This window comes from Sturnira hondurensis, unplaced genomic scaffold (assembly GCF_014824575.4).
Source record: "Sturnira hondurensis isolate 20B ecotype Veracruz unplaced genomic scaffold, ASM1482457v3 Scaffold0006566, whole genome shotgun sequence".
In the NCBI taxonomy this organism is placed as follows: Eukaryota; Metazoa; Chordata; class Mammalia; order Chiroptera; family Phyllostomidae; genus Sturnira; species Sturnira hondurensis.
The window spans coordinates 1,566,923-1,639,011 of record NW_028079197.1 but is presented as its reverse complement, the minus strand read 5'-3'; positions in this window follow the sequence as shown (position 1 = coordinate 1,639,011).

Below are 72,089 nucleotides of genomic sequence, written 5' to 3'. Positions count from 1 at the left end.
AAATTTGAAGTAAAATTGTAAAGGTATTGGACCAATGGGAGCAAAAGTGGAGAAAAACCAAAGCAGGGCCAATAGCAATGACAGGTGAATGAAGTTTAATGAAGGTGAACTGAGAATAAGAATATTGTAGAAAAGCAAAAAAATAAATGTGAAGAAAAATGAGAGTATGGTGTAAGCAAACTAATAAGAATAAGGAGTAAAGCTCAGGTTGGGGGGGAGAAAAAAAGAGAGAGAGAGAAAATGAAGTAAAATTCCTCACTCAACTGATCAGGGACAGGTCAAAGGAGAAATGGAGTAAGACAGAGGGGAGAGTATTCTATGGAATTCAAAGTACAAACAAGTAGTGAACAAATAGGAGTTCCTTTGGAGAAGTAAAGCTATAATCATGGTATTTCACACAACTAGACACTGTTTATAAAAGGTGAAAAAGAAATAAGACTCTTAATAGAAGGGGGAAAGAATGTTAATTGGCTTAAGAAAAAGAGTGCTTATGCAAGGTTAGATGGAGAAGAAACAGAGAGTAAGGGATAGAAACTTGGCGTAGTGTGAGAGAAAATAAAGTTAACCACAACAGTAATAAAGCTCAGGAAGATGGTGAAATAGATTAATGTGGGGGGAGGGTGCTGTGTGGGATATGGAATAACAATAATACAATAAGAAATACATAATCCGAATTGGAAGAACAAAAAGTAAAAGACCAAGAGTGGTATGTTATTTGGAAAATGAGTGAAAAGAAAGAAGAAAAATTAAAATGCAATATGAAAGGGAGAATGAAATAGAACAAATAAAAATAAAAACCGAGAAACAAAACAAAAAAAACAGAGAGATGAGGAAAAAATTCACATTCTGAAGGATAGCAAAATGAAATTTGTCTCAGCTGTTGGTATTCATCTTCTGACTTCTTTCTGGGTTTGTCTCCAGTTTTCTCACAACTCCAGGTCGTATTTCCTTACTCTTGGTGTTGGGGGAGGGAGGAAGGCTCCTGCTGATTTTAAACCTGCCAAAGCAGTTTTACGGGTCTGCCCAGATCCAGCAGGCAGAGGGGTTGTTCTAGGCCCCATTTTTTCCTTTCCTGTGGCTCTACAGAGATGGTGCCTCACAGTCTAGGCTGTGGCAAGCACAAGGCCCTCGAGTCAACTCCAGCCCTCTACTTTGTTTTATATGGACTGGTACCTTGTTTCTACCTGGTGGCAGTGGTGAGCTCTTACTTAACTGTTAAGGAGTAGTTACATTTATACAGTTCTGAAATTACATTTGGCCCTTTGAAGGCAACTGTGAGGCTGATGTGGTCCCCAGTGAAATGAGTTTGACACCACTGGCTAGGCTACAATAATTACAGGTGCCCAGTTTCCAGCCCAGGTCCTCAGAGCACTGTGCAGCCCTCAGTGTCCATTCTTTGGATTGGTACCAGCCTAGCACTGATAATCTGTCTCATTTTGTACCACTTTGATCAGTCTGAGAGGTGCCCTGAGTGGGTGAAAATTGTGCCCACCCTCCTCCCTCTTTGTTGCTGTGGTGGCTAAGTGCATGCAAGGTCTCTGCAAGGGGGCTCAGTTTCACTTTTAAAAAATGTATATTTTATTGATTTTGCTACTAAAGTTGTCCCATTTTTTACTCCCTTTTATTCCCCTTCACCCTGCATCTCCTCTCCACCTTAGTTCATGTCCATGTGCCATAAGTAGAAGTTCCTTGGTTTCTCCATTTCCCATACTATTCCTTTTTTAAAAAGATTTTATTCATTTATTTTTAGAGAGAGGGGAAGGAAGGGAGAAAGAGAGGGAGAGAAACATCAATGTGTGGTCGCCTCTCATGGGCCCCCTACTGGGGTCCTGACCAACAACCCAGGCATGTGCTCCAACTGGGAAGTGAACCAGCTACCCTTTGGTTCGCAGACCCATGCTTCATCCACTGAGCTACACCAGCCAGGCCATCCATTTCCTATACTATTCTTAACCTCCTCCTGTCTATTTTGTACCTACTATTTATGCTTCTTATTCCATGTACCTTTTTCCCCATTCTCCCTCTCCCCCTTCCCACTGATAACCTTCCTTGTGATCTCCATTTCTGTGATTCTGTTCCTGTTCTAGTAGTTTGCTTAGTTTGTTTCTGTTCTTGTTTTTAGGTTCAGTTATTGATAGTTGTGAGTTTGTTGTCACTTTATTGTTAATACTTTCAATCTTCTTCTCTTTTTTAGATAGGTCCCCTTAAGATTTCATGTAATAAGAGCTTGGTGATGATGAACTCCTTTACCCTGACCTTATCTGGGAAGCACTTTATCTGCCCTTCCATTCTAAATGGTAGCTTTGCTGGATAGAGTAATCTTGGATGTAAGGTCCTCCCTTGCCTTTCATGACTTGGAATACTCCTTTCCAGCTCTTTCTTGCCTGCAAGGTTTCTTTTGAGAAATCAGTTTATAATCTTATGGGAACTCTTTGTAGGAAACTGTCTCCTTTTCTCTTGCTGCTTTGAAGATTCTCTCCTTATCTTTAACCTTGGGTAATGTAATTATGACATGTCTTGGTGTGTTTCTTCTTGGATCCAACTTCTTTGGGACTCTGGGTTTCCAGGACTTCCTAGAAGTCTATTTCCTTTGCCAGATTGGAGAAGTTATCCATTATTTTTTCAAATAAGTTTTTAATTTCTTGCTCTTTCTCTTCTCCTCTGGCATCTCTATGATTCACCGGGGTGGGGCAACCCACCCTGTGCTGCATTGTGGTGCTGTATGTGGGTAAAAGGTCTGAGAGGGAACAGTGCCACTTACTGGGCTCTCAGCCAGCTCTCAGTCACTTCCCCAACTTCCCACAAGCAAATTTGGCCTTTCTGGTGCTGATTCTCAGATAGGTGGGCTTGTGTTCATTCTAGGTCCCTGTGGGTCTCTCCAATCAACTCTCCTATGAGGTTCGGAGGTTGCCTGCCATCACAATTCTCACAGGTCTTTACATCCAGAGGTTTTGAGGCTTTATTTCCTTGAGGTGTAAGTCCAGGTTGCGTGGTCTGTGTTGCTCCACAGTTGTTCTTCCTCATTTATTTGCATACAAATATGGGACCTCCCTGTCCACCAGCCACTGCCTTGCCATGCATTCCCTCAACCCTGGCTTCCTGTTTCCACTTCTCCTAGTAGTATAAATATATATTTCTTCTTCAACTACTTGTTTGTCAGAGTTTCATACAGTTCAGTTTTCTAGTAGTTCTGGTTCTTTTTTGTTTGTTTGTTTATAAATTTGTTGTTGTCCTTCTTTTAGTTGTGCAAGGAGGCAAAGTATATCCACCTATGCCTCCATCTTGGCTGGCACTCTAATTTCCACTTTTGACAAAAGTCCTCTTGGGTGCCATCTGCTGCTCCTGACAAGCACCTGGCATTCCACACAGTCCAACTCTCTCACCTGTCCAGAGTCTATCTGGGTTATGGCCAGTCATGGCCCATCTCTTCTCCCAGCTCCAGGTGTCACCCAGCTGCACAATGTCTCTGGTACTGTCCCAGCCAGCAACCACTGCCCCAGCTGGGGTGTGCCACCAGCAATGTGTCACTTAATATCTTTTTATCCCTCCAGAAACTTTACACATTCAGGTCTCTTCTGGGAGTTCTGGGAGTCCAGGTCTGGGAGTTCTCTGCTCTGGGACTGGAGGGAGCTGCTAGGTTGCTAACAGTGACCTGGCTCCCCTCTAGTGCTCCTGCTGCAGCCACAGTGTCTGGCGCAATGCCTGGTAACCTTCCTGTCAGCCTACAAAATCTTACCACCCTTTTTTAAGTGTCCTCTGCACACCTTGGCTTCCAAAGTTTATATTAGCTGGGATTAGGCTGTTCAGTCTACTCTTAAGATCGGCTAGGTGTGTCAGGTGGGTGCATAAGCAAGGGGGCTCAGCTCCCACCTATGTTGCTGCCACCTTCCTTCCCTGAATCCATCATCACTTTTTCTATGTGGTCACAGTATACTGTGCATAAATTGCAGTATAAATTGCAATTTGCAAGCTCCTATCTTTCTACAAATGGCATCACACTACACGTATCCTTCTCAAACATCATTTTTGAAATTTATTTAGTCAATATATGTAGCTGTAGTTGGGTAGTTCTCAAACCTCAGCACCCATCAGAATCACCTGGAGGGCTTGTTAAACTGCACGTTGAAGCCTCCTACTTCCAGAGTTTTGGATTCATAGGAGTGGGTTGGGCCCCAGGAATTGACGTTGATGGCAAATATCTGGGGCCACATGGTGACAGCCACTGCTCTAGTCCCTTCATTTTAGATAAAAAATAATATTTAATTGTCTGAATGTGCTAGAAGGTATTTATCTGTTGTTCATAATTATAAACAATGTAGTAGTGAATACTTATTTGTGTACTGCTGTCCCTTTGTGCTCTTGTGTGACTTTATAGTATATACTTGCACAGGAGATATTGCTGGATGGTAGGGAATGCACATCCTCAACTTTGAGATTTTACCCAATTATTGTTTAAACTGGATGTCGTGAACACTGACCAGCAGTGCCCACGGCATCATCGATGAGACATGAGACAAATTCACATGGACTACCGAGTCCTGTGGAGGAAAAGGGCCAGCAAGGCTACTCCCTCAAGGTGGGGGAGAGCCTCAGAATGGCCTCACCACCCTCTCAAGGGGAGAGCGGCTTGGAGCTGCCAGGCAACTCTCTCCAAGGGAGAGAGAGTTGCTGCAGTGGCCTGACAACTCTCTCACCAGGGGAGAGAGAGCGCCCTGACCTTTACCTAGTCAGGCTTTTATTGGGATTTTTGCACAGGAGTTCAGGTATAGCTTATTAATCATTGCCAAGAAGTAAACAGTAGATCATATACAAAGAACCATTAGGTTTTCTTCTAAATCAGGGCCTGTCAGTTAAAGGGCTACAGAACTTTGGGAACATAAACTCTTCTTCTGCTTGGACCCTTATCATCTAAATAAAAGCATTCTTAAACAAAGCAAGTCTCACAGGGTTTCACGTATTCCTTCTCAGGCCGAATTACCCAGGGAGCCCGCCATTCCCAGCACAAGACTTGCACAGCCTTTCCCCTAATAGGTTTTTAAGCTTAAGTTCATTAGAGCCAGGAAGTGCTTCTCCCAGAGGACATGGGGACTCAGGCTTTGTCACAGCTGTGGGGAGTGGGTCCATCACTCCCTCTTTGTCACAACCCCCCCACCCCCCCGCAGTCCTTCCATGATGGCCTGCCAAGTGATCATGTCTGGCCTAGGTTTCCCCTCCTCTGAGTGGTCTCACCTGTCTCTGACCATCCGACCATACTTTGGGGGCAGGGAGATGAAGCAGGGGCAGCATCTGCTGCCAGAGACAAGCCTTGTCTCTCAGTGGCTCACATTCCACAGGTCGCTCACAGCCTTAGACACAGGAGGCAGTTTACAATTCCTGAAACCAGGCAGGGCAGTCCCCAACAACTGGACAAACCTATTTATACTCCTCCCCCATCCAATGTCACACAGCCATGTATCAGATTTCCAGTTGTTCCACATCCTTGCAAAAAACTTGGTAAGATCAAATTTTTAAATTTTAGCAATCTGACTCATATTCCATTGTTATTTTAATTTACGTTTCCTTGTTCATTAGGATGTTGACTACCTTTTTATGTTTTATTGGCCTTTTGGGTTTATATACATTTTGCAGTGTTTTAGATTAGTGCTGTGCAATAGAAATATAATGTGATCACATATACAACTTAAAATTTTTCCGTAACCACATTAAAAAAAGTAAAAAGAAATAAGTGAATTGAATTTTAATCATATATTTAATCCAATATATAAAATTTAGAAATCATTTCAATATTTAATTCATATAAAATTATAAATGAGATATTTCACATTATTATTTCACACTTTGCTTTAAAAATTCTTGTATTTCTCATTTACACTCACCTTAACTCTGACCAACCACATTTCCATATTGGAAAATGCAGTTTTAGTGTTTGATGGCTTTTAGTATATACAAGTTGCAAAATAATCTCACTTTATAACTTGTTTTTTTACTTCATATATGTTTATTTATATTGTGTAAACTTTTTACTTTTACTTACTTTTTATCCTTCCATGAGGATATACTTGTTGATATTAGAGAGAGGGGAGGGGAGGGAGAGAGAGAAATAACCACTGATGTGAAAGAGAAACATCAATCAGTTGCTTCTCATACCTCTGACCAGGAATTGAACCCACAACCTTTTGGTCTATAGGATAATGCTCCCACCAGCCAAGCCACCCACCCAGGGATAGTCCCTGTTCTTAAATGAAATCTGAGGGAATGTAAGGAAAAAGTTGCTTGGGCAGGGCAAAACATTTTGCTTTTAATATAATTACATTTACAAATGTTTGTGTTATGATGTACTTTTTTTTATCTTGTTTAAGAAAACTTCTTACCCCCAAATCATAAAAATGTTTGGCAAAAGTTTGCCAAGCTTTTAGTTTTTCTTTTAACATTGAACATTTTAACCTAGTGGAAATTTATTTTCATTAATGTTGTCAAGTGGTGATTTAATTTAGAACATTTTTCCATATAATGAATCAATTCTCTCATAACTATTACCAAATAATCTATTTGTAGTGATACCTCTCTTATATTTCAGGTTTCCATAAATTATGTGTTTCTTTCTATGCTTTATATTCTGTTCCATTGGTCTATCATTGTACCAATACCAGTGTTTTAAATACTAATGCTTTAAAAATAAGTTTGGTATTTATTAAGGTGACTTTCTCCACTTTTTTTCTTTAAAATTTTCTTGGCTAATTCAGGCCTCCTGCTCTTGCCTATAAATTTTAGGATTAGCTTATCAAGTCCCATGAAAACTCATTTTGTTGTTTTCATTGAACTTATAGTGAATTTATATGCAATTTAGAGGGAATTAGGATCTTCACAACACTGAGTTTTGCCATCCAAAGTCATGCTTTATTTCTTAATGTATAAAAGTCATATTTACCATTAATTAAGTTTTATAATTTCTTCCAGAATGGTTAGACACATTTTTTTTCCTAGAATCCTTATAATTTTTTATTACTGCTGCAAATAGTACCTTTTAAAAATTAACATTTTCTAGTTTTTGCTTGCTAATGTACAAGCATGCATTAATATTTTTATACTTTGTATCTTTGTGACTCTTTGCAATCTTGGTGATCTTTTTATTTAAAAATTTACATAAAGTTCCTTGGTTAGATTTATTCCCAGGTATTTTATTTTTGTTTTTGCTATATCAAATGAGATTTTTTTCTTGATTTCTGCTTCTGCTGATTCATTGATAGTATACAAAAATGCCTTTGATTTCTGGATGTTGACTTTGTAACCCGCTGTTTTGCCAAATTCATTTATTAGTTCGAGCAGTTTTTTGGTAGAGTCTATAGGATTTTCCATGTACCCTATCATGTACATGGAAAATCATCTACAAACAATGACGGTTTTGTTTCCTCATTTCCAACTTGAATGCCTTTTATTTCCTTTTCTTGCCTGATTGCTGAGGCTAAAACTTCCAATACTATATTAAATAAAAGTGGTGAAAGTGGGCAACCTTGTCTTGTTCCTGATCTTAGTGGAAAAGCTTTTAGTTTTTTCCCATTGAGTATGATGTTGGCTGTAGGTCAAAGCTTCTGTGCAGCTAAAGAAAACAGCATTAAAATAAAAAGACAACCAACTGGATGGGAAAACATATTTGCCAATGATACCTCAGACAAAGGTTTAATCTCCAAAATATACAAAGAACTCACATGACTTCACTCTAAGAAGACAACTAACCCAATTAAAAAATGGGGAAAGGACTTGAACAGACAGTGCTCCAAGGAGGACATACAGAGGATCCAGAGACATATGAAGAGATGCTCAATATCGCTTGCTATCAGAGAGATGGAAATTAAAACCACAATGAGATACCACTTTACACGGGTGAGAATGGCTATCATAAACAAAGCAATACACAACAAATGTTGGAGAGGTTGTGGGGAAAAGGGGACTCTGGTCCACTGTTGGTGGGATTGCAGACTGGTACAACCACTATGGAAAACAGTATGGAATTTTCTCAGAAAACTAAAATCGGACCTGCCTTTTGACCCAGCAATTCCACTGCTAGGATTGTATCCTAAGAACCCTAAAACACCAATCCCAAAGAACCTATGCACCCCGATGTTCATAGCAGCACAATTTACAATAGCCAAGAGTTGGAAGCAACCTAGGTGCCTGTCCATAAATGAATGGATCAAAAAACTATGGTACAAACCAAAGACACTGAAATAGAGAACAGGCTGACAGTGACCAGAGGGGAGAAGGCAGGGAATTTCAGGGAAAATAGGGGAGGGATTTAGAGGAACATATATAAAAGATACATGGACAACAACTGAGAAGGGTGGAAATGGGAGGGAGGAGGGAGCATGGGGGGTGGGATGGGATGGGAGTAATAGACAGAGAACTGTACTTGAAAAATAATTAAATAAATTTTAAAAATAAAATAAAATAAAAATCTTTGGAACATGGAAAAAAACTATGGTACATATACACAATGGGCTTCTATGCTGCAGAAAGGAAGAAGGAGCTCCTACCTTTTGCAACAGCATGGATGGAACTGGAAGGCATTATGCTGAGTGAAATAAGCCAGGTGTTGAAGGACAAATACCATATGATCTCACCTTTAACAGGAAGCTAAACAACAAAACAAACAAGCAAGCAAAATATAACCAAAGACACTGAAATAGAGAACAGGCTGACAGGGACCAGAGGGGAAGAGGGGAGGGAATTCCAGGGGAAATAGGGGAAGGATTTAGAGGAACATATATAAAGGATACATGAGCAACAACTAAGAAGGGTGGAAATGGGAGGGAGGGGGGAGCACGGGGGGTTGGATGGGATGGGAGTAATAGACAGAAAACTGTACTTGAAAAATGATTAAATAATTTTAAAAAATACATAAAGTTCAATTTTTTGGAATATATTTCTATGAATTTAAACAAATGCATACAGTTGTGGAACCACCACTATGACAAAAATGTAGAATAGTTATATCACTTTCTAAAATTCCATCATCCTGCCACTTTCTAGTGAACACTTCTCTTCATGTCCATCCTCTGGCCATTACTTCTCTGTTCTCTGTCTCTATCATTTTGACATTTGGAGAATATTATTTCACTGGAAAAACAGTATTTATTTTTTGGAATCTGTGTTCTTTCACTTAGCAATCTTTTGCATATATTAATAGCATCGTTGTTATTTTTGCTGAGTTGAATTCCATTGTATAGTTGTACTATAATTAATACATTATGTTCATTCACCAGCTGAAAGATATTTGAGTTTCTGTGTTTTAGCAATTATGAATAAAGCAGCTATAAATATTTGCATACAGTATTTTGTGTGAACTCTTTCATTTCTTTTGGATAAATATCTAGGACTCAGGATAAATATGTTTAATTTTATATAAGAAACTGTTAAAGTACTTACTAATGTGACTGTACCATTTTATATTCCCACCAGTGATGTGTAAGACCTCAAGATGCATGAGTTGCTCCACATCCTTGCCAGCACTTGATAGTGTTCTAGTTTTATTTTTTTGTTTTGTTCTTTGACCATTGTAATAGGTGTGTAGAGATATTTTATTATGTTTTTAATTTTTATTTTCTTAATGACCAGTGATGCTACACATATTTTTGTACACTTATTTGCTACCTATAGAAAAATCTGGTAAGGTCTGTTAAAATATTGTGCCCATTTAAAGATTTCTAAGTTAAATGTATTGAGGTGACATTCGTTAATAAAATTATATAGGTTTCAATTGTACAATCCTATGATATATGATCTGTATATTTTATTGTGTACCCACCACCCCAAATCAAATCTTCTGTCATCACATATTTGACCCCATTTATCCTTAATTCCCCCCACATCCCCCCCCTCTGGTAACCACTGTATTTTTGTGTGCATCTATGAGTTTTTGTTTGTTTGTCCCCTTTTTTTATTTGTTGCTTTCAGTTTTATATCTCACATATGGGTAAAATCATGTGGTTCTTCACTTTTCCCATCTGACTTGTTTTACTTAGCATGATATGTGCCCATTTTTAAGAATTGGGTTGCTTGCATTCTTATTGTTGAGTTTTGAGAGTTCTTTATGTATTCTGGATAAAAGTCCTTTGTCAGATATGATTTACAAATATTTTCTCCCATTCTGCTGCTTTTCCTATTATTCTTTCATCAATGTTTTACACAGAGCAAATATTTCAAATTTTGATGGAGTTCAGTTTATTATTTATTTTATGGATCCTACTTTTGGTATCATGTATAAGAGCTCTTCGATCAACTGAAGATGACAAAAGTTTTATCTTATGTTTTCTCCTATAAGTTTTGTTTTCACTTTTAGATCCAGACTCATTTTTAGTTAATTTTGGTATAGAGTGCAAGATATGGATTTAAGTTCACTTTTTGGCACAAGTGCCCAAACTTTCCAATATATTTGTTGAAAAGATTATCTATTATTTATTAAAATGTCTTTGTGCCATTGTCAAAATCAGTGACTGTGTGGGACTACTTTGCATTTTTTAGTAAAGAGCTCTACTGAGATCTAATTTTTATACCATGAAAATGCAACTTTTAAATGATTACTCTTGTTTATTCTATTACAGTTGTCTCAATTATTCCCTATTTGCCCTCCTCTACCCAGCACATGCCCTGCTCCCATAGTCATTCCTCACACTGTGGTCCATGTCCATGGTTCATCCATACATGTTCTTGGACTAATCTTTTCACCTTCTTTCCACCATTTCCCCCACCAACTCCTTTCTGGCAGCTGTCAGTCTGTTCCATGTTACCAAGTCTCCAGTTTTGTTTTGATCATTAGTTTATTTTGTTCATTAGATCCCTCTTATAAGTGAGATCGTATGGTATTTGCCTTTCACCAATTGGCTTATTTTACTTAACACAATAGTCTCCACTTCCATCCCAGCTGTCACAAAAAGTAGGAATTCCTTCTTTGTTTCTGCTGCATAGTATTCCATTGTGTAAATGCGCAGAAGTCTTTTAATCCATTCCTCTATTGATGGGCACTTAGGTTGTTTCCAACACTTGGTAATTGTAAATAGTGCTGCTATAAACATAGGGGCATATGAGTTCTTTTGGATTCATGTTTCAGGATTCTTAGGGTATAAGACCAGCCATGGAATTGCCAAGTCAAAAGACAGTTCCATTTTTATGTATTTGAGGAAATCCCATACTGTTTCAAATGGCTGCACTGGTCTGCATTCCCACCAACAGTGCACTAGGGTTCCTTTTTCTCCACATACTCATGAACACTTGTTTGTTGATTTATTAATGATAGCCATTCCGACAGGTGTGAAATGATATCACATTGCAGTTTTAATTTGTATTTCTCTGATGACTAGTGATGTTGAGAAAGTTTTCATACATCTCTGGACCCTTGGTGTGACCTTGGAGAAGTGTCTGCTCATGTCCTTTGCTCATTTTTTAATTGGGTTGTTTGTCTTCCTGGGGTTGAATTGTATGAGTTCTTTACATATTTTGGAGATTAAACCCTTGTACAATGTATCATTGGCAAATATATTCTCCCATACAGTCAGTTCCCTTTTCATTTTCATGATGGTTTCTTTTGCTGTGCAGAAGCTTTTTAATTTGATGTGGTCCCATTCATTTACTTTTTCCTTGCCATGGGTGATATGTTGGCAAAAATATTGCTATGTGGGATATCTGAAATTTTACTGCCAATGTTTTCTGCTAGGATTTTTTATGGTATTACTACTTTTAGTTAAGTCTTTTATCCATTTTGAATTTATTATGGTGTATGGTGTGAGGTGGTGGTCTAGTTTCATTTTTTGCGTGTACCAGTCCAGTTCTCCCAGCACCATTTATTAAAGAAGCTATTTTTACTCCATTGTATGCTTATGCCCTCTTTATAAAATATTAATTGACCATAGAGATACGGGTTTATTTCTGGGCTCTCTATTCTGTTCCACTGATCCATGTGTCTTTTCTTATGCCAGAACTAGACTGTTTTGATTATAGTGGCCTTGTAATAAATACAGTTTGATATCAGGTATTGTGACCCCTCCTGCTTTGTTTTTCTTCCTCAAGAGTTCTGAGGCTATTCAGGGTCTTTTTTGGTTCTAAGTAAACTTTTGAAGTATTTGTTCTAGTTCTGTGAAATATGCCATTGGTATTTTAATAGGAATTGTGTTGAATCTATAGATTTCATTGGGTAGTATGGACATTTTAATGTTAATTCTTCCAGTCCTTGAGCTGGATATACACTTCCATTGATTTGTATCTTTGTCAATTTCTTTGTTCTGTGTTCTGTAATTTTCTGAGTCTAGGTCTTTTATCTCCTTGGTTAAATTTATTCCCAGGTAGCTTTTTTTTTTTGCTACAGTAAATGGAATTTTTTCTCAGTTTCTCTTTCTGATAGTTCATTGTTAGTGTACAAAAATGTCATTGGTTTCTGAATATTGACTTTGTATCCCACTACTTTGCCTAATTCATTTATTAGGTCGAGTAGTTTTTTGGCAGACCCTATAGGGTTTTCTATGTATGCTATCATGTTGTCTACAAATAATCACAGGTGTACTTCCTCCTTTCCAATTTGGCTGCCTTTTATTTCTTGTGCTTGATCACTGTGGCTAGGACTACCAGTACTATGTTAAATAAGTGTGAAAGCAGATGGCCTTGTCTTGCTCCTTACCTTAAGGGAAATACTTTTATTTTTTGCCCATTGAGTATAATGTTGGCTGTAGGTTTCTTGTATATTGCCTTTATTATGGTGAGGTATGCTCCCTCTATTTCCACTATGCTGAATGTTTTTTTTACTGACTTTTTAAAAAGATTTCATGTATTTTTAGAAAGAGGGAAAGGGAGGGAGAAAGAGGGGGAGTGAAACTTTAATGTGTGCTTCCCTCTCACACACCCTCTACTGGGGACATGGCCTGCAACCCAGGCATGTGCCCTGACTGGGAATTGAACTGGCGATGCTTTGGTTCACAGGCCTGTGCTCAATTCATTGAGCTACACCAGCCAGGGTTTATGCTGTGTGTTTTTATCACAAGTGAGTGCTAGATTTTATCAAATGCTTTTTCAGCACCTGTTGATATGATCATGTGAATTTTGTCTTTCATTTAGTATATGTGATGTATCACATTTATTAATTTGCAAATATTGTACCACCTTTGTATCCCTGAAATAAATCTCACTTTAACATGGTGTATTATGTTTTTAATGTATTGATGGATATGGTTTGCTAGTAATATGTTGGTTTTAGCATCTATATTCATCAGAGATTAGTTTTCTTTCTTTGTTGTGCCTTTACCTGGTTTGGGGACTAAGATAATATTGGCTTTGTAATAAGTGTTTGGGAGTCTTTCCTCTTATTAAATTTTTTGGAATGCATTGAGAAAGGTGGGTGTTAGTTTTTCTCTGAACATTTGGTAAAATTCAGCTGGGAAGACATCTAGTCCAGGGTTTTTGTGTGCTGGGAGTTTTTTTTATTACTGCTTCAATTTTGCTGGTTGTTATCAGTTTATTCAGATTTTCTGCTTCTTCTTGATTCAGTTTTGGGAGAGTGTATGTTTCTAGAAATATATCCATTTTGCCCAGGTTGTCCAGTTTTGGGGCATATATTGTTTGGTAATTTCTTACAGTTCTTTGTATCTGTTGTATTAGTTGTTATCTCCCCTTTCCATTTCTCATTTTATTTATTTGGGTCTTCTCTCTTTTTTTCTTGGTGAGTCTGGTTAATGGTTTGTCAATTTTGTTTATCTTTTCAAAGCACCAACTCCTGGATTCATTGGTTGTTTGAATATTTTTTAATACTCTATGCTGCTTAATTCTGTTATGATCTTTATTGTGTACTTCCTTCTGCTCACTCTGGACTTTGTTTGTTATTGTTCCTCTAGTTCTTCTAGATGTAGGGATAGGTTGTTTATTTGAGTTTTTTCTCTTGTTGAGGTAGGCCTGTATTGTTGTGAACTTCCCTCTCAGGACTGTCTTTGCTATGTCCCATAGGTTTTGGGTTGTTGTGAGCTCATTTTCATTTGTTTCCAGATACTTTTTGACTTCTTTCCTGATCTCATTGTTAGCCCATTCATTGTATAATAACATGTTATTCAACCTCTATGTATTTGAATGTTTTTGAGTTTTTTTCTTGAGGTTGGCTTCTAGTTTCAAGCCATTGAGATCTGAGATGATGCTTGATATGATTTCAATTTTCTTGAATTTGTTAAGGTTTGTTTTGTGCCCTACCATATGGTTTGTCTTGGAAAATGAACGTTGTGCATTTGAGAAGAATGTGTTTTGCTTATTTGGGGTGAAATATTCTATAAATATCAATTAAGTTCATTTGATATAGAGTGTCGTTTAATGCTGCAATATTTTTCTTAATTTTTTTTATTTAGAAGATCTATTCATTGTTTACAGTGGAGTGTTAAAACCCCCTACAATGACTGTGTTGTTGTCAATATCTTTCTTGAAGTCTTCCAAGATTTTCCTTATATATTTAGTTGCTCCTATTTCAGGTACATATATGTTTACAAGGGTTATATCCTCTTGTTTGTCTACTCCCTTAAGTCTTATGTAGAGACCTTCTTATTCTCTTGTTATGGCCTTTGTTTTGAAATCTATTTTATCTGATACCAGTATTCCTACCCCAGGGTTTTTTCTTATGCATTTTCTTGGAGTATTTTTTTCCAACCCTTCACTTTCAGTCTGTGTAGGTCTTTATTCTGAGGTGGTCTCTTGTAGGCAGCATATATGCAGGTCATGTTTTCTCATCTATTTAGCTAACCTATGTCTTTTGATGGAGCATTTAATCCATTTATATGTAATATTATTATTGATAGGTACTTATTCATTGCCATTTTCCCCTTTGTACCTATGTTTCTTTCCCTCTCTGTCTCTCTCCCCCACCCTTCCTCCTTCTTAATGGAGTCCCTTTAGCATGTCTTGCTGGTCTGGTGGACATGTACTCTTTTAGCCTTCTTTTGCCTGAGAAGCAATTTATTTCGCCTTCCTCTTAAATTAGAGCCTTGCTGGAGAAAGTAGTCTTCATCGAAGGTCCCTGCTTTTCGTTACGTTAAATATTTTCTGCCAATCCATTCTGGGTTGTAGTGTTTCTATTGATAAATCAGCTGATAGCCTTGTCAGAACTCACTTGTATGTTATTAGCTATTTCTCCCTTGTTGACTTTAAGATTCTCTGTTTGTCTTAAAATTTTGCCATTTTCATTATGATGTATTTTGGAGTGAGCCTCTTAGGTATATCTTGATTGGGACCCTCTGTGCTTCCTAGACTCACGTGAATTTGTGCCTTACTAAGTTAAGAAAGTTTTCTCCAATTAGTTTTTCAAACAGGTTTTCCACTTCTTGCTCATTTTCTTCTTTTCCTGGTATCTGTATGATGTGAACATTGTTACATTTTATGTTGTCCTAAAGATCCCTTAAGCGATCTTCATTCTTAACATTTTTGTTTCATTTCCTTACTCTGAGTGGGTGTTTTCTTTTTTTTTATTTAATTCTTGTTCAAGTACAGTTTTCTGTCTTATATTCCCAGTCCTGCTCCTGCCCAGTGCTCGCCACCTCCCTCCCATTTCCACCCCCCACCTTAGTTATTGTCCATGTGTCCTTTATACTTGTTCATGTGAGTCCTTCCCCTTTTCCCCTGTCATTCTCTCACCTCTCCCTTCTCGTCCCTGTCAGCCTGTTCCGTACTTCAGTGTCTTTGGTCAGATTTTGGTTCCTTGTTTGTTTTGTTGTTTAGATTCTTGTTAATGGTGATATCCTGGTATTTGTCTTTAACCGCCTGGCTTATTATGCTCAGCATAATGCTTTCCAGTTCCATCCATGATGTTGCAAAGGGTAGGAGCTCCTTCTTCCTTTCTGCAGCATAGAATTCCACTGTGTAAATGTACCATAGCTTTTTGATCCAGTCATTTACCTATGGGCATCTAGGTTGCTTCCAACTCTTGGCTATCATAAATTGTGCTGCTAAGAACATCGGGGTGCATAGGTTCTTTTGGATTGGTGTTTCAGGGGTCTTAGGATATACTCCTAACAGTGGAATTGCTGGGTCAAAAGGCATGTTCATTTTCAGTTTTCTTAAAAAATTCCATACTGTTTTCCATAGTGGTTGTACCAGTCTGCAATTCCATCAACAGTAAACTAGGGTCCCCTTTTCCCTACAACCTCTCCAGCACTTGTTGTTTGTTGCTTTGTTTATGGTAGGCATTCTGACTGGTGTTAAGTGGTATCTCATTGTGGTTTTAATTTGCATCTCTCTGATAGCTAGCGATATTGAGTATCTTTTCATGTGTATCTGGATCCTCTGTATGCCCTCCTTGGAGAAGTGCCTGACCAAGTCCTTTGCCGATTTTTTAATTGGGTTGCTCGTCTTCTTTGAGTGGAGTCATGTGAGGTACTTGTATATTTTGGAGATTAAACCATTGTCTGAGGTATAATTGGCAAATATGTTTCCCCAAGCTGTTGCTTCTCTTCTTATCTTGATACTGTTTTCCTTAGACATGCAAAAGTTTTTAATTTTGATGAGATCACATTTTTTTTTCATGTCTTTATGTCCCTTGCTCTACGGGATGTATCGATAAAAATCTTGCTGCGTGGAATATCTCAGATTTTCCTGCCAATGCTCTCGTCTAGGGCTTTAATGGTTTGGGCGCTTATCTTTAAGTCTTTTATCCACCTTGAATTAATTTTGGTGTACGGTGTAAGTTGGTGCTCGAGTTTCATTTTTTTTTGCCTGTAGCTGTCCATTTCTCCCCAAACCATTTGTTCAAGAGTCTATCTTAACTCCATTTTATGTTATTGCCCCCTTTGTCGAATATTCATTGACGTAGAGAGTTGGGTTTATTTCTGGGCTCTTTGTTCTATTCCATTGGTCTATGTGCCTGTTTTTATGCCAGTACCAGGATGTTATGATTACAGTGGCCTTGTAATACAGTTTGATATCAGGTATTGTGATCCCTCCTACTTTGTTCTTCTTTCTTAACATTGCAGCTGCTATTCCGGGTCTTTTATGGTTCCATATAAATTTTTGAAGTGTTTGTTCTATGTCTGTGAAATAAGCCATTGGTACTTTAATAGGTATTGCATTGAATCTATAAATTGCTTTGGGTAGTATGGACATTTTGATGATGTTAATTCTTCCAATCCATGAACACGGTATATGTTTCCATTTATTTGTGTCTTCCTTGATTTCTTTCTTCAGTGTTGTGTAGTTTTCTGCATACAGGTCTTTAACCTCCTTGGTTAGGTTTATTCCCAGATATTTTATTTTTGTTTTTGCTATATTGAATGGGATTTTTTTCTTGATTTCTGCTTCTGCTGTTTCATTGTTGGTATACAAAAATGCCTTTGATTTCTGGATATTGACTTTGTATCCTGCGATTTTGCCAAATTCATTTATTAGTTTGAGCAGTTTTTTGGTAGATGCTATAGGATTTTCCATGTACACTAACATGTCACCTGCAAACTATGCCAGTTTTGTTTCCTCCTTTCAAATTTGGATGCCTTTTATTTCCTTTTCTTGTCTGATCACAGTGGCTATAACTTCCAATACTATATTGAATAGAAGTGGTGAAAGTGGGCAACCTTGTCTTGTTCCTGATCTTAGTGGAAAAGCTTTTAGTTTTTGCCCATTGAGTACGATGTTGGCTGTAGGTCTTTCATATATGGCCTTTATTATGTTGAGGAATGCTCCCTCTATTCCCATTTTCCTGAGTACCTTTATCATAAATGGGTGTTGTACCTTATCAAAAGCTTTTTCCACATCTATTGATATGATCCTGTGGTTTTTATCTTTGCTTTTGTTTATGTGATGTATTACATTTACTGATTTACGAATATTGAACCATCCTTGCATCCCTGGGATGAGTCCCACTTGGTTGTCGTGTATGATCTTTTTGATGTATTCTTGGATGCAATTTGGCAATATTTTATTGAGGATTTTAGCGTCTATGTTCATCAACGATATTGGCCTGAAGTTTTCTTTCTTTGTTGTGTCTCTATCTGGTTTTGGAATTAGGATGATGCTGGCTTCATAAAAAGAGTTGGGGAGTTTTCCCTCCTTTTGGATTTTTTTTTTTGGAATAATGTGTTAAGAATAGGAGTTAGCTCTTCCTTAAAAGCTTTGTAGAATTCTCCTGTGAAACCATCTGGTCCAGGGCTTTTGTGTGATGGGAGTTTTTTGATTACTGCTTCAATTTCATCTGCTGTTACTGGCCTGTTCAGGTTTTCTGCTTCTTTTTCATTAAGTTTTGGAAGATTATATTTTTCTAGAAATGTGTCCATTTCACCTAGGTTTTCAAATTCCTTCGCATACAATTCTGCATGGTAATTTTTTACAATCCCTTCTATTACTGTGGTATCAGTTGTAATCTCTCCTCTTTCATTTCTGATTGTGTTTATTTGAGTCCTCTCTTTTCTTTTCTTGATGAGCCTACTTAAAGGTTTGTCTGTTTTGTTCATCTTTTCAAAAAACCAACTCCTAGGTTCATTGATCCTTAGAATTGTGGTTTTAGTCTCTATGTCATTTAATTCTGCTCTGATCTTGATTTGGTTATTTCCTCCCTTCTGCTTGCTCTGGACTGTCTTTGTTGTTGTTCCTCGAGTTCTTGGAGGCATCGGGTTAGGTTGTTTGTTTGAAATGTTTCAATATTCTTTGGATAAGCCTGTATTGCTATGACCTTCCCTCTCAGGACTGCCTTCACTGTGTCCCATAATTTTTGGGTTGTTGTGAGTTCATTTTCACTTGTTTCCAGAAACTTTTTGATTTCTTCCCCAGATGGTCACTTCATAATACTCAATGGAAGAATCCACCAAGAACACATTAACATTGTAAATATATATGCACCCAACATAGGAGCACCCAAATATATAAAGAAAATCCTAGAGGACAACAAGAAAGATATTGACAGCAACACAATTATAATAGGGGATTTTAACACCCTACTGTCAAAAATGGACAGATCTTCAAAACAAAATATCAACAAAGATATTGCAGCATTAAACGACACCCTAGATGAAATGGACCTAACTGATATATATAGAGAGCCCTTCATCCCAAAGAAGCTAAATACACATTCTTTTCAAATGCACATGGAACATTTTCAAAGATAGACCACATGATAGGACACCAAACGAGTCTCAACACATTCAGGAAAATAGAAATCATACCAAGCATTTTCTCTTATCAGAAGGGACTGAAATTGGAAACCGACTCCACAGGAAAAAAACCAAAACACCCAAAATCATGGAGACTGAATGGTATGCTATGAAACAATGAATGGGTCAAGATTTTCTTTTTCTACCTGTCTTTCAACTCACTGATTCAATCCTGTCTTTCATCTAGCCTGATTTTAATTCTTTTTAGTGTGTTCTTTGTTTCAGATATTGCATTTTTCATTTCCACCTGGTTCTTATTGAAGTTTTCTATGTCCTTTTTCATGCTGATGTAGTTCTCACTAAGCTTCTTGTAGTTCCTAATAAGTTCCCTGAGGATCCTTTCAAGCATTACTTTGAATTCTGTTTCTGATAAATTGCTTGCCTTGATTTCTTTTAGCTCTTTTTCTAAAGACTCTTCCTTTTGTTTACAATTTTGGATTGTTTCTTTACCTCCCCATTTTAGTTGTCTCTTTGTGTTTGTTTCTATGTGTTAGATTGATTTGCTTTGATTTTCTCTCTCTTATCTGTTAATCTGAATGATCTAGAAATGTCTCTTTGTTGGGTTGTGTGGACTGTCCTGTTGTATTTAGGTCCTGATTGTTATTGGCCCATTGTTGGTGGGACATTTTCCCTGTCTGGATTTCCCCTAAGGGGCTTAACCCCTGCCATGCCCACCTCTGCCTTGAGAGGGCTTCTACTGTGGGTTGGTTCCACAGTCTGGGCACATACAGGAGTCTACCTATTGATACTTCTCCCTCATGTTGACACCTCTCCTACCTTCTTTCAAATCAATAGAATATATGCCGCATGCATTGTCTTCTTTCAAGTTTCATATCATCCTGATGGGGTGGGGGAAGGAAGGGAAGAGTCCAGCAGCAAAACTATAACATGGGACAGTGGTAGGGTGCTCATGCCACTGCGTTTGGTGAGTCTCAGACTCAGAGACTCTGAGACTCAGACTCACCATAACCTCTGCAGCCAGTGCTTCCCCAGATGTGTCCCCCTGCTCCCAACTTCTTGGCCAGTCCACAGCCCCCACAGTCAGACTTGGTCAGCTTCGTGGTTCCTGCAGGCCTGTGGGGTTGGAGAGGCCACACACCAACCTCAGGAAATATTGCAGTTCCTGGACCCTGGCTCCAGGAGGTGGGGTGCATAGCCTGGCCTGGTGCAGAGGGCACAGAGGCAAATTGAGACACTAGGTGCAGCTGCTCCAGCAGCTTCTTCCCAAGGAGGATTTTGTAAATTTCACCAACTGGTGCTTGCTCCAACAGAAGCATCAGGCTGAACTGCAGAGGCAACAGTAGTGGCTCTGCTAGGAGAGCCTGGACCACCCACCTCCAAGTGCTCTCACAGACAGACAGGCATTTGTACACACACCTGCACACTCTCCGAACACACGCTCACTCATACATGTTCTCACACACATTCCAGTGGATTCTCAAGTTGATTGCTCTGTAGTTTAGCTGCAGGACTCGTCCAGGTCTGGGAGTAAGTGGATGGATCTTCCAGCTACTCTGCAGCCATCTTGAAATCACAAAATGAAACTTAAAAAATATTGTTTTATACTCCCTGGAGGACACTTTTTCATTACCTTTCGAGAGAAAGAGGAAGGGGGAGGAAGAGAGAGAAAGATCGATGTAATAGAAACATTACTTCTCATAGGCTCCCCAGCTGGGGAATGAATCTACAACTTAGGTATGTGTCCTGAGCAGGAATTGAACCCACAACCATTTGGTGTTTAGGACAACGCTTGCTCCAACCAAGCCACACCAGCCAGGACTGCACCTTTTTTAAGTGAACAACTCAATTATTTTTAATATATTTACTGAGTTGTGCAACCATTGCCAAAAGAAAGCTGTTGCTCATTGGCTGTAAATCATATTCCCTGGTGCCTCATTTGCCCCAGCTGTAGGCACTGATTCTACTTTGTATGAAATTGTCTATTTTGGATATTTCACATAATTAGAATCATACAATATGTGGTCTTTCATGACTGGCTGTTTTCACTTGCCATGATGTTGTCAAAGATCATTAGTGTTGTGGCATCTATCAGTACTTTACTCTTTTTACCAAAGAATAGTATTCCATTGTAGGGACATATGATATTTTGTTTATTCAGTTATCATATGATGGGCAATTGTTTTTTCCATGTTTTAGCTATTATTAATAATGCTGCTATGAATGCTCATGTACAGGCCTTTGTGTGGATATACATTTTCATTTCTCTTGGATATATACCTAGGAGTGAAGTGGGTTGGTCTTATGGTAACTCTGTTTAACTTTTTGACAAACTTCCAAACTGTTTTCCAAAATGGTTCAACCACTTCACATTCCCGCCAGCAGTGTAAGAGGATTTCAGTTTCTTCATATCCTCATCAACACTTGTTGTTGTCTTGCTTTTTATTGATAACTATTTTGGTACTTAAGTGGTATCTCACTGAAGTTTTGACTTGTATTTCCCTAATGACTAATCATGTTAAACATGTTTTCAAGGTTGCCTTGGTCATTCATATGTCTATTAAAATCCTTTACCCATTTTAAATTGGGATATTTGTGTTTTATTTAATTATGAGGGTTATTTTTTCACATACTCTAGATAGAAGTCCTTTTCCAGAGATATGGCTTGCAAATATTATTCCCCGTCTGTTGGAGACATAACTTTCTTAAAGATATCCTTTGAAAAACAACAAAAAAAGAATTCTAATTAAATTTAATTTATCTGGTTGCTTCTATTATTTGTGCAGTATCTGTCATAGTTAAGAAATTATTGCCCAACCCAAGGTGATGTAGATTTACTACTGTTTTCTTCTTAATTTTTTACACTTAAGGTGTTATATCTAGTTCTATGGTACACTGAGAATAAATTTTTCTGTATGTCATGAGGGTAGCAGTCCAAGTTTATCATTTTGCATGTGGATATTTTAATTGTCCCAGTACAGGACTCCTTCTGGACCCTCAATTACTTTCCATTAATCTGTATATCTGTACTTTCTCCAATACCATGCTACCTTGGTTATTGTAAATTTATACTATGTTTTTTTATGAGGCCTCTAACATTGTTCTTTTTTAAACAAGACTTTCACTATTTTACTTTGTCTTTCCATCTAAATTTTATAAATATCTCATCATGAATGATTACTAACTATATTAGTTAGTCTGTAGTTTCTCTTGTATTTTCAATGTAATAGTTTTTGGTAGATATCCTTTATCAGATTAAGAAAGTTCCCTTCTCTTTCTATTGGGTTGCCCAAAAGGTCTGCTTGGTGTTTTCCATAGAATAAAAGACATATTTTTCATTTTCACCAATAGCTTTGATTTGGATATTTTGAATATGTTGGCCATCTCTCACATGGTATAATATTTATTGTTCTCAACTAATGTTTCCATTTGATCACTATCTACTTCAACTGGTCTACCCGACCATGGAGCATTGTGCAGTGAGAAATCTCCAGCATGAAACTTTGCAAACCCCATTTGACATGTTTGATCAGTCACAGCACCTTTTCTGTACACTGCACAAATCTTTTCTTGCATTTCAATTGTGTTTTTACCTTTCTTTAAATAATAAATTATAATATGCTGAAACCATTTCTTATTTTCTTCCATATTCAATATTAAAATGCAAAAAATTCACCAGTTTCGGTAACTTTTTTCTAAATGCATGAAAATATGACAGCTGTCACACTACAATCTAACAAAGTTATTTTTAAAAGATTTTATTTATTTATCTTTAGAGAGGAAGAGAAGGAGAGAGGGAGAGAAACATCAATGTATGGTTGCCTCTTGTGCATCCCCCACTGGGAACTGGCCTGCAACCCAGGCATGTGTCCTGACTGGGAATCAATCCACAGTTGTTTGGTTCTGAGGCCCACACTCAATCCACTGAGCTATACCAGCCAGGGCCTAACAAAGTTATTTTGAATGAAAGTTAAAGACAACTAAGAGCTACTAGACCCAGCTTACGGAATAAACCAAACTAACTTTTTGGCCAACCTAATATTTTAATATAAATTTTAATTTTTCCAAACATATTACTTTAAGCCTTTCTGTACCTGTATGAAGATTTTGTCTGTCTACACTTTTAATGTAAGCATAGTCTCTAAAGGTGATAGGTTTATTCTGAGGTCTCATTTCTAACTCCTTGCCTTTTGTGTGCAAGCTATGCCCTTGTCCTCTGTACATATGTGCCTGTTAAGATTCATGATTCTAGTTAAAGGAGACCAATAGGTATCCTCACAGCAGCTCCAATATCAGGGCATATACTCAGTGCGCTGGTTTTCAGTTTTTTCTTTATTTATGGTTCCTGCTTATCTATATCTATATCTATATCTATATCTATATATCTATATCATCTATCTATATCTATCTATATCTATTGTGACAGCTCAGCTAACCATTTAAGAGTGTGACTTTTGAATAAAATTTCTAGATATTTTACAGCAGAGTGTTTGGGTGTTCCAAGTCTAATATATTATTGAAACCTGAATATTTTCACATTGTTTATAAATGGAAACAACCCAACTATTTTTTCTAACACATAGCCCAATAGCTTGTAATTGTTTGGTAGTTAATAAATACTTGGTGAATGAATGAATATTTTTGAGCAATTTATAATTCACAGCTCATGGGGGAAGAACTATAACATTAGCTGCTGTCACTGAGGTAGAGAGTACATAATGAAAAAGGTAGAGTAGGTTTAAGATTTAGCTTTGATTGGGGTAGAAAGGGAAAGCACAATTTATGAAAGTATATATCAAATAAATAGGAACTAGGATCATGAAGACATCATTATCACCAAAAACATGGGAGAAAGATTTTTTTAACAAAAATAGGGGTTGTTTAAGAACTTGTCAAATAGATTCATGAAGGGTATTATGTTCAGGGAAATAAGTCAGTCAGAGAAAGACAAGTTCCATAGGATTTCACATATATGTGTAATTTAAAGACAAAAATAAACAAATTAGAAACACATTCATTGACAAACAGAACAGGCTGGTGGTTGCCAGAGGGGAGGGAGTTTGGGGAACTGGGAGAAACAGGTGAAATGATGAAGTACAGATTAGTTGTTACAAAATGGTAATGGATGTAAAATGTAAAATAAAGCATAGGGAATATAGTCAAATGCTATTGCTGTAACTAAGTATAATGCCAGTTGGGTACTGAAAATATTAGGCAGAACACTTTCTAAAGTATACCATTGTGTAATCATTATGCTGTACACCTAAAACCAACACAAAATAATCATGAAAGTAAACTGTAATTGAAAAATTAGAAGAAAGAAGTTGGCCAGTAGATTTAGATACTGTGTAGAACTCAAGATTCCTGAACTTATTTGATGAAGGGGGACTCAAAAAAACCGGAATTATCTTCTGGAGGGTAAGACCCTTGTAATAAAGGCTTCCCTCTCTAGGTGAGTGCTCTAGGAACCCATCTGTATCAGTGTATCAACTGGCATTGTTGTGAGAGGCTGCATTCAGCTTCAGTGAAATTTTTTGGAAGACTCTTTTAATGTGTTAGCCTATTTCATGATGGGCAATTTATAAGCACACCTGCCTATACCGTACTGAGTATTCAGCAGATTTTGACCAAAAATGGCATGACCCCCATGCTGCGCCCTTCCTATTCACTCAATCTCGCCCTGAGTAAATTTTTTTGTTCCCCCAGATGAAAAAATTCCTCAGAGGGAAATGTTTTGTTGATCTGGAAGAGGTGAAACAAAATATGGCAGAAGCACTTAAAGGCATCAAAATCAATGAGCTCAAACACTGTTTTGAGCAGTGGAAAAAAGTCTCAATAGGTGTATTGCATCAAATGTAGAGTACTTTGAAGATGACTGAAGTTTAAATGTGTAAAAATACACAATTTTCTATAAATGCTGATTTTTGGGATCCCCATCATATATTCATATAAGAATGGCTTTGTCCCAGATATATATAATTATAAATATATCATATATAATTATATATTTGTAATTATACCACAATTAAATTATATATAACATAATATAATATATATGTATACATGACATATAATATATAATATATCTATATGTTGCATATAATATTTAACTATATATATGTACATGTATTATATGTATATACACATATATAATATGTATACATGTACACAATTAAATTGTATATGTATATTATACAATTAAATTTTGTATATATGTATATTATATACATACAATATACATATATTATATGTGCATATAATATATTTGCATATATTAGACTAAATATAATATATAATTTAATTATATATTAGCAATCACCAGTCTGCTCTGTTTGAATATGAATGTGTTTCTAATTTGTTTGTTCATTTATTTTAGTCTTTAGATTCCACATATAAGTTAAATCCTATGGTACTTGTCTTCTCTGACTTATTTTCCTGAACATAATACCCTCCACAAATCTATTGACCAACTTCTTAAACAACCCCTATTTTCATTCAACATCTTGTTATAGGTAAATATATAATATATAATATATACGTGCATATATTATAATTATACACATAATTATAGCATAATTATTTATATATAATTATATATATTTAAAGAATTTATTTATTTATCTTTAGAGGGGAGTGGAAGGAGAGAAATATCAATGTATAGTTGCCTGTCATGTGTTCCCTGCTGGGAATTGGCCTGCAACCCAGGCATATGCCCTGAATGGGAATCAAACCACGATCCTCTGGTTCACAGGCCTGTGCTCAATCCACTGAGCTACACCAGCCAGGGCATATATTTTTATATCTTTATAGTTATATATAACTATATATAAATATACAATTATAAATATATGATATTTAGAAGTACTTATTATTTTATAGAATACAATAATAATGTATATTCCCATGGGAATAAGCACATTGTAATATTTCTCTTTTTATCTATGGTATGATTTTCAATTTGAATGTAATCAAAGAATCAGAAAGAATGTTTTAGGTGGGATGTCCAACCTGCAGCCGCAGGCCAGGGTGGCTATGAATGTAGCCAGCACAAAATCGTAAATTTACTTAAAACCATTTTTTTGGCTCATCAGTTTTCGTTAGTGTTTGTATATTTAATGTGTGCCGAAGACAACTCTTCTTCCAATGTGGCCCAGAGATGCCAAAAGGTTGGACACCCCTGGTAGGTTATGATTTTTTCTACATGTATATGTTTTTGTGTATTCAAACACTTTGAAAGTACATCTTGTTGTTAGAAACATCTCTAAATGTAGCTATAGAAAAGCCACTTCTAATTTTCCTGCTGTTGAAAAACCACAATATACTCTTTATATATTTTTAAAATTTGTTCAGGGAACAAGGACATGGCCCCTTTAAAAATTAAGTGAGTTTGGAAGAGGCTTGAAATTTGTTACATAATTTTATAAGGAAACCAACTGTGTGCTGATGCCAGGTAAAAATCACTAAAGCATGCCATGAGCATGTGCACGTTATAACCATAATCTACCTCCACCCCTTTGCCCTTTTCTTCCTGCTAACAATGAAGGAGAATTTAGAGGCTAGAGAAGGCTAAAATTTAGAGAATTTGGGAAAGAAAACATGACTTTAAAAGGGTTGTAATTTGGCAACTATATGTCTGGCCTGCTAGTGGAAATATCACTGATTGAATGAAAGCTATTTGAAAGAGCTTCTTATGCTAAGCTGTTAGAAAGCTTTAAAGTGTTAAAACCATATACAGAAGCTATATGTATGTTCCTACGAATTTCTGACTCAAAAAATATTAGGGAGTCATCGTTTACTTATGTGTGAGCTGAACAACTAGAAGTAGACTAAATAGCCATGACTGCTGCCCCATCAGAGCTACCTCATTTTAACTAGTGTTAAAATCTTAGTATAGATTACAAGTCACACTTTCTTATGTTGTAACTAGAAATTAATTTAGTTTTAATAGTTTTATTTGTACACAAAAGCTTAAATGTTTGTGTGTGCACATACCACACACAAATATCCACTGATACTGTCCTTAGTTATCTGTGATGGGAAATGTTCCTCTGAGTTGTGGGAAGTGGTTAATTAATCATTGCTGTAGGGCTCAATAGGATTTGAAAGGCAATAGGTATGGTTGTAAATTAAGTGCAAGATTAGTCTGAGTTCATGATCTGAAAGGAGGGAAGATTTAGAGTACAGAAGTCAAAGAGAGAACAAAAGTCAATGTCAAGGGCATAGAAGAGAGAGCAGAGACAGACGTATTGCTACATAGATTTAAAAAGTCTTTGATGTACAAGCCAACCCTGTGTGAATCAGATAGCCTCTTATACTTTCTAGGCTGTAACGTAACATAACAACTGACTTCCCAGGAGTGGCCAGACCATGGCTAGAGGCTGGCAAGCAGCTGCACCATCCAAATTTGTTACTTTGGCCATTCTTCAAGCTGAAACAGATTCTGACAGAATCCTTTCTGCTTGGATCATGAAGCCATAACCTAGCAAGCCTGTCCACCTAATGGCAGCACACCTGATTTGTCAGCCTCATATCCTGGAAGAAAGGAAAAGCTTTCTGATTGTTATGCACTACAAACCCAAACCTACAATGTGAAGACAAACATCATAGAAACATACAGTGATTATTTCTTAAACATTGTATTTAAGATGGGAATTTTCTAAACAATGCACATAATGACAGTGTAGGGTGGAACAAGATGAACCAATTTGGTAGCCATTAAGTTTTTATTTTTCTATTCTGTATGCATTGATGAGCATGTAAAGTGAGATGAAAAAATATATCGTTAAATAAATATTTTAACAATTGATTTTAATCCATGATAGAACAAGTCTATGTAAGAAATTCATTGTCTGAAAATCTATCTATGTATAAAAGTGGTGAAATAAATGGGCAAAAAGCAACTAAATCTTATAGTTGCTTTTAAAAGCTTTAAAATAAAAGCTTTACAATAAGTTGGAGGAATTTCCTTCTTATGCTAGATAATTTTCAGTCATTTTTTGACCTTATCATAAATTTCATGACCCCCATAAATGTCTCAGTACTTCCTGATAGAACATCAGAGGATCACTTGGTTTTCTCAGGTATAAGGTATCAGTTTGGCTACAGTTATTTAAATTCAGGGTATATCAAGTCTTTGTATTCCCCATTAAACTACTTGAAATCACAAGGCAGAAGCCCAATATTTGACTGTCATTACCCACTACTGGGTTCAGATTAAAATCTTTGTTGCCTGTTGTCTTTAGATGGTATTATTTCATCATTAGGACCTATTACATATTTGTCCTCATACCCTCCACCACCCAAGTAGAACAACAGTGGGCTGGATTTGGGGGAAAGCTCCAGTTTGCTGTGTAAAAAAGGGATGAAATACTGTGTAACCATGGATGGCACTGGTTTCAGAATAACCAGTAGTCAAGGTTTTAGTTGTTTATAGGGGCTAATTGAAGCAAAGCTGTGATGCCATTGTTGCCTGACCTCAACCTCTGCTCTCTTCTTTGGGGCAAAACACCCCTGACCCTATCTGAAGTAGTTCTCTGCTTTCTCTTGCTGCATTTCTTTTTCTCTACCAATGTTCGGGTTGCAGTCATTTACCTAGGGCTGCTCTTTTTTCCAAGGGACTGTGCTTGAGCAGATGCAAGGCTCTTCATCAATGCTCTAATATACCTGTGCTGAAAACCAGCATCCTCTTGACTTCTTGGAAGAGTGGAGAATTGAGAGAGAGGGGATGGTAGGGTATCATACATGATGATGAGGTTAAATTACATAGTCCAAACAAGCCTGATGCACAGGCAGAAGAGGGGGCCAATTACATGGTATAATTTAGACAGGGCCTTGCTCCACCTTACCATCAAAATATCCTCCTCGTGAGCCTGTCCCAGTATCTTATATTTCACTATTAAAGATTCCTTTAGTTTATAGCTTTCTCTACAAAAATACAAGTCCCAATGCATATCACAGTGCTCATGCACTTAGTAGATGCCCAAATGTTAGTTGAATGTATAAACAAATTGGAGAAATTATCTATTAAATGGATTCATAATTAAGTATACATAGGAACTATTATTTTAACAGATGACTCAACCACTTAAAACAATGCTGCTCAAATTTCAGTGTGTCTAATAATTATTTGAGGATCTTGTTAAAAGAAATTCTGAGCTGAACCAGACTTGAGAATTTGCAATTCTAACAAGTTTTTCAATGATGCCAATGCTATATCACACTTTAATAGCAGGGAGTTAGAAGACCTTAGGGCAAGGTTTTTCAACTTGTATGATCAAAGAATCTCTTGGGGTATTTGTTAAACATTCAAAATCAGAATCCCTAGGGCAGGGATGTCAAACTCATTTTCACTGGGGGCCATATCAGGCTCGCAGTTGCCTTCAAAGGGCCAAATATAATTTCAACTCCTTAACACTTAAGGAGTAGTTACATTTATACAGCCCTAAAATTATTTAGGCTCTTTGAAGGCAACCACAAGGCTGATGTGGTCCCTGGTGAAAATGTATTTGACACCCCTGCCTTGGAAATCTGTGTTTTCAACGAGTGCTTCAGATGATTTACATGATTAAAAAAGTAAATGTAGGAGGAAATGAAACATAGGCTTAAAAACAGAAGAGCATTTGTGGTGGTCCATTAGCCTCTTGGTTATAAAGGAGAGGCTTAGAGAAGGCACTGGGGATGACCAAAAAAACATATAGTGAAACTTTTGCTTCAGAGCCATTCCTACATATGGCCTGGGGTTAGAAAGTAGAGAGAAAATAAGGAGCCATTTTATTTTTTAAAAAATAGGTAGCATTGGTATCACTTTTACTACTACTGCATATTGGTTTTCTGGGTTTTTGTTTTGCTCCTTGAGCAAGTTTGGTATCTTGAAAACAGCCATGTCAGTAGACAAATCTTTGGGGACTGATTGCTTTTAACTTCAATTTTCCTTACATTTGTTTCCTCTGAGTTTTTAAACCTTAGCCTTTTCTTCACCATAGATTTTGTGAAACACTGGAAAACCTTATTTTCTTGGACTGATAAGACACAGGCGTGAGGGGATAGTCTATTAAGCAGGGCTGCTAGAGAGATTATTATTTCTTTAATATCCATCCTCTGAGCCATGATGTTGCATAAGGCTCAGCAATAGGATGTAGTCAGCATTGTGCTTCAATGTGCAGCTGTTCTGGTGTGATATTATTTAAGGCATCACCAACAACCAAGGTGAAAGCTTTTTGAATAAGACATTCTGAATAAGTGTGAGAGGCTGCTGGGGAACAGGCAGACAGCCTCAATGGCAGATACAAGCTGGGAAACTCAGGCACAGTGAAAATATCACTGATTTGCTACAGGCCACACCACCAACTCATAATGTATTGTGGCTCATATTTGTATTACAATTTTATTTCCAATCCTCTGCTTCAGCCTTTGGGCAATCAATGTCCCCAGTTTTTTAACTACCCTTTGGAAAAAATTGATCCTTATACTCACATATTTTTGAATTCTCTCTCTCCTTTCCCCCTTCTCATCCATATAACTAGAATAGAGGTTGGGATGTGCAGGCAACCATATAGAAAGAGTTTTAATGTTATTCAAGGCAAGAAAGGGGATTCTTTGTGCGATGTCAGACTTGTTTTTGTCAAACTACATTCCAAGATGAAAAGCTAGATGGAACCCAGACCCTATTCTTATCCCTTTATTATTTCTCATATTTCTATCTTTTTGTACTTTGAAACATTTTGGCAAAGCTTGTCAGGAAACATTCTAGTGAAGATACCTATAACTTTTCAGGGTCACTTTAAAGGGTCAGGAGTGGCAAGTTAAAACACAGAGTTGTTTATTGCTACCAGGTGCTAGGATGGAACTTCGGGGAGCTGCTACCAAGAGAACAGACTATTTGGATTTATGTCTGCATTTGTTTGGCTGTCTTCAGATGTAAATAACTGACAGGTCTAAGTATATATTATATTACAAGTATAGTACAAGTATATAGTATGTAATATAATGTGTATTATTTACACATAAGCCTTATTTAGATGATTCATTTTTATTTCTAACTTGTACTAATGAGTAAAATTGTATAAAAGTGGTCAGATGCCATTGAGAAATTCAGACATAATCTTGCTGCTGCCTGAAAAGAAGGATCTGGAGGTATCAACTCTATGGGAGGTCCAGGAGTTATAGAAGCATCTGGTATGTCCCAAGTTTTAGCAATACCAGAAAAATGGGGATTTGTGAGGTTGGCATGTATCTTGAAGTTAAAGGATTCTCAGCAAGATCAAGGTTATTTTTTAATGTGGAGGTTGCAGCTAATATAACTACCCAAGAGAGACTGAGGCCACGGCCACTTAAAGGCCTGAGTGCCAACACAAATTCCTGGAGTGGGGAGGAGGCAGTCAGCAAGTCATCTGTACTTCATTCTTTTCTTTAACACTTTTTCTCCAAAATAATGAACAGGATACCACTCCCAGTATCCTCTTCTGAGGTCACCTATGTAGGCCTTTCTATCTATCTATAACTTTCTAGGGATGTTTTATGTTTATGAGGAGGCAAGGGCATGTAGATGAATGGCCAGAACAGAAAAGGAAAACATTTTAAAAATCATCAGTATTAGTGGTTGTAGAAATTTACAGCTCCTGCACTGGAAAATTGCAGTTTACAATAAAAACATATCCCTAAATTTCAATCAAATTCATTCTCATACCTTCTTTCTAACTTGACAGAAGAAAGTAATTTTCTATAGTCTCTGAAGAATTTGGATTGACAAATGTAAAAGAAAAAGAAATCAAATACCATATGATATCAACTTTAACAGGAATCTAAACAACAAAACAAACAAGCAAGCAAAATGTAACCAAAGACACTGAAATACAGAACATGCTGACAGGGTCCAGAGGGGAGAGGGGAGAGAATCACAGGGGAAAAGGGGAAGGACTCACACAAACAAGTATAAAGGACACATGGACAATAACTAAGGTGGGGGGCAGAGATGGGAGGGAGGTGGGGAGCACTGGGGGGGGCAGGGCTGGGAATACAAGAAAGAAAACTGTACTTGAACAAGAGTTAAATAAAAAAAAAAGAAATCTTTCTCAGCCTCTTTGATACCTGTTTAAAATGCTAATTGACAAGCAAATATCCAATCTACCTCCAGCTCATACCAATACAATCCCTCCCTAGGCAGGTTTACTTACTTGATGAAAGAAAACTTTATACAAAGAAAATATGAACCTGAGTGAGATGAAAACTGAACCCAAATATGACAATACAGGAAAATGGGCTGCTCCTTAGTTTCTTATCTCGGTTTCTTCCCAATGGTCTCTCAAAGGAGACCATGCTCTAAAAAGCAACACTTCATTTTATGCAAATTAACTTTCCAATGAGATGACAAAACCATTGGATTTGATTATGGTGGTAAAAGCTCAGTTCCAATGTATTTTTTCAATTCTATTATGTACATGTTCTACATAGTAAAATTTCTGAAACAAAAATGCGGTTTATAACATACTAGGAATGTCCTTTTAAAAAATAGTGGTTTGTTTTCAATTAATGGCATTTTGACATGGAGGAAATATGGTCATGGCATTGGAGAGAATGGAGCTTCCATAGAAAACAGAGGTGGGCTCAGGTTAGGGGCCAAAAGCCACAGACATAATGCCATTGAACTGTACACTTAAAAACTATTAAAATGGTAAATTTTGTTATTCTCTAAGTTTTACTACAATAAAAAATTAAGCCATAAAATATGTAACCATCCCTTGATTAACAAGTCAATATATGCAAAGTACCCAGCAGAGTGTAGGGCATACCGAAGCAAACCCTTCCATAGAAACAAATTGTTCTCTTCCCTCTAAGCCTACCTTTGAGGAAGAGCTATGGATAACCTAAGACATCTCTACAATTAGTCATCCATGCTCTACAACAAGCACTCAATGTTTTATAAAAAACTGTGATGTACATGGCTTGAACTCAATGGGCAATTCAATTTTTTTAATTTAATAATTGTTCAAGTACAGTTTTCTGTCTTTTACTCCCAGCCAACCCCCCCCAGTGCTCCCCACCTCCTTCCCATTTCCACCCCTCTTATGTTTTGTCCTTGTGTCCTTTATACTTGTTCCTGTGAATCCTTCCCCTTTTCTCCTGAAATTCCCTCCCTTCTCCCCTCTGGTCCCTGTCACCTCTTCTCTATTTCAGTATCTTTGGTTACATTTTGCTTCCTTGTTTGTTTTGTCGTTTAGGTTCCTGTTAAAAGTGATCATATAGTATCTGTCTTTCACTGCCTGGCTTATTTCATTCAGCATAATGCTTTCCAGTTCCATCCATGCTGTTGCAAAGGGTAGGAGCTCCTTCTATCTTTCTCCTGCACAGAATTCCATTGCTTAAATGAACCATAGTTTTTGGATGCATTCGTTTACTGATAGGCACCTAGGTTGCTCTGATCTATTGGCTATTGTAAATTGTGCTGCTATGAACATTGGGGTGCATAGGTTCTTTTGGATTGGTGTTTCAGGGTTCTTAGGATATAATCCTAGCAGTGGAATCACTGGATTAAAAGGCATATTTATTTTTAGTTTTCTTAGAAAAATTCAACACTGTTTTCCATAATAGTTGTACCAGTCTGCAATCCACCAACAGTGAACTAGGGTCTCCTTTTCTGCACAACCTCTCCAACATTTGTTGTTTGTTGCTTTGTTTATGATGGCCATTCTGACCACTGTAAAGTGTTATCTGATTGTGGTTTTAATTTGCATCTAGTTGATAGCTAGCAATAGTGAGCATCTTTTCATGTGTCTCTGGATTGTCTGTATGTCCTCCTTGGAGAAGTGTCTGTTCAAGTCCTTTGCCCACTTATTAATTCAGTTGCTTGTCTTCTTAGAGTGGAATCCTGCAGGTTCTTTGAATGTTTTGGAGATTAAACCATTGTCTGATGTATCATTGGCAAATACATTTACCCATACAGTTGGCCTTTTTTTTATTGTAATACTGTTTTCTTAAGCTGTGCAGAAGCTTTTTTATTTGATGAGATCCCATTTGTTTATTCTTTCCTTTATGTCCCTTGCTCTAGGGCATGTATCGGTAAAAATATTGCTGTGTGGAATATCTGAGATTTTCCTGCCAATGTTCTCCTCTAGGGCTTTAATGGTATCATGGCTTATATTTAAGTCTTTTATCCACCTTGAAGTAATTTTGGTGTATGGTGTAAGTTGGTGCTCAAGTTTCATTTTTTTGCATGTAGCTGTCCCGTTCTCCCAACACCATTTGTTGAAAAGGCTGTCTTTACTCCATTTTATGTTATTGCCCCCTTTGTTGAATATTAATTGACTGTAGAGATTTGGGTTTATTTCCAGGCTCTCTGTTCTATTCCATTGGTCTATGTGCCTGTTTTGATGCCAGTACCAGGCTGTTATGATTACAGTGGCCTTGTAATACAGTTTGATATCAGGTATTTTGACCCCTCCTACTTTGTTCTTCTTTCCCAAAATTGCGGCTGCTATTCGGGGTCTTTCATGGTTCCTTATAAATTTTTGAAGTGTTTGTTCTATGTCTGTGAATATGCCATTGGTACTTTAATAGGTATTGCATTGAATCTGTACATTGCTTTGGGTAGTATGGACATTTTGATGATGTGAATTCTTCCAATCCATGAACACAGTCTGTTTCCATTTGTTTGTGTCTCCCATGATTTCTTTCTTCAGTGTTGTGTAGTTTTCTGCATACAGGTCTTTTACCTCCTTGGTTAGGTTTATTCCCAGATATTTAATTTTTGTTTTTGCTATATCAAATGGGATTTTTTGCTTGATTTCTGCTTCTGCTGATTCATTGTTGGTATACAAAAATGCCTTTGATTTCTGGATATTGACTTTGTATCCTGCTGTTTTGCCAAATTCATCTATTAGTTCGAGCAGTTTTTTTGGTAGAGTCTATAGGGTTTTCCATGTACACTATCATGTCATCTGGAAACAATGACAGTTTTGTTTCCTCCTTTCCGATTTGGATGCCTTTTATTTCCTTTTCTTGTCTGATCACTGTGGCTAGAACTTCCAATACTATATTGAATAGATGTGGTGAAAGTGAGCAACCTTGTCTTGTTCCTGATCTTAGTAGAAAAGATTTTAGTTTTTGCCCATTGAGTATGATGTTGGCTGTAGGTCTTTCATATATGGCCTTTACTATATTGAGGATTGTTCCATCTATTCCCATTTTTCTGAGTGCTTTTATCATAAATGGGTGTTGTACCTTATCAAGGTTTTTCTGAGTCTATTGATATGATCATGTGGTTTTTGTCTTTGCTTTTGTTTATGTGATGTATTACATTTACTGATTTACGAATATTGAACCATCCTTGCATTCCTGGGATGAATCCCACTTGGTTGTGGTGTATGATCTTTTTTAATGTATTCTTGGATGCAATTTGGCAATATTTTATTGAGGATTTTAGCTTCTATGTTCATCAGCGATATTGGCCTGAAGTTTTCTTTCTTTGTTGTGTCTCTATCTGGCTTTGGAATTAGGATGATGCTGGCTTCATAAAAAGAGTTGGGAAGTTTTCCCTCCTTTTGGAATTTTTGAATAGTCTTTTTGAAGAACAGGGGTTAGCACTTCATTAAAAGCTTTCTAGAATTCTCCTGTGAAAACATCTGGTCCAGGGCTTTTGTGTAATGGGAATTTTTTGATTACTGCTTCAATTTCATCTGCTGTTATTGGCCTGTTCGGGTTTTCTGCTTCTTTTTCATTGAGTTTTAGAAGATTATATTTTTCTATAAATGTGTCCATTTCACTTAGGTTTTCAAATTTCTTGGCATACAGTTCTGCATAGTATTTTCTTACAATCCCTTCTATTTTTGTGGTGTCATTTGTAATCTCTCCTCTTTCATTTCAGATTGTGTTTATTTAGGTCTACTCTCTTTTTTTCTTGATGAGCCTGCTTAAAGCCTTGTGAATTTTGTTTATCTGTTTAAAAAAGCAGCTCCTCCATTCATTGATCCTTAGAATTGTGGTTTTAGTCTCTATGTCATTTAATTCTGCTCTGATCTTGGTTATTTCCTTCATTGTAGTTGCCTTGAGCTGTCTTTGATGTTGTTCCTGCAGTTCTTGTAGGTGCAGGTTTAGGTTGTTTATTTGAAATGTTTCTATGTTTTTTAGATAGGCCTGTATTGCTATGAACTTCCCTCTGAGAAGTGCCTTCACTGTGTCCCATAATTTTTGACTTGTTGTGAGTTTATTTTCATTTTTTTCCAGAAGCTTTTTTATTTCTTCCTTAATTTCATTCTTGACCCATTTGTTTTTTAATAGCATGCTATTCAGTCTCCATGATTTTGAATCTTTTGGATTTTTTTGTTTGTTGTTGGTTTCCAGGTTCACTTCCTTGTGGTTGGAGAAAATGCTTGGTATTATTTCAATTTTCTTAAATTTGTTTGGGATTGTTTTGTGTTCTATCATGTGTTCTATCTTTGAAAATTTGAAAAGAATGTGTAATTAGTTCCTTTGGGATGAAGGGCTCTGTATGTATCAGTTAATTCCATTTCATCTAAGGCATTCTTCAATGCCACAATATCTTTGTTGATATTTTCTTTGCAAAATATGTCCACTTTTCACAGTGGGGTGTTAAAATCCCCTGCTATAATTGTGTTGCTGTCAATATGTTTCTTGAAGTCCTCTAAGATTTTCTTTATATATTTGGGTGCTCCTATGTTGGGTGCATATATATTTACAATGTTCATGTGTTCTTGGTGGATTCTTCCCTTGAGGATTATGAAGTTACCTCTGGGTCTCTCTTTATGGCCCTTTTTTTGAAGTCTATTCTGTCTATTAGGAGTAGTCCTACCCTGGCTTTTTTTCCTTTCCATTTGCTTGGAAAATTTATTTCCAGTCCTTCACTTTTAGTCTGGGTAGGTCTTTTGTCCTGAGGTGGGTCTCTTGTAGTCAGCATATATGTGGGTCATGCTTTCTTACCCATTCAGCTATTCCATTTTTTTATTGGAGCATTTAATCCATTTACACTTAATGTTATTATTGATAGGTACTTATTCATTGTCATTTTTGTACCTCTTTTTCTCTCTGTGTATCTCTTTTCCTTCCTTTCCTTAAAGCAGTTCTTTTATTATCTCTTGCAGAGCTGGTTTGGTGGAGGTGTACTCATTTAGACTTCTTTTGTCTTGGAAGCTTTTTATTTGGCCTTCTATTTTGATTGAGAGCCTTGCTGGGTAAAGTAGCCTTTTTTGCAGGACTCTAGTTTTCATTATTTGGAATATTTCTTGCTTTTCTCTTCTTGCTTGGAGCATTTCCATTGAGAAGTCAGAAGCTAACCTTATTGGGGCTCCCTTGTGTCATACTTTTTGTTTCTCCCTTGCTGCCTTCAAGATTCTCTCTTTGTCTTGGAATTTTGCCATTTTAATGATGATGTGTCTTTAAGTGAGCCTCTTTGGGTTCCTCTTGGTTGGAACTCTCTATGATTTCTGGATTTGTGTGACTTTTTCTCTCATCACATTAGGGAGATTTTCCCTCATTACTTTTTCAAATAGGTTTTCTATCCCTTGTTCTTCTTCTTCTCTTTCTGGTATCCCTATTATTCGGATATTATTATATTTCATATTGTCTTGCATTTTTCTTAATCCCTTTTCATTTTTTCTGAGCCTCTTTTCCTTTTCTTGCTCTTTCTGAGCATTTTTTCTACTTTGTCCTCCAACTCACTGCTCTGATCTTCTGCTTCATTGATCCTGCTTTTGGTTCTTTCTACTGTGTTCTTCAGTTCAGAAATTGTATTCTTTTTAAAAAATATTTATTTATTTATCTTTAGAGGGGAAGGGAAGGAGAGAAGGAGAGAAATATTAATGTATGGTTGCCTCTTGTGAGTCCCCTACTGGGAACTGGCCTGCAACCCAGGCATGTGCCCTGACTGGGAATCGAACTGCAATCATGTGGTTCGCAGGCCTGCGCTCAACCCACTGAGCTACACCAGCCTGGCCAGAAATTGTATTCTTCATTTCCTCTTGGCCCTTGCTGATAGTTTCTATTTCCTTTTTCATTTTGATATAGTTCATGGTGAGTTCATTGTAGCTCCCCTGTAGTTTCTGGTAGCTCATTGTGAGCTCTTTGAACTTCCTGATAACCAGTGCTTTGAATTCAATATCTGATAGTTGACTTGCCTCTGTTTCATCTAACATTCTTTCTAAGGCTTCCTCCTTTCCTTTCATTTGAGGATTTTTTCTTTGTCTTCCCATTGTTTGTGAGAGTCTTCTTGTTAGCCTCAGCTTCTTAAATTGATCTGTTCTTACTCCCTGGGTTTATGGTGTGAACTTCTCTGGTAGAATACCTGTGAAATTCTGTGGTGCAGTCTCTTTCGGGTATCCTGGTGTTCTCTGCTACCACCTACTCCTTTTCTTTTTTTGATCAGTTGGAAGGGGAGGCAAAATGGTTTATGACAGCATGAGAGTATTTTATGATATTTACAGTCACAGCTGGTAGAGAAGAGTCAGAATATCTTTAGGGTATGCATAGTGTTAACTGTAATCTTCAACCCAACTTGTCAATTTTAAGAGAGGATGAACAAAAGGTAAGTGTCTTGTTGGGGAGGGAAGGCTTTTGAGTTTGATCTAGAAAGCAGTGAGTTTTCGGGAGGTCAGATTCTGATGTAAGGTGAGAGTAAAAGACAGTAAATAGGGTAATGTGTGAGCAAATAGACTTAATCACTACAGTAACAGAATTCAGGAAACTGAAGTGGACTAAGATCTCGGAGATGTGTTGTGAAGTATTTTCAGTTGTATAGAACAGCTATCATTTACAATAATTTTGTAGCAGCAATCATATGACAGGCTCTATGTGATCTGGTTAACATGAATAGGGGTTATAGAACTATGGGTAGTGTGCTAAATAAAAACAAGTGGTGTGAAGTATAGAAAATTAGCAATACACTGTGGAGGAGAAAACATGGGGAACTTGTTAAATGATACAATATATCCAGCAAAGGCCAGGAAGCCTATACAGAAAGAGGAGGAATACAAAGATATTATTAAAATATAAAAGAAGTGAGAATATTGAAAAATAATAATAATACAAATATGCCGCAACTTGTGGCTTCTCTGCTATAGAAAAGTGCAATTTGTCTCTCTGTCTCTGCTTTTGGGATGCCCCCCTTTTTCAGTCAAATTCTGGTCTTTTCCCAGTTCCAAGTTGTTTGTGTCGCTTGTGGTTAAAATTTTAAAAAAGGCAGGAGAAGGGAGGAAGAAGCAATAAGTTTTGGAAGAAAGGAAGAAGGAATAAATCAGGAAAGAAGAAAAGAGAGTTAAAAAGTATTGAAAGATAAAACAATAATAAAATTAAAGAGATATAAGATTACTTTAGAAAAAGATCTCTTGTTGGTTTCAAACTGGCCAAACTGGTTTCTCTGGCTGCAGCAAGCTGAGGGGTGATTTGGGTGGTCTTTCTGCCAGCCCTTTCCCAAGAGCTAATCTGGCACCTCTCCCCAGCACCCCAGGAAGGGGATATAGGTCCTTTTCAGAGCACTTTCCCTCGGGGTCATTGCCATGGGCTGGGGTGCAGGCGCGGGCACATGCCAGCCAGGCTGCCTGGGTCCTGCAGGATCTGGCACAGTCCTTCCCAGCTCTGTGGGGGAACTGAAGGGCCTCCACCCAACCTCTGGATCACTGCCAGGCTGGATGGGGAGCAGGCCAAGAGACTGTCACTGGAGAATTTTTCAGTTTACTTTTGAAAAATTTTCTCCTTAAAAATGCCTGCCTCTCAGCACAGCCTAATCCCCCAGCCAGAATGGTGACTATTGGAGTCAGAGCCTGACATTGTGCCTCTCAATTCTCCTGAGCTGGTGACCACTGAGTCTGTAGTTGACCATGGCCCTTTGTCTTTATCACACTCTCTGTAAACTCAAGCAAACAGGTCTCTCCCTGGTGTTGCCCAACCTTGCTTGGCCGAGGAGGGAGGGAGCTGATGATCCAGCTCTCTCCCAAGGACCCTGCAGCAGTCCAGGGCTCCCAAAGACTTTGCAGTAGACCCACTGGGGGCACCAGGCACAGGCCGAGACTGCCACAGCTCCAGTCTCTGCTCTGGTCCCTGAGACCCTACTGTCCTGCAGCTGTCTCCTTATCGTCTGGTTTTTCAGTGTCTGCTACAATTTCTGGTCTCTTATTTTCAAACATGCTGGGGGATCTGTTGGTTGATTGTACTGTTCCTCCGTAGATTGGCTAGTATTTTCTCCCTTGTTTACAAGGAAATGGAATCTGCTCTGTCCTACTCCATCGCCATCTTCCCCGTCCACGATAATAATCTTCAATTCTTATTTGAAGACTTTTAAGTGTCTAGTGCCTTCCTAGAGGTGTGTGCAGCTGAGAAGAGATACAGCAGAAAGATTCTGACAAAACTCCTCATTAGAAGGGGATGAGGGAATAAGGTAGATAGGGAAGGGATAGTACTATGGAGCACTGAACTGTGGCCTAGGATTCCATTACTTTCAAATCACTTACAATCTTGGAAGACCGCAAATGAAGTTTAACAACATGGATGTTTTCTATAAACCATGTCTGGAGGTGGTACCCTGCTTGGATCTGAGGGTAGCCATGGGAGAGACCTCATGTATTTTTGTCTGGATAGTGTCGTGGAGGAATGGTTATGAAATTAAGGTTTGGCAGAGGGGTGGGACCTGAAATCAAAAAGCAAAAGCTGTAAAGAAATAGAATCTTAGTTTAAGGGAGAGAGGACGCTTTCAGAAGATTAAGTTATTGAACTACAATTATAAAGAGAAAATAATGCTGGGCAGAACTATTTACCCAGAACTATTAGTTTTCTATTGCTGTCATAATAACATAAATTCACTAGCTCACAGTTCTGTAGGTCAAAAGTCTGGATACAACATGGCTCAGATGGTTCTTGTGCTTCAGTGTAGCATGAGGCCAAATAAAAATGTCAGCCAGACTGTGCTCCTTCAGGGAAGATCTAGAGGAGATGGTGCTAGGCCCATTCGGGTTGTTGGCCAAATTCAGTTCCAAGAATTTCTAGAACTGACAACTTTATATCCTTCCTTGCTTGGTATGGACTGGGCATTGTTCTCAGCTTCTACAGGCTGCCTGCAGTTTCTGACTTGTGTCCCTCTTCAAAGCCAGCAATAGCAAGTTGAGTCCTTCTCACACTTTAAATCTCCCTGACTTCCCCTTTTGGCTCATATCTCTGGCCTCTCAGGCTTCAACTAAGAAACTGGAGAGCATTATGCTAAGTGAAATAAGCCTATCAGCGAAAGACAAATAACATATAATCTCACTTATATATGGAATATAGTGAATAAACTGAACTAACAAGGAAAATGGGAACAGACTCGTAGATGGAGACCAGGATGACAGCTGGGGGCAGGGGAGGTTACTAGGTGGAGGGACTAATCAAAAATGAAAAAGGGCTCATGGACATGGACTACAGTGTGGTGATTGCTGGGGGAGTGGGTACAAGAGGACTAAGTGGTAATGGAAAAATACAATAAAGATTAAATTTAAAAACCAAAACACAGACATAACATAACCATTTCTAAAAGCATACATATGTGCACATACACGTGTAGATAAATTAAAAGAAAAAGATCTGGACGGGTGCATGCCAAACTGATAACAACAGTTCCTCTGGGAATTCCTTGGGGAGGAAGGGGTTGGTGAAGAGACTAGTTTATTGCTGTAAAACTAGTCTGTATTGCTTCAATTTCTATAGAGAATGTAATCAGGTGCTATTTAAATGGATGTCCAATTTTAAGGTAGCAGAATAAAGATGTCTATGACACTTCTCCTGCAAAAAAAAGGATAAAGATAAAAGTTTCTGTGCTTTGAGAAGTCATGTGATTAAACTGAGCCTACTTGGATAATCCTTAATTATATCTGCAGTGTTCTTTCATAGTAGAACATAGATTAGTATTTTTAAGATTTTATTTATTTATTTTAGAGAGAGAAGAAGAGAGTAAAAAAGGGAGATAAACATCAGTGTGTGAGAGATACATGATTGGTTGCTTCTTGTATGCCCCCCAGTGGGGACTTGGCCTGCAAAACCCAGGCATGTGACCTGACTGGGATCAAACCAGTGACCTTTCCCTTTGCAGGCCATTCAATCCACTGAGCCACACCAGCCAGGGCATAGTATTTGATAGTATAACCATGGAGGGGAATCTTGGAGGATAAGTAAGACAGATAGCATTAGGATTCCGCCTACCACACTTGGACTTTTAGATGTATGTTCTTATCTTAAAAAGGAATGGTGGGGCAATAAATTCAGAGAGCCCTAAGGAACCATCACATTGTTAATGGAGAAGGAAGAGGAGCGAAAGATGTGGAACTGATATCATTCACTATTTCATGTTGATTAGGAGAGGGAAGTCTGAAACTACAAGGGGGAAAAAAGAGAGGTCCTTAGGAGAAAGATCTCACGTAGAGGGGATTTTTACATTTAACAACTTGCATGGCATGACCATCAAGCAATTACAATGAATTCTGGGCAGTGTTCCACACTGATGCATACACATTATGTCACTGATGCATACACAATACTTGGGTACCAAGTGATGGTGCCTAGCTCATCAATGGATATACATAATGAATAGCTATTTTGATCATTGGGAGCTGGTTGCTGTTATATTTATACTCAGAGTGCTACAAGTTGTACATGGAAGTTTTTGAGTGGAAGTTAAAACACCTTGTTTTTGAGTCTTAGAGACACTGTTTACAGGGCACTTTTGAGAAAGTCACATATTATTGTTTCTTAATCCCTTCATTGGTAATTATAAAATATGGATAATTGTGCTAGTTGATATTTATTAAATGTGTCCTCATTTTACAGCTAAGGCATAAAGAGCTTGCTCAGAGTGACCCAGCCAGTAGCAGCAGAGGTGGGATTCCAACCCAGGCAGCCCAGTTCCAGAACCTATGTTTTTAGCTCCTAATTTCCTATCTGGAAGGGGTTTTGAAGCTCAAATCAAATGTAATCATATGTGTGTAAGTGCTTTCAAAACTATAAAATGCTAGCTAAATAGGAGATATTATAAAAGTTACTGAGCCTAGCAGAAGGCTTTGGTTTCCTTGGAGGCAGCATTTCCCTGGCAGTAGGCAAGTGTTGGTGTGATAGGGAGGAAGTTATAATGTACTAGGAATGATGCCTTGAATTGAAATGCCTTCAAAGCCTAGTGTAGCAGAAAGCTTACTGGACTGAAAGGAAGGAAACCTGAGTTTTAGGACCTGTTGAGCTACTAACAAACTAGCCAATTTTGGAAATTGTCTAATTTCTCTAAACCTCAGTGTCATTAAATATGAAGAAAGATGACTGGTGTAGGCAGTGGCTTAACATTTAAGGGACCATGGCCCTCTTATACATTAGATTATATACTTTAATAACAGTATGGTGCCTCTCCATATATTTTGTACAGAATTTTAGGGTTTCATAGACCTGGAGCCCAGACGTGATTCCACAGACCCGAGTTAAAAACTCCAGGCTGAGATAGATGTTAGATGTTCTTTGCAGCTCTCAGATTCTAAGATTGGAACCACACTTTGCAAATATATGCTTTTCAAAAGTTCTTTGCAGGAAAGTGGCCTTTGTAAATCATGGAAAGTCTGTATGGAACCACTGTGCTGACATGGTCAGAATCAAATGATTTAGAGGGAGTTTAGGAATGGATCACTGTTGATAGCGATGAAGTATAGCTGTAATAGCTCACAAAACAATCCTGCATTTCAATTTCATTTTTCTGAGGAACTTTTTTTGAAGGGAGGAAGAAAGAGTCACAGTGGCAATATACAGCTCAATATATTAATCATACATTCAGCTTTGCAGTGCATTTAGAAAAGTGCTGGGCTTACTGCTTTTAGTTCTGGTATCAGCAAAAGATAATAGCACAGTTTCATGGTGGTCCACAGGCAGCAGCAGTATTTTGTATAAGAAGCCAGCTTTGGCATGGAAATCATTAAGAATTTTATATCTATAAAAGTAGACAATGTCAACCCCAACTGGGTGTGAGATTTGTGAGTGGTCTGTTTGTGAAACATTTCTAATTACTAGCATGAGTCCTGCTGGGTTTGGGAAAATTAAGCGTCTGTCATATCTATTTCCTGGTGTTTTGAAACAGCTGCATGAGTTTTCCAAGAATCTCAAAGTCCATGGAATGGTAGAACAAATAGGAAGTGTTTTAGCAAGGATCCAATCCATCCTCTCATTTTATTTATGAGAACTACTGAGGTTCTGTCTTATATCTGGTCCTTTGGGAAGAAACTAAGAAACAGGTTTGCATGCAAAAAATTTATTGGGTAGCACTCTCAGGAACAAACCTGTAAGGAAGTGAATGAAGCAGGATCAGACAGAAGGAACAGTTAAACCATGATGCAGTAAGAACAAGGGCCTTATCCTGTTCCATAGGATAAGGAAGCTGAGGTGTCCACCTCATAGCTGAGGTGTTCCTTTAGAATTTCTCCAATTAACATATGGGAGCACAGGACTTTGAATGCCTGCATTGCTTGGTAGTTGGATATCAGCTGCCCATGAGAAGGGGATATAACATTGGACAAGTTGCTTCACTTTGGCTGAGAATAACTTCTGGAGAGGGATATAGCTGTGAAACATCAGCAGCCAACACTTTTGGCAACTGGGGAAATGAGTGCCTTGGCCCTAAAAAGGGTTCTCGGTGGCATACCAGAACATCCACTGCATTATCAAAGAGTTAGGTTGGGCCAGCATCATCTATTACCTAGAGACTGCAGTAACCTTTAAATTGGTCTGCTATCTTCAGTTATGCCTTTATTCAATCTATTTTCTTTACTCCAGCCAGTGTTATCTTTTTAAAACCCAATTCCTATCATGTTGCTATGGCTTACAACTTTTTAATGGCTCCTCATGCCTAAACACCCTAGTATGACTTCCAAAGCCCTTCCTGATCTGACTTCTATCTTTAGCGACAGCTCTTGCAATTTTGCACTTGATCTCCACAGACCAGCCATGGAAACATACTTGTAGTTCCATGAACATATCATGCTGTCCCTTACCTTTAAGCCTTAGCACATGCGATTCCCTTTGGAACACTCCAGCATATACACATGTGTGTAGGTAACTTCTAGTATAAATGAGACTTTTTTAAAGAAGCCTTCCCTGAGTATTTCTATAGTGCCCTATAATCACTCCTATTGTAACTATTACTCTATTACACTGCATGAAATTGTCCATTTACATGCCAGTCTTTTGTCTACATTGTAAGCTCCTTGAGGACAGGAAGAGCATTATTAGTATGCATCCCTTGAACTTAGTACAGTGATTATAACATGGTGAGTATATAATAAGTACTTGTCAAATGTACAGTGGCTTGTCTTGCCCAAGGCCACCACCTGTGGATGCCCAGAGATAGGTTGATTTTGATGTTTTGTTCAGTTCCCATGAGGACTAATCATTTGACCACCAAGTTCAATGTTTGTGTCCACATGGAATTACATGAAATCAAGCCACTGCAAATACAAAGTAGAATCACATCATCGATAAAAAGCCCTAGCCGGGGTGAAAAATGTAACATCTTTAAAATGGATGTGACCTATGTGTCAGATTCTTATAGCTCCTCCAAAAGGAGATTTGAGAGACTGTAATCCTGTGAGGTTATGTGTAGTTGCATGTGGAATCATGGCATAGCATTTGGAGCTGATACGCTGGAGAATTAAGGTATTAATCATTGTCAATAGGCTCAACTGTTAATTATTGACATGTCTTCCTCCTGACAAATTTTCAGACTCTGAGGGGATTCGCCTGTAGGTTTTAGTAGCAGTACTGCAGAAGCAGAGCCAGATTAAAATGATGGTGCTTAAAGATTATTGCCAAGAGGCTTTAAACTTTTAGGAAGATTTTCAGGAAGCCAAAGCCTTTTGGGTAATATGTGAATTCTAGAGAAGTATTATGCCTTTTGGGGGGGGGCAAAGTTGGTCTCTCTAATAATGTAGCTAAGCCATGCTACCTCCACTACCTAAGATGACCTTTAAAAATGTTACAATAAGGAATTAATCAGGCCCATCCTTTCCAGAGCCAACAAGGATTAGACAGGAAAAAAGATGCCACTGCCCTTTGTGTACAGTCATGCTGGGTCTCCTCCAAAGAACAGGCCTCTCTTTGGCCTATCTTTCATCAATTTTTTGTTTTCCTCTTGGCTGCAGATGCTCAGCAAAAGTGAAGGTTGTCAGCAGAGGTGACTAACAATATTTTGACAGGACGCATGTGATTTGTGGCATTTTCTGTAATCAGTACAGTCACATCACATATCTAGACTTGATTAAGAAAATGCCTCTCAAGCAGTGAGTCAAACTTTTGAAATTGTGTGGACCCCTTAGAATTTGGTAAACTAAGGCACTTTTTTTCTAGAAAGAGAGTTTGCAAAATTTTACATTCAATTTTATGGTGATCATGGACTCTCAAAGACTTTCAATAAACTAGTGATTAAAAGCCATTGACTTGCACATAAAAATACTTCTATTTATTGAGTGCTGACTAGTATTAGGCACTGTGTTAAAATCTTCATAAGCATTATCTCATTTAATTCACACAATGTCTCTATAGGATGAGTACAGTTATTATTTTACAGCTCAGAGGTGGACAAAATGTCCCATTTTCACTATGTAGAATATCTGCACAGAAACACAGATGTTGGAATGTCTCTTGCAAAGTAATCCAAAACCCTTACTTTGCTCGTTGTATTTTAGGCCTATAGCAAGTATCATTTGCATAGCAATGCTCAAATCATTATCCCTTGCCTATAATGTAAATATTTTACCAATTTTTAAAGCATTTTTATTCTTAATTATAGGTGGAAGAGTCAAAAAGTATGGTATAATTTCCAAATTTTTTAAAAATAAAGTATATTACAGACATTAAGACACAAAAAATATTTTGGTATGCATTTCTAGAGAATAATACTTTTGCCTTCAGAGTGAAAATAACATCAACACATCTAAAAATTAATAATTCTTCCCTGGATGGTGTAGCTCAGTGGATTGAGCACAGGCCTGCGAACCAGAGGATCACAATTTGATTCCAAGTCAGGGCACATGCTTGGGTTGCAGGGTGGTTCCCTGCAGGGGACACACGAAAGGCAACCATACATTAATGTTTCTCTCCCTTTTTCCTTCCCCTCTAAAGATAAATAAATAAATACAATCTTTAAAAAAATAATAACTCTTCAATATTATTTAACATCCAGTGAATATTGAGATTTCTTTAGTGGCCTTATGAATATGCTTTACCATTTGCCTGTCTGAGCCAGGATCTAATCCAGGACATATGTTGCACCTGATTGTTGTTACATGTCTTTTAATCTAGAACAGTTCCTTTTCTCCGTTACAAGAATTTACTAAAGAGACCAAGCCAGTTGTTTTCTGGGTTTCCTTGAGGTGCTATTTAGCTGGTTTCTCTATCCTCTTTATTTCCTGTAAACTGAAAATTGGACATAAAGCCTTGCTTAGATTCAAATGAAACATTTTTTTACGGTTACAGTTGACATTCAATATTATTTTATATTAGTTTCAGGTGTACAGCAGAGTGGTTAGTCAATTATGTAATTTACAAAGTGATCCCCCTGATATTTCTAGTACCCACCTGACACCATACATAGTTATTACAATATTATTGACTATATCCCCTGTGCTGTACTTTAATGCAAACAGACTCAGATACAGAGAACAGATTGATGGTTACCAGATGGGAGGGAGTTCAGGGAGCTGAATGAAAAAGGTGAAGGGATTAAGAAATACAATTGGTAGTTAAAAGTGAAACACTTTGACAAAATTGTACCATAGGTGATGCTGGATACTCTAACTATATCTCACTAATTAGGAGATTGTCCCACCATTGTTGATATTAGAATTGAAAACTAGATTAAAGTTCTGACTGCCTAAATTCAGGAATTTTGGGCAAGTTTTCTATGTATCTAAATTCTTCTTGGAATCCCAAATTCCCTTCCCAACTACTCTGTAGTGCCTCACATCCCTTTAATAGGCATCGAGTTATTTAACTCTATAGTCTAATATAAAGCCAACTAAATGACTGAATTTAGAGTCTTTAACATCTTTTTTCAGAGTTTATGTAGGAGAGAAAAAATAGCACTGCCTAGACAGAGAGCCCAGAAAATGGCTTCTGGGGAAACTAAAGAAAATACGAGAAGCTTTACAACTTGTCTGAGGAATGGTATTGGCTTTAGCACTGTCAAGCACAGGAGACCCATTTCAGGAAGAGATTTGCCTTTGTCCCAGAGTAGACATTGACAATGTGACAAACATATATGTGAGAGGTAATGTTCAGTCCTGGCTGTTCTCAGGGCAGGTTGAAGTTGGCCAGGTTAACCTGCAGTGATGCCCTGTCCCTACAGCAGTTTTCCTTATTCCTGTCCCATACAAGTTTGCCTCTCTTTTGATGTTGTGCCCAACCCCAGCTCTCCTGCATCCCTGCAACAAACAAAAATATTCATTTCTGACTGTTATGTTTTCTTTCTTCTTCTATGTAACACTTGCTCCAAATTAAGAATCACATCACCTTATTCATAGTTAGGGATTACAGATTTTCCTTTTCTACTTTTTGACTTTAAACTGGAGGGGGTTGTGTATGGCTGTAGGCTAGAGGAATGATTGTTAAATGATAAATTTGCAGGTGGTACCAAAAGTGGAAGAGAGATTTTTGAGGAAATAGTTTCACGTGTTCTTAAATCACTTTATGTAGATTGCTATGTATCTTGCCTCCTTGTAAGGCTGACCTTGGTTAAGAAAAAATAAACAAACTCATAACAGTTGTGTCTAAAGCCTTTTCTTCTCTTAGGTGTATTAGCGTTATGAACATCAACATTTTATCTGTGGCAACCTCTTAGTTACCAGAACAATGTGCAACATAGGTGTTCACTAGCATATTGATTTTACCACTGAAATTGAAAAACATCTTCTCTGATGAGTTTTGGAAAACAGAGTCAATATATTTCCATAGAGATGCTATAGATTTGGTCAGTTGTGATGCACAGAAGGGCTAATTTTTGTCAAGTAAATGACTTGAATAAATAGTGACAAGTTGTATTGGAAGTTGGTAACTTTTCAGAGCTGTGTGCCTGAACTCTATTTATTCACTCTCTTGGGAGTGAGCAGCTGCTTTAGTGAGAGAAGGCCTGGCTCTTCCTATTACCAACAGTAGGGTTGGGTAGTGTGAGTTTGGGAGAGGGCAGCAGACAATCTCTACGCCCCTTCACTACAGGCTTCTTTTTGTATTTCTTAACAGCTATACTTAGAGTTAACTTTTCCAATGGATCCGATTCTCCAAGATGCTAATTAAATTAAACAAACACATGCTCAATGATTTATTTATTCCCCCAATACTTATTAAGATCCCATATTGTGGCAGACACTGTGGCAGATGCTACCGATACCATGGTAAACAGGGCTGACATGATCCCATCAAACTCAGTCTAGTGGGAAAACAGAGAGTAAAGAAATAAATACAAAATTATAGGTTGTAAGTACTATTAAAGAAATAAACAGGGACAGTGACTGAAAATATGGTAAGCAGAGACCTCCGCCAAGATGGAGGCATAGGTGGAAACACTGAGCCTTCTCCCACAACCAAGTCTGAATACAACTAAGGTTTGGAGAACAAAGACACAGCCAAAGGACAGAAAATTGAATTATACGGAAGTCCGATTACATCTAACAGTTCAACGGGGATGGTAAAAGGGGCGGAGCCAGCAGCGGAGCAGGGTCGGGCAAGAAAGATCCCCTGACCTAGGTGTGCAGGTAGACCAGACCCAGTCAGGGTGTGGGGCAAACTGACCTGGGTCGCACATTCACGCACAGTGAGATGGACCACGCAGGCCCCAGGGGGCGAGGGCTGATGGCGGTGGCACACTCGCATGCAGTGGGATGAAGCGCATGGGCCCGGTGACGGTGGCAGCTGTGGCACCGGTGGGGGCCGCGGCAGCAGGTGGCAGATGGGACGCCATTGTTCCTCTTTGACCCCACCCCCACATACAACATCACAACCCAGCGACTGAGTTGCCCTGCTCTAGTGAACACCTCAGGGCTCCGATCCTGCTACGGAACAGGCAAGAACAGCCCAAAAGATGGCGCAAGAAGAACTCAAAGTCTCAAAGCCAATAACTCTCAGTGACCAAGAAATTGCCAGCCTCTCAGAAGCACAATTCAAAACACTGTTTATCAGGATGCTCACAGAACTGGTGGATTATAGTCACAAATTAGAGGAACATATGAAGGCTAAACTAATTGAAATGAAGGGAGATGTCCAGGAAACCAATAGCGATGGAAAGGAAACTGGGACTCAAATCAATGGAATGGACCAGAAGGAAGAACAAAACATCCGACCAGACAGGAATGAAGAAATGGGAATTCAAAAAAATGAGGAGAGGCTTAGGAACCTCCAGGACATCTTTAAATGTTCCAACATCCGAATTATAGGGGTATCAGAAGGGGGAAAGAAACAGCTATGAGTGGAACACTTATTTGAACAAATAATAAAGGAGAACTTCCCCAGTCTGGCAAAGGAAATAGACTTCCAGGAAATCCAGGAAGCTCAGAGAGTCCCAAAGAAGTTGGACCCAAGAAAGAACACACCAAGGCACATCATCATTACATTAGCCAAGACTAAAATGAAGGAGAGAATCCTAGAAGCAGCAAGAGATAAGGGGACAGTCACCTACAAAGGAGTACCCATCAGACTGTCAGCGGATTTCTCAAAAGAGACCTTCCAGGCAAGAAGGGGCTGGAAAGAAGTATTCCAAGTCATGAAATCCAAAGACCTACAGCCAAGATTGCTTTATCGAGCAAAACTTTCACTTAGAATGGAAAGACAGATAAAGTGCTTGAACTTAAGGTCAAGTTCAAGGAGTTCATCATCACCAAGCCCTTATTATATGAAATGCTAAAGGGATTCATATAAGAAAAAGAAGATGAAAAATATGAACAGTGAAAGGACAGCAAACTCACAGTTATTAACAACCACACCTAAAACAAAAGCAGACTAAGAGGACAGCTAGATCAGGAGTGGAACCATAGAAATGAAGAACACATGGAGGGTTAGCAACAGGGGAGTGGGAGGAGGAGAAGGGGGAGAAGGCACAGAAAATAGCATAGAGGGTAGGTAGAAAATAGATAGGGGGAGGGCAAGAATAGTGGGGGAAATATAGAATCTAAAGAGCTTGAGACACGTGGTTATAAACTAAGGGGGGGAGAATGGTGGGGGAGGGAGTTTGCGGGTGGAGGGGAATGAAGGGGGGGAATAGAACAACTGTAATGGTATAATCAATAAAATGTATTAAAAAAAGAAAATATGGTAAGCAAAGGCTCACTTAGAGTGATGAGAGAAGAATGTCTACTATGTGCCCAGTACTTTACTAGATGCTTGGTTAAAAGGACTTAGCTGAGATATAGTCCTTGTCCATGAAGATTTGTCAATTTATATTAGATTCAATAAGCAAAACATGCATGGAACATAATGGAAAGCTAGAGGAAGGAGCAATGACTTCTGCCTGGGGTAGAATAGTATAGGGACAACAGAAACAGAGAAACAGTATCCTTCTAGTTCAAGGATAACTAGAAGAATGCTGGGTGAACATGAAGGGCAGTAGTTAAGAAAGTCTAGATAGAAGCAATAGCAAGAGTTAAGGTATTGAGACATGTCTGAGGGAATGAGGTTGGTCATCTTGGAATCCTGATCTCAAATGAACTTTTTTGTAGGACCCCAGCATGGCAAATGGGTCATTGCAGGGCTACTGTTTGAAGCACTAGAGAGGGTAGCAGGAGAGATATAGCACTTTTCTATGGCTGCCACAGCAAATGACCACAATGTTTGTAGCTAAAAACAACACGAAGTCGTTATCTTACCACTCTGGAGGTGATGGGACAAATGAAGTTGTCAGCAGGACCATATTCCAATCCAGATGTCCTAAGGGAGAATCTGTTGGCTTACCTTTTCCAGATTCTAGAGGCTTCCTGCTTTTCTTGGTTCATGGTTCCCTTCCTTGATCTTTAAAGCCAGCGATATCACATCTCTGTGACCTTTCCTCACATTTCTCTATGATTATAGCAGGGAAAGGTTCTACTCTTTCAAGGACCCATGTGATTCAATTGGACCCTGCTAGATAACCAATTTAAAATCATCTCAAGATCTTTTATGTGATCCTAATCAGATCTGCAGTCATTTTTGCCATGTAAGAAAACATATTTATGGGTTCTGAGAATTTGGAGGTGGGCATCTTTGAGAGCTGCTATTCTGCTTACCAGGAACCTAGAGTGTGCCCTCCTAAAGGCCCCTTCATTTCCCATAGTTTCCCCTTTGGCACACTTCTAAAGTACCCTAGGACTTAAAAAAAATTGAAATCATTGTTGTGAATTACCTTTACTTACCTATGATTTAACACACAACCTGAGCTTGTTTGGAAGGGCGATAAGATGGGGGTGTGCATATTGTGCCATATAACAGGACTTAAACATCATTTTCTCTCAGAAATCTTCCCTGACAGACTCACATGAAGTTAGTGTCCCCCATTATATACTTTCATAGTACTCTGTACTTCATCTGTCTGTTTGTGTACACTTGCGTGTGTAGATCAGAGTGAGCTAGGCTGTGAAACAACTTTTATTCATTCAGCAACCATGCTTTGAGAATGGCACAGAAAGATATATCGGTGAGTAAAAAAGCCACATTTCCTTCCTTTATCAGTACCTCCCTACTTGTGAGACAGATACTAAACAAATGGTTTAGAATACATAATAAATGTTTTAAAATAGGACCTGGGATGGAAGCAGCTGGAGGTTTTCCTGCAGGCCACTGAGAGCCTGCAGACCTGGAGGGCCCTGTCAATCATGGTGAGGGAACACTGGGGTGGAAAGAGGCATGAACCACATGACCTGAGGCCAGATGGGAAGATGTCTAAGTCAGCACATGCTCATACAGAGTGGTATGACAGACAAGAACTCAAATAGGATTATATACCCAGCAGATGTCAGCATTTGGTAGATGGCTGTACTCAAGTTATCTTGTGTCCTGTGGCTCCTATGTTGTAACAACACATGAGCTCCTTGGAATAACATCAACATTAGAATGAAGTAGAGAAATGGAGGATCTTAAACTGTGTTTAAACCTAAAATGGCTATAAGAAAATCTATAAGTAACTGGACGTCCCTGAAATTGGTTAAGTTGAGCTTTTTGTTCTAGTGGAACATTGCCTCAAAATAGTAATTCAGCTATGTTATGAAAGAACAATTTTACATTTTATAGACCAGAGATTAGACTATTAAAATTCATACCTGATACATGTGTTTGTTGTGCTAAGGGATTTGAATTTTATTCTTTCCAAATGTAGATGGCTGTAGCTAGCCATGAGAGATTTTAAATAGGAGAGAGACAGAATCAGATCTTCTTTATTTACTTATTTTTATTTTTTTTGAAATTATATTTTATTGATTATGCTATTACAGTTGTCCCAATTTCCCCCCTTTCCCCCTCCACCCAGCACCCCCACTCCCTCAGGCAATCCCCCACCATTCTTCATGTCTATGGGTCATGTGTATAAGTTCTTTGGCTACTCCATTTCCTATACAGTATTTTACATCCCCATGGCTATTCTGTAATGGCATCTTTGTACTTCTTAATCCCCTCACCTCTTCACCCATTCACCCCCACACCCCTCCCATCTGGCAACCATCAAAACGGTCTCCATACCCATGATTCTGTCTCTGTTCTTCTTGTTTGCTTTGGTTTTTTTTTTAGATTCAATTGTTGATAGATATATACTTATTGCTATTTTATTGTTCATAGCTTTGATCTTCTTTTTTGTAAATAAGCCCCTTTAGCATTTTATATAATAATAGTTTGGTGATGATGAACTCCTTTAACTTTACCTTGTCTGGGAAGCTCTTTGTTTGCCTTTTGATTCTAAATGATAGATTTGCCAGGTAGACCAATCTTGACTATAGGTTCCTGTTTTTCATGACTTTAAAAATTTCCTGCCAATACCTTCTAGTCAGTAAACTTTCTTTTGAGAAATCAGCTGATAGTATTAAAGGAATTTCCCTGTAGGTAACTAACTGCGTTTCTCTTTCTGATTTTAAGATTATATCTCTTTATCTTTAAAATTTGGCACTTTAACTACAATGGGTCTTAAAGTAGGCCTCTATGCATACACCTTGTTTGGGACTCTCTGTGCTTCCTGGACTTGCATGTCTGTTTCCTTCACCAAATTAAGGAAGTTTTATTTCATTATTTTTTTCAAATAGATTTCTAATGTCTTGTTCTTTCTCTTCTCTTTCTGGCACCCCTATGGCGTGAAGGTTGGAATACTTGTAGTTGTCCCAGAGGCTGCTTACCCTATCCCTGTATTTTGGATTCTGTTTTCTTCTTGTTGTTCTGATTGGTTGTTTTTTTCTTCTATATGTTTTAACTCATTGATTTGAGTCTTGGCTTCATCTACTCTACTGTTGTTTCGCTATTGATGGCTCTTTATTTCAATTAGTGTATCCTTCATTTCTGACTGGATTTTTTTATGCTGTTGAGCTCCTCCCTAAGTTCCTTGAGGATTCTTATAACTAGTGTTTTGAACTCTGTATCTAGTAGGTTGCTTATCTCCATTTTTTAGGTCTTTTTCTGACATGTTTGATCTGTTCTTTCATCTAGGCCATGTTTCTTTGTTTCCTTAATTTTGGCAGCCTCCTTGTGTTTGTTTCTACGTATTAGGGAGAGGTGCTATGACTCCTCATCCTGGTCACATGGGCTAATGTAGTAGGTATCCTGTAGGGTCCAGTGGCCCAGCCTCCCCTAAGCTGGATATTGGAGGTGCACCCTTTGTGTGTGGGGGCCAACCCTCCTCTACACCCTCCTCTTGTAGTTGAGCCTTGGTTGATGTTGGCAGGACAATGGGAGGGATTTACCCAGGCCAGTCAGCTGCAAGGACCGGCTGTGACTACTGATAACCAACCTCTGCCCTCTGTGGAGAATCAGCTGTGCAGGGGTAGGGTAGTGGTGCTCCGATGTGGTCTGTAGCTGTCTAGCTTCACAGGCTCTGGGGTTTCCCATGTATGTCATGCTAAGGTCAGCCCTGACCTGTGTTTTGCCTAAGGCCATTCTGCCTGAGCTATAAAGCAATCTGAGATAGCTTCTACTTGTGCAGGGCGTGGAGATTCCCAGGCAAAAATCAAGTTGTGAATCTAGGCTGGCTGCTGCTAGTGCCAAGCCTGGGGTCACTTAGCAAGAGGTCAAGGGTTTGGGACTCACTAAGGCTGGCTTTTGCTTGTTTGAGAGAATTTAGGAAGTTGTGAAGCATGAGCCAAGACCAGCCATTCATATGGAAAAGCTGCTTGGGTGAGACCTTAAGATGGAGTCCTTGGGGATCTTTATGGTAGAAAAAGCAGTGTTACCCAGGTTGATGGAGTCTTATGGCATTCGCTTGACAGCTCTGTCAGCCTGTGGGAGAAGGTTCAGAAAAGGGCTGTAACCACTGCCTACCTTCTATTTGGAAGAAAGCTGCCCACCCCCAGCTCTCAACTCTGATGCCAGACACTTCAGTTGCTCCCTGTATGCCATAGATGCCTCTGAAGCTGCTACTCTGGTGCTGGAGCACAGAGGGAGTCTGAGTGAGTCTGAGCAAGTCCATGTGTGGGTTCTTTAAGAGGAACTGCTTGGATCTCTAGAAGTTTCTTCCACTGGCTCAATCCCTGCAGGATTTTGTATCAGAAATTGTGGGGACTTATCTTCCTGGCACTAGAACCCTAGGCTGTGAGGCCTGGTTTGGGTCTGGGACTCCTTGCTTCCAAGATAACACTCCCAAATTTTTATCTACCACATGTGGGTGTGAGAGCAGCCTGTTCTGCCTCTCTGCCCCTCCTACCAATGTGGATAGATGTGGTTTCTTTATTCTTTAGTTGTCAGACCTTCATTCAACTCAATTTCTGACAGTTCTGAGTGATGGTTGTTCTATATTTTAGTTGTAATATTGATTCAGGTCTGCTTTAGACATATAAATTCAGACAACAGTTTGTGACAAGACCTGAAGGGTGTGGATATCTGACAAACAATAGAAGTTTACCCTAGTCACCCAGGTAAGAGAGAACTGTTTCCAAAATGTCATCCTACTTTGTCTTATGTTTTATGGTCAGAAGGGTCCTCAGGTCATCTGATTCCATGTACAGCTGACCCTTAACGTGGCTTTGAACTGTGTGGGTTCACATTTAATTAGACTTTTTCATTAAACACTGTACATATAGACTTTTCCTTTAAATACTCTAAGTATATTTATTCTTCCTTATGATTTTCTTTTCTCTAGCTTTATTGTTATAATATAATATATAATATATATAATATACAAAATATGTTAATCAGTTGTTTATGTAATCAGTAAGGCTTCCAGTCAGCATTGGATTATAGGTACTTATGCTTCTGAGGAGTCAAGTGTTATATGCACATTGTCATTCTTTTTAAAAAATATTTTATTTACTTATTTTTAGAGAGGAGAATGGAGGGAGAAAAAGGAGAGAAACATCAATGTGTAATTGCATCTTAAACACCCCCAAGTGGGGACCTGGCCCACAATCCAGGCAGGTGCCCTTGACTGGAAATTGAACCAGCATCCTTTGGTTTTCAAGCCAGCATTCAATTCACTGAGCCATACCAGCCGTAGCTATATGCATATTTTGAACTCAGCATGGGTTGGTGCCCCTAACCCCTGTGTTGTCCAAGGGTCAACTGTAGTTCTTTTGGGTCAGGTCACAACATTCTAATTTTACAGGTGAGGTATCTGAGGCTCAGAGTTAAAAAATGAATTTCAAATGACAAAGATTCAGAAACAATAGTTTTACTAATGTTGGACTGATATCCATTAAGGACTAGATAAAACATTTCTTGAAATGTTGTTCTAAATTTATCACTTGTTATTTGCACTGGAGTCTGTTAAGTATAGTATTTGTTATATTCTCTACATGAAAAACTCTAAGTAGATTTCAGTCTGAAGTTCATTTATCATGCCTATGGGGAGACTTGACCATAACTAAGTCCAGGCAACCATTAACCTCCTGTTCACATGAATTGTACACATAGAGCCTAGCGGGGAAAAAAGAGGACATGTGTATTGAACTTGACCTAAGCCTGCCAATTTCTATTTCCACTATGCCCAGCACTGAGCTGGAAGGCTAATAAATAGGAGAATGACTGTGGGTATGTGATTGTCACTAAAGTTTTCAAAAATCCTATTGAGCCCTGGCTGATGTGGCTCAGTGGATTCAGTGCTGGCCTGTGAACCAAAGGGCTTTCAGTTCCATTCCCAGTCAGGACACCTGCCTGGGTTGCAGGCCAGGTCCACAATAGGGGGTGTATGAGAGGGAACCACACATTGATGTTTCACTCCCTCTCTTTCTTCCTTCCTTTCCCTCCTTAAAAATAAATAAAATCTTTTAAAATACGAAAATAAAAAAATCCTATTGATTGCTACTGGAATTACCAAAGGATTCCCATGTTGCAGATGAGAAGATGCTTGTGTATAAGCATGCTTCAAGGAGCAGAGATAGGAAGGCAAGACCACCACCATGCTGGAGGGGAGTCTGAAAGGAGGCAGAAGCCAAGTAGACACCCGCAATGGTTCCTGGGGGCTTAGGGGGGCTGCAAACTGGCAAATATTCAACATTTAAATCTATTTCTCAATCATTTCACAGAACTAAGTGTATAGTTTGAGCCCCTGAAATATTTTTAATTGGGTTCAGTTTCTCAAGAACTTTGAAAATCATTTTTTCTTTTTAATACTGAGCTTATATTAAAGTGCTGCAGTTTTGAAAGAAATAAATTTAATCTCTATATGCAGTCAGCTTAATAATTTAGAAGTAAGTTCAACTGTGCTTCTCTATACTCTCCCTCTGAGCTTGATGACTTTACCAAGCACTTTTAGTCCTTTTTTTTAAAACTAGGGTATATTGCCCTCTTTATTCCTTTAAATAGTAAACACTATACACTAATGATATATGAATTTGAAAAAAGAAAACATCATTTTGTGTTTCAGCATCATCAAATTAAGAGCAATTTTATGTATATCCTTTTCCATTCTTTCACACATGCATACACATTTTTACATTGGTGATCATAATGACTGAATGTCCTGTTTTTACACTTAACATTATTTGTGGCACACATTTGTACATTTTTACATAATCATCACAAACATTGTAAAGAAGTGCTTTTCAAGATTTTGCATCTCCCTACCTCTAGTTTCTTAGTTCTCAGTCCTTTGTTCTTGTTTCTTCTCAATCTGCATAAAATTTGAGGAATAGATTTTATTCTGCTTGCTGGTTTTATGCTGCTTAGCTCAAGTCATCAGACATAACTTTTAGCTTTGCATTTTGATCAGGGCTCTTTCAAAGTGTTGTGTCACTGTAGTTGAATTTCAATGGCATCAATTTCAGCTACTAGATTAGAGATGTGTATTAGGGCATTCTAGAAATGCTGGTTTCCAGTTCTTTCCTGTTGGGGAAGTGCCAGATAGCACAGCTTTTACTGTAATAGGTCTGTACAGACTGCAGCTGGCATGCCACGTGGGGCTGGAGAATTGTGAATTCAGTTACTTTCCACCATCCCTTTGATTACCACAGACAGTGCCTGTCCCTGGGATTTATCAGCAAAGTTTGGCAGGAAATCAGGCAGGACAAGAGTTAGAAAAAGAGAAGTCTGAGGGCTGTGGGGTTAGGGTATGTCTTTGGAGTTGGACCAAAGTGGTGGTTGGGATGGAAGAAGACAGTAGAATGATGCTGTATACATGACAAGAATTCTGCAGACTTTTAGAAAAGATCCAAACAGTCATTAAAAAAGAAATTTTCTTCTTTATGTCACAGACTCTCTTTTGAATCTTATAAAAGCTATGTACATTGTTCCCTCCCCTCAGAGGTAGGCTCTCATAAATACAAAGTATTGTATTTGATTTCTCACAAGCATTTCTTAAGCAACCTCAGGATGAAGAAACTCATTTTGTAAGGAAGATGTGGGAGGAGGGAAATGGTTGTACCAGTATTTCCAAATACTTTCCATGTGATTTTTTGTTTCCTTCTTGAGAGGAATTTCATATTTTATTAGGGATTTTCAGCTTCAATTAAATAAATGGTGATAACAGTCCCACAAAGTGTGGAATTGCTGAGGAAAAGGGGTTAAGACTCTGGGCTCTATATTCTGACTTCACGGGGCTCAGCTTCAGATTCCTAGGCAAGGTATTTTTCATCTCTCCAAGCTCTAGTTTCTCATCTGCAAAATGGGAGCAATCATTCTTAGGTGTAAGGATTAAATAATAGTTATGAAACACATTGTACAATGCCTGACATGCATTATGTATTCAAGAAATATAGCTAGTATTATAATTTTTATTATGATTCCAAGATAGATTCTATCTACCTCTTTAGGTTCATGAACCAAGTAGCCAAATAACTGCATGCATAAGACTGGAAGTGGACATTTCAAACCTCTAAGTGAAATTAGAAGTGGACTTTTATAAATAAGTGGATTCTGCAGGTACTAGCAGAGACAGACATTTATATAACCCTTGCCTTTTTGAAGATTCCCAGGACTTGGCTAATATTTTATGAAATTCAGTTTGATAATTTATAGAATAATTGTGTTCAGGTTTACATGCATATTTCACAAATGTTGTGTGGATAAAGTTACTAGGTTTTTCAAAATGAGTGAATAGTGGCCAGAGCCTTTGTTTTATTAATTGTAGGTTGCAGGAACTGTCTAGCAAGAGGATAGTATCCAGTGTGATTGTGAGGGGCAAGCAAATGTTCATTATCCAATGAAAATTATAGCTTAAAAATATCTAATTCTGCATGAGTGACAAGTATAATTCATTAACAGAATTTTGCATGTAACACAATTTGAGGCAGGTTATCCTACAAAAGGTGTGTTTCAGTGTTGCTTCCATTTAAAACACGTTTTCTCTGTGGTCTCCTGCAACCTCTTCAATTCACCATCATAGCAGTGATCACATTGTTATTGTTTGTTTCATTGTCTTCTCTGATAGCATATAAGCACTGTGGGGGAGGGACTGACTTTGTCTTGTTTACTATTTTATTCCTGCATGTAGTACTGTGTCCAGCACTTAGTCTTCAATGAATACTTACTGAAAGAAAAACAGCCTAACACCAGTGGAATATTGAACAGTGTAAGATGGTGATTAAGAGCTTGGACTTTGCAATCAGTGAGGCTGGCACCTATGTCCCAGATGTGTTGCTTGTGAGCTGTGACAGCCTTGGGTCAATTATTTAATCTTTATAAGTTTCATTTGCTTATCTGTAAAATGGTGCTAGTGCTAACTAATCCAAAGGGTCATTGAGAGCATTAAATAAAATGATATATCTAAAATGTTCAGAATCATATATGGCATGAGATAAATATTCTAGAAATTGTAACTATGATAATATATTAATTATAATATTACTCAAAAATGCTTATTGTTGACTATAAATTGTTTGCAGGGAGGAAAGGAAAGTTTTAGTAAATGGCTTAGATTTATGCAAAAATGAAAAGATTATACAAAATTTTGAAAATATTGAAAATTGATTGAAATATTCCTAGGAATAGAGGTATCTGAGGGGACATTTAATAGGATTAAATAAAATATTACTCTTATTAACTATGTAGTGCCTCCAAGTCTGAAAGTGTTAACTAGATATTACCAAGAAAAGTGCCTGATTTTTACACAAGATGTATTCATCCTAATCATGTGGCAGAAGCTCATCCTATACCCTTCAGGGAAGAATTTACTCCTTAATTCATTACACCTTTTAGTCAGGGAGCTATTTTTCATGTGCAGCAATTGTGTCACTGAATTTTGACAGACAGCATTTGAGTCTTCATAGAAATTCCTTTTCAACTATAAGGGCTTGTGTTTCAGTTTTCAGCAGGTTCAGACTCTTTTTGTCTTTCATTCATTAAGGCCCTTTCTACTTTGTGGGGAGACACCTTGTCTATAGTTTTAGTTATATTTTGATGTTCCTTTGTTCCTTCATTTAGAGTTTCTCTGATTGTCCATGAGTTGCCAGGCTCTGGATTCCTACCTTCATGTATGTTAAACAAACTTCAAAGGTTAATGGGACTTCATGGGGCCCCTATATCTACCTATCCAGCTTAGGATTTGATGACAGCACAGAAAGGGGCAATGGCTTGTCTAAGTTCAGAGTGCTGTACAGTGAGAGAGTTGGTGCCAGATCCTAGGTCTCCAGATGTCCTGTCCAGTCAGTGCATCTTCTGATAATGCTAGAGTCTGAGAAGTGATTCATTACCTCCCACTACACTGACCTCGTTTTTAGTCACTTGTTTCAAGTATGAAAGGCTATGCTATACAGACTGCTAGGCACAGGGTTGGCTCAAGCTGATTAGTATCAATGTTGTGTAAAATAGTAGGAAGAGCTTAGAAAACAACTTGGTTGGATCAGCTGGCATTTTATCAGGTTATTTTCCAAGTCATTGTCTAAATAATAAGTTTGGGCTGATGATATTCAGATGAACGTGCAATTTATATACAAGTACATGATAAGAGTGTAATATAAATAACAATGTCCTTGTAATGTCACGAAGCAGAATTTCTGGTGATAACTGGTTTGCTCATTCAAGTATTCTTTTTTTCAACAAATATTTATGGAACACCCACCATGAACTGGACATTGGACATATTGTGGATTTAAAGATGAGTGAGAATTGAATCAAGAAACTTGGAATCAAGATGCAGACTGGGGTTGGTGTTTTGTGGTATACTGAGGAAAAGCTTCTGGTGAGCATACTGTGCATATGAAAGCCTGAAATGAAAGTCACTCTTTTTTCCCCTTGTAATTACTTTATTACTAATTGAATGTTTTATTTAGATAATGGTAGATTTACATACAATAGTAAGAACTAACACAGAGTAAACTTTTTTATTTTTGTTCAAGTGCAGTTGTCTCCATTTGCCCCACACTACTCCCCACACCCCAGCCATCCCCACCTCCCACCCTTTTTCCTACCCTCCTTTGGCCTTGTCCATGTGTACTTTATACATGTTCCTTGATGACCCTTCCCCTTTTCACCCATTGTCCCCCCTCCCCATTTACTCTCAGTTTGTTCTTTTTTATCCCTCTTGGAAACTCATATATCTTCCAGCTAGCCTTTCAAATGAGGCAGACATCTTTGTGCCTTTAAGGGTCAAAGAATCATAAAATCATGAGGCTAGTATGTGACTGTCAATAGAGGAAATTATATTTTCTCCTCTCCAGGAACTACTGGTCTTCAAAGGAATTTGTGGCTTGGCTAGGGAGAAAGGGTTATCAGGCTTTCCATGAGTTTGGTGAGAACTGACTGTGTTTCTGCCATATTGTACTATACCACCACCTGCCTACTTTGACCCTGCCTACCACCACACTCATCTGAAGCTGAACTACTCTGAAGTACTCATTTGTTAGGGAATTTTCCCAACCACTGGATATGCCCCATGTTGCAGGCCTTAACCTCTACTTAAAGTTTGTTGTCAAGCTCCCAGTGTGTTTCATCTTCTTATCAGGATTACATTCTAAAATTACTGTTGTCTGCCACAGCCTAGGAAGTTTTCATAGCTTGAGGATCTAGACTTTCCTTAGACTGGCCAGTCTCACTGACCAATATCTATCCAATCCCCTTACCAGAGTATTCCCACTTGTGATTCTGGCAGCTACAATTAACAAAAGGCTGCAAATGTATGGTACTGTGTTTTTAATTGGCTTCAGTGGCTGGATTTTTTATTATATACTTCACCTCATCCCCAACTGAAACAGCATTTTTTTCACCTGTGGGAAAAAGTCATCAGCTAGTACTGAAAGGCACAAAGAAGAAACTGAAGATCACTTATAACTCTGAAATTCATAGATAGCTACTGTGAACATTTTATGTTAATATGTATCAGTGTGCATATATACAATTATATTAGGGCTACCTTCAAAAAGCACATTAAATCTGATTAGTCCTCACCATCTTAAACATTGCCACTCTTGCTTAAAACATCATCATCTCTTCTCTGGAGCATAACAATAAACTCCTAACTGGTACACAATATTTCTTCAGCCTATATGCAGAGTGATCTTTTTTTCCCAGAGATAAGTTTTTTTCCAATTTTTTTATTTAATTATTTTTCAAGTACAGTTTTCTGTCTATTACTCCCATCTCATCCCATCCCCCGTGCTCCCCCCTCCCTCCCATTTCCACCCTTCTCAGTTGTTGTCCATGTATCCTTTATATATGTTCCTCTAAATCCCTCCCCGATTTCCCCTGAAATTCCCTCCTCTCTCCCCTCTAGTCACTGTCAGCCTGTTCTCTATTTCAGTGTCTTTGGTTATATTTTGCTTGCTTGTTTGTTTTGTTGTTTAGCTTCCTGTTAAAGGTGAGATCATATGGTATTTGTCCTTCCACACCTGGCTTATTTCACTCAGCATAATGCTTTCCAGTTCCATCCATGATGTTGCGAAAGGTAGGAGCTCCTTCTTTCTTTCTGCAGCATAAAATTCCATTGTGTATATGTACCATAGTTTTTTGATCCATTCATTTACTGACGAGCACCTAGGTTGCTTCTAACTCTTGGCTATTGTAAATTGTGCTGCTATGAACATCAGGGTGCATAGGTTCTTTGGGATTGGTGTTTTAGGGTTCTTAGGATACAATCCTAGCAGTGGAATTGCTGGGTCAAAAGGCAAGTCCAATTTTAGTTTTCTGAGAAAATTCCATACTGTTTTCCATAGTGGTTGTACCAGTCTGCAATCCCACCAACAGTGGACCAGAGTCCCCTTCTCCCTGCACCCTCTCCAACATTTGTTGTTTATTGCTTTGTTTATGATAGCCATTCTCACCAGTGTAAAGTGGTATCTCATTGTGGTTTTAATTTGCATCTCAGAGTGATCATTTTTAAATGTTCATGAGATCATGTCATTCCTTACTCAGAAATGTCCAGTGACTTCCCATTATACATGGAATGAACCCACCCTGTACATGGCATATGAGTACCATCTGGTTCCTGTTTCCCTCTGTTCTCTCATCTATTATGATTCTTCCTCTTGGCAACTCCATTTCAGCCACACTGACCTCTTTGCTGTTACTGAAACAACTGAAGTGTTATTCTGCCTCAGAAACTTGTTTGTTATTCCCTCTGTTAGGAATGTTTTGTACCGGGGTATTCATTTGAGTTGCTCTTTCACCTCATTGGACATACCTGCATAAGTGGTATCTACTATATCTACTATTGTATCTAAAATAACACCCTCTCTTGATACTGCCTATTCCTTCGTTTGCTTTATTTTAGCACTTATTCTCTAGCACCTATCCTCACTTGACATCATTATATATAGATATATAAATATAGTTACATATATATAATAATTTAGGTATAGGTATCTATATAGATCTATATCTATATCTATATAGATACCTATATCTATAGATCTACATAGATCTATGAGGTTCGTCCAGAAAGTATCCAGTCATGTAATATAAAAAATTGAGACATTTGTTGAAGAGCATACAAGATATAAGAAACATTATACAAAGACAATGACACACCAGTCCCCTTCAAAGTAGGCACGTTGGGACTTCACACAGTTTTCCCTGTTGACTCCAGCTGCCCTGTCATAGTTTCCTGAATCTCATCGATGGTCTGAAATCCCTTCCCTTTCAAAGGTGAGTTTAGTTTGGGAAAGAACCAGAACTCACAGGGTGCCAAATCTGGACTATAGAGAGGCTGAGTCACCTGAGTGATTTGATGTTTTGCCAAAAATCTCTGCATGAGATATGATGCATGAGTAGGCACATTGTCATGATAAAACTGCCAGTCAGCAGTTGCCCATAGCTGCAGCCTTCTCAATCATCCTAAGAGTTTCAATGGTGAAATGTTCAAGCTTCACACAAAATCTGATGCAGATTCACTGCTCTACTGTCTCAGTTATTTTGAACGTGATGGCCACACAGTACACATGCTCACTCAACACTATCTACTGCCCCCACTGAGTAGTACAGTGAAGTCACCATTGTTCACACATGCACATTCCAGTCCATTTTCCTTAGCTACTAGGTTACATTGATGCCACACAAACTGTTCTTATTATATTATCAATGGCTAAACTGTTTATGGACAGACCTCATATATATAGATATATATATAGAGAGAGAGAGAGAGAGAGATATAAATAGGTTTACAGATGTTCTTATGGAACAATGAAAATTAATAAATAATAATATAGGAATAAACTCTGTATCTCAAGTACTCAAAACTGTAAACCTACTTTTGCCCAACTCATATGTATGTGTATACATGTATATATGTATAATATGTATATGTGTGTGTATATATGCTTAGTGTCTGACTCCTTCAATAGACTATAAGCTTTATAATGACAGAGTTTGTTTCATTTATTGTTTAAACAATTAACAGTGTCTGGTACGTGGTATGGGCTCACAAAACATCTGTTGAAAAATCTTTTGAAAAATATAAGTATATTTGCCTTTTAGTAAATAACTTGTACACTTAATTGTATGTTAAGGAGACTCTTTTATATGTGAAAGCACTGATACACATGATCAACTTTATGCTTGAATATTTTAAATATTCTTAATAGTTGTCTATTATTATCTTTTGAGGGATGATGGAATTGCCTGAAGCAACAGAAAGGTTTTGAAGCAGTGTCTTGCCATCAAACTAAAGTCAGAAAATAAAGATGGTCTATAAAATGTTTAGATGGACTTTCTCAAGTGTCAGAAGGTAGTCTCTACAAGAGGTTCCAAGCAGGTATTGAGCTATGAAATAATTGGTTTCTTTGAAGGGAGAGGCATTCATTATGAAGAATATTATATACATAGCATGTTAGATTAAAATACTCATATTACATTATAATTAAACTTATAAACAAAAGACATTGGAATCAAGAGAACACTTGACAACTACAATAAAGGTACATTATCAGAATGTGAGACAGGTGCCAACAGTACAAGCCTGAGAAACATGTCGATGTTATTCATTTTTTAAATTAATTTATTTAATTATTGTTCAAGTACAGTTTTCTGTTTTTTACTCCCATCCCAGCCCACCCCCCCAGTGCTCCCCACCTCCCTCCCATTTCCACCCCCTCAGTTTTTGTCCATGTGTCCTTTATACCAGTTCCTGTAAACCCTTCCCCTTTTCCCCTGAAATTCCCTCCTCTCTCCCCTCTGGTCACTGTCAGCCTGTTCTCTATTTCAGTGTCTTTGGTTATATTTTGCTTATTTGTCTGTTTTGTTGTTTAGGCTCCTGTTAAAGGTGAGATCATATGGTATTTGTCATTCCCCACCAGGCTCATTTCATTCAGCATAATGCTTTCCAGTTCCATCCATACTGTTGTAAAAGGTAGGAGCTCCTTCTTTCTTTCTGCTGCATAGAATTCCATTGTGTATATGTGCCATAGTTTTTTGATCCAGTCATTTACTGATGGGCACCTAGGTTGCTTCCAACTCTTGGATATTGTAAATTGTGCTGCTATGAACATTGGGGTGCATAGGTTCTTTTGGATTGATGTTTCAGGCTTCTTAGGATATACTCCTAGCAGTGGAATTGCTGGGTCAAAAGGCAGATCCATTTTTAGTTCTGTGAGAAAATTCCATACTGTTTTCCATAGTGGTTGTACAACTCTGCAATCCCACCAATAATGAACTAGGGTCCCCTTTCCTCCACAACACCTCCAACACTTGTTGTTTATTGCTTTGTTTATGATGGTCATTCTGACCACTGTAAAGCGGGATCTGATTGTGGTTTTAATTTGCATCTCTCTGATAGCTAGCGATATTGAGCATCTTTTCATGTGTCTCTGGATCCTCTGTATGTCCTCCTTGGAGAAGTATCTGGTCAATTCCTTTGCCCACTTTTTAACTTGGTTGCTTGTCTTCTTAGAGTGGAATTGTGTAGATTCTTTGTGTGTTTTGGAGATTAAACCCTGTCTGAGGTATCATTGGCAAATAAGTTTTCCCATACAGTTGGTCTTTTTTTTATTTTAATATACTGTTTTCTTAAGCTGTGCAGATGCTTTTTATTTGATGAGATCCCATTTGTTTATTCTTTCCTTTATGTCCCTTGCTGTAGGGACATCAGTAAAAATGTTGCTGTTTGAAATATCTGAGATTTTCCTGCCAATGTTCTCCTCTAGGACTTTAATGGGGTCACAGTTTATATTTAAGTCTTTTATTCACCTTGAAATTATTTTGGTGTATGGTGTAAGTTGGTGCTCAAGATTCATTTGTTTTTTGTTTTTTGTTGTTGTTTTTTTTTTTTGCATGTAGCTGTCCAGTTCTCCCAACACCATTTGTTGAAGAGGCTATTTTTACTCCATTTTATGTCGCTGCCCACTTTGTCAAATATTAATTGCCTGTAGAGATTTGGGCTTATTTCTAGGCTCTCTGTTCTATTCCATTGGTCTATGTGCCTGTTTTTGTGCCAGTACCAGGCTGTTTTGATTACAGTGGCCTTGTAATACAGTTTGATATCAGGTATTGTGGCCCCTCCTACTTAGTTCTTCTTTCTCAAAATTGCAGCTGCTATTCGGGGTCTTTCGTGGTTCCATATAAATTTTTGAAGTGTTTATTCTGTGTCTGTGAAATATGCCATTGCCACTTTAATAGGTATTGCATTGAATCTGTAAATTGCTTTGGGTAGTATGGACATTTTGATGATGTTAATTCTTCCAATCCATGAACACGGTCTATGTTTCCATTTGTTTGTGTCTTCCTTGATTTCTTTCTTCAATGTTGTGTAGTTTTCTGTGTACAGATCTTTTACGTCCTTGGTTAAATTTATTCCTAGGTATTTAATTTTTTTCAATGTGATTTTTTTCTTGATTTCTGCTTCTGTTGTTTCATTGTTAGTATACAAAAATGCCTTTGATTTCTGGGTATTGAGTTTGATCCCACAGTTTTGCCAAATTCATTTCTTAGGTCGAGTAGTTTTTGGGTGGTGTCTGTAGCATTTTGCATGCACACTGTCATGTCATCTCTAAACAGTGACAGTTTTGTTTCTTGATTTGGATGCCTTTTATTTCCTTTTATTATCTGATCACTGTGGCTAAAACTTTTAATACTATATTGAATAGAATTGGTGAAAGTTGGCAACCTTGTCTTGTTCCTGATCTTAGTGGAAAAGATTTTAGCTTTTGCCGATTGAATATGATGTTCGCTGTAGGTCTCTCATATATTGCTTTTATTATATTGAGGAATTCTCCCTCTATTCCCACTTTGCTGAGTGTGTTTCTCATAAATGGGTGTTGTACCTTATCAAAAGCCTTTTCCTCATCTATTGATATGATCATGTGATTTTTGTCTTTGCTTTTGTTTATGTGATATATTACATTTACTGATTTGCAAATATTGAACCATCCTTGCACCCCTGGGATGAATCCCACTTGGTCATGGTGCATGATCTTTTTAATGTATTGTTGGATGCGATTTGCCAATATTTCATTGAGGATTTTAGCGTCTATGTTCATCAGCGATATTGGCCTGAGGTTTTCTTTCTTTGTTGTGTCTTTACTTGGTTTTGGGATTAGGATGATTTCTGGCTTCATGAAAAGGGTTTGGGAGACTTCCATCATTTTGGATTTTTTTGGAATAGTTTGTGAAGAATAGGGGTTAGCTCTTCCTTAAATGCTTTGTAGAATTCTACCGTGAAACCATATGGTCAAGGGCTTTTGTGTGGTGGGAGTTTTTTGATTACTGCTTCAATTTCATCTGCTATTATTGGTCTGTTCAGGCTTTCTGCTTCTTCTTCATTGAACTTTGGAAGATTATATTTTTCTAGAAATTTGTCCATTTCACTTAGGTTTTCAAATCTCTTGGCATACAGTTCTTAGTAGTAATTTCATACAATTCTTTGTATTTCTGTGGTGTCAGTTGTAATCTCTCCTCTTTCATTTCAAATTGTTTTCATTTGGGTCTTCTTTCTTTTTTTTTCTTGATGAGCCTGCTTAAAGCCTTGTTGAATTTGTTTATCTTTTCGAGAAACAGCTCCTGGATTCATTGATCTTTAAAATTGTTCTTTCAGTCTCTATGTCATTTAATTCTACTCTGATCTTGGTTATTTCCTTCCTTCTACTTGCTGTGGGCTGTCATTGTTGTTGTTCCTCGAGTTCTTGTACGCATAGGGTTAGGCTGTTTGTTTGAAATGTTTCTATCTTTTTTAGGTAGGGCTTTATTGGTATGAACTTCCCTCTGAGAAGTGCCTTCACTGTGTCCCATAAGTTTTGGGTTGTTGTGAGTTCATTTTCATTTTTTTCCAGGAACTTTTAGATTCCTTCCCTAATTTCATTCTTGACCCATTTATTTTTTAATACCATGCTGTTCAATCTCCATGATTTTGGAGGTTTGGGGTTTTTTCCATTGGGGTTGGTTTCTAGTTGCAGTCCCTTGTGGTTGGAGAAAATGCTTGGTATGATTTCAATTTTCTTGAATTTGTTGAGGCTTGTTTTGTGTCCTATCATGTGGTCTATCTTTGAAAATGTTCCATGTGCATTTGAAAAGAATGCGTATTTAGGTTCTTTGGGATGAAGGGCTCTCTGTATATCAGTTAAGTCCATTTCATCTAAGTAATTCTTCAATGCCACAATGTCTTTGTTGATATTTTGTTTGGAAGATCTATTCATTTTTGACAGTGGGGTGTTAAAATCCCCTACTATAATTGGGTTGCTGTCACTATGTTTCTTGAAGTCATCTAAGGTTTATTTTATATATTTGGGTGCTTTTATTTTGGGTACATATATATTTACAATGTTCATGTCTTCTTGGTGGATTCTTCCATTGAGTATTATAATGTGACCTCTGGGTCTCTTTTTATGGCCCTTTTTTTGAAGTCTATTTTGTCTGATCGGAGCATTGCTACCCAGGCTTTTTTTTCCTGTCCATTTGCTTGGAGAATATCTTTCCAGCTCTTCACTTATAGTCTGTGTAGGTCTTTTGTCCTGAGGTGGGTCTCTTGTAGGCAGCAAATGTGTGGGTCATGCTTTCTTATCCATTCAGCTATTCTATGTCTTTTTATCGGAGCATTTAATCCATTTACACTTAAGGTTATTATTGATAGGTACTTATTCATTGTCATTTTTATATTTGTGCTTCTCATTGTCTCTCTCTTTTCCTTTCTTTCCTTAAAGCAGACCTTTTTATTATTTCTTGCAGAGCTGGTTTGGTGGAGGTGTATTCTTTTAGACTTCTTTTGTCTTGGAAGCTCTTTATTTTGCCTTCTATCTTGATTGAGAGCCTTGCTGGATAAAGTAGCCTTGGTTCCAGGCCTCTGGTTCTCATTACTTGAAATATTTCTTGCCATCCCCCTCTTGCTCAGAGTGTTTTCATTGAGAAGTCAGCAGCTAACCTTATTGCTGCTCCTTTTTATGTTTCTTTCTTTTTCTCCTTTGCTGCTTTTAAGATTCTCTCTTTATCTTGGAATTTTGCCATTTTAATGATGATGTGTCTTGATGTGGGCCTCTTTGGGTTCCTGTTGATTGGGACTCTCTGTGATTCCTGGATTCGTGTGACTTTTTCTCTCATCAAATTAGGGAAATTTCCCCTTATTGCTTTTTCAAATAAGTTTTCTATCCCCCTCTCTTCTTCTTCTCCTTCTGGTATCCCTATTATTCGGATATTATTACATTTCATATTATCTTGCATTTCTCTCAATCCCGTTTCATTCTTCCTGAGCCTCTTTTCCTTTTCTTGCTCTTTCTAGGAGTCTTTTTTCCTACTTTGTCCTCCAACTCACTGATCCAATCTTCTGCTTCATCAATCCTGCGTTTGATTCTTTCCACTGTGTTCTTCAGTTCAGAAATTGTATTCTTCATTTCCTCTTGGCCCTTGCTGACAGTTTCTATTTCCTTTTTCATGTTGATATAGTTTGCAGGGAGTTCATTGTCGTTCCCCTGTAGTTTCTGGTAACTCATTGTGAGCCCTTTCAACTTCCTGATAACCAGTGCTTTGAATTCAGTATCTGATAGTTGACTTGCCTCTATTTCATCTGGAATTATTTTTGATGCCTCCTTCTTTACTTTCATTTGGGATCGTTTCCTTGTCTTCCCATTGTTTGTGAGACTCTTCTTGTTACCTTCAGCTTCTTTAATTCATTTGTTCTGTCTTCCTGAGTATATGTTGTGAACGTCTGTGGTGTAATGCCTGTGAGATTCAGTGGTGTAGTCTCTTTGATCTCCAAAGTTTACTGGTCTTGGGGTGTTTTTAAATTTACTCTGTGTTTGTCTTTGGGTTTTGACTGTTTTGGGGTCTTTCTTTTGTGGTTCTCTCCCACCAGTTGGTTAACTGATGGTCCCTCTGTCTACCACCTGTTGTAATTTGTTGTGCCGGTGAGGGAAGGTTGTGTTTAAGCTAGTTCTTCTCTGTGTACGAGGTTTTGAGGATTCCCTTTTGCTTTTGTTTAGTTGTTTGTACTGGGTAGTTTCTCCACTATTTAGTTGTATTTCCAGATAGGTCTTGGATTGAGGTTTGTGTGGTTTTCACTGCCCCCTTCACCTTCTTCTGTTTTTATCTGTTGATGGTTCCTTTGTTGTTGCATTTCCTCTTCCAGAGGATATCCTGTTGTTCATAGCTTTCACTTACTCTTTTCTTTTTTGATGAGTTGAAGGTGAAGACAAAATTGTTTATGATAGCAGGAGAGTATTATACGATATTTCAGTAGCAGGTGGTAGAAAAGAGATAGGAGATCATTTGGCTATGTATAGTGTTAACTGTGATCTTCAACCCAATTGGCCACTTTTAAGAAAGGATGGAAAGAAGATAAGACTCTTGTTGGGGAGGAAAGGATTGTGAGTTGGATTTACAAAGCACTGAGGTTGTGTGAGGTCAGTTTCTGAGGTAAAGTGAGAGTAAAGGATAGTAAATAGGTATAGTGTGTGAGAGAATAGGTTTAACCACTTTGGTAATAGAGTTCAGAAAACTGTTAAGTGGGCTAAGATCTGGGAGGGGTATTGTGAAGTATTTACAATTGTATGGAACTGACTAGTGCAC